Below are 72,089 nucleotides of genomic sequence, written 5' to 3'. Positions count from 1 at the left end.
TTAGATAATTCCCTATCCGATCGAGTCTCTTTTGATTTATCTACGTCATACTCTGTTAACAAAATTTAAGAAACTTGGTTCGAACTCTAAAAATAGAACTTTCCCCAAATGAAAATTATAGATCTATTGTATTATTATATTATATTTGTCGAATGTCATAGACACACAAAAGGCCTTCTTAAATGCTGATAGATATTTTCTCAAACATATATTTTATTGCCTTGCAGATTCAGATATTAGTAAATTTATTTGAAAAAAAATGTATAGCCACTTCGATGTCTTTGTTAATTGATGGAAGGTCAACTCTTTTTTTTTAAAGATTATATCAACTCACTCTGTCTGCCTGGTAAAAAGCCTGCACACGTTAATTCTCACATATATTTCTAATCGCTTAGAATTATTATTATTATTAGTCTAGAAAAATCTAGATCTATTACAAATTGGATTACATGACTAATACAAAACAATTGTTACAATTATTCTAAATATAAGCTTTATTTTTTTTTTAAAGTGATTTTTTCTCTTTTTTCTTGTTATGTGATACTTTCCCACCCCAAAACGAATTAGGTCAATGTCATCATCTTCCCTATTTCCCTCGTTTAGCACAGTGTAATAAAAGTTAAATCACGTGACAATAACGTGTCTAGTCTACAGGGTATTAAGGTCAACGACTTCTCCCTAAAAAAAAAAACAACTTTTTAATTGTTACACTTTTTAAATGGTCATACACATTCCTCAATGTTTCATCTAGACTCGGCCAGCAAATTATCTCTTCTAACACAGTTTTTCCAAAGTGTGGTAGCCTACGCGAATCCCAATGGATGCTGAAAGAGTTTGAATAGAGTGCCCGTTGCATTGCATTATTAATGATGTTTTAAAATACTTTTTTTTTTTGTTCAGTTAATACATTAAATTAAAAGCTAATAACTTTTCAATCACATTTTATTACATGTATTAAAAACTAAAACATCGAATGTAGAGTGAAGACTAGAAAGCAAAGATAAGAATGTAGAGATGAAAAAATGGAGATAAGAATGTTAATATGAGAATGTGAATATAAGAATGTGGAAATGAAATTGTGAAGATAAGAATGTTAATATGGGAATGTGAAGAAATGTGGAGAAAAATGGCAGCTGCATCTGAAAAACGCGAAACAACTTAAAAAGACAAAGGCATAGCCCTCAACAAAAAAAAATCAGACCGACACGCTCCCTGGTCACTGCCACATTCTTATGTGTGTGAATCTTGGACGCTGACTGCGGAACTAGAGAGGAAGATCCTAGAATTGAAATTGAGGTGGTAAATATTTAATATACAAGGATCCTAGGCATCTCATACAAAGACAGCATCACAAAAGAACCGATAAGAATTAGGATCACAACGGCGATTGGACCCCAAGACAACCTGCTTACAACTGTAAAAAAAAACAACTCCAACTAAACTTTATGGCCATATCACAAGGTCCCATTTCTTGCAAAGACCTTCCTTTATTAAACAGTACCAGAAAAAAAAGAAAAAGGCAGATAGAGAAAGCGATGGGACTCTGGGAAGACAACGTAAATGAATGGACGGGCCTGTAATTGAAAGAGATTCTAGCCAAGGCAAAAGATAGAGAGGAATGGAGAAAGATGGTCGACAGATCATGTGTGGTATCCCAGCGGTCCAACAGTCGAGGGCACGTGTACTGCTTGGTCATTTCAATTATCAATTTTTGTTCTGCCTCTCTTAGTTCATCATAGAACCAAAACATGATTTTGTTCATAAGAAATAATTTCATTTGTTCGTATCTGTGTGTGTGTGTGTATTTGTGTTTATGCGCATGTGTGTGATGATCCTATACGGTCAAATGTTTCAAATCGCCATGTCGACACGTGTATTTTGGGTCGTGTTTTTATTATTATGTGCTATAGGCTAGGATTTTAGTGCACGAGTTTCGCTCGCGTGGCTAGCCTTTAGAAACTAGCTGTGTTGCTGTACATTAAACTTGAAAAAAGGTGACTAGCCAAGCATTGTTATTTCACATAGCACTTAACTCAGTGTTTTTCATACTGTATTCCCGGGATCTCAAGGTTCCACGTGACGAAGGAAGTTCCACACAAAGATGAAAACTATACAATTAAAATAAATTCTTCTCTAAAAGCCAGTTTATACAATAGGATAACTTCAAAAATAATCGACTCGTCCCTTACTACTGTTTAGTATGTCTATTACTATTCTATAAAGACCTTCACAAAAAATTTTGCATTGCGCGTTTTTAATGTTATAACATGCTTAGTGCACTAGGGTCCAATCTCATTTATAGAATAATGGAATGGGCAAAGGGAATACATGTGTATAAGAATGTTTCCAAACTAACTTATGGCGCTCAGTTAAAGGAATGGACCTTATTCGCCAATCGTAAACAAACAATATTTAGCCACGTGATTCTCTATCTCTTCTATACAAATTACGTAATACACACAGGCTGTCACGTGACAGTTTTTTTTTTCAATATTTTATCAATATTATCACGTGGCTAAATGTTGTTTGTTTACGATTGGTAAATGAGGTCCATTCTATTCGACTCAAATTTTAAATCCTTCGAAAAAACAATTTCCTGGTGCATATTAAGAATGACCTCTAGCTGCTTAACTAAGCGGTTTGTATGACTACTTCTAAGTCACACAGTCTACAATAGAAATACACGTCTTCTTATTTTATTGTGATCTCTACTGGCAAGCTGTTCAGTTTATAACCGATGTAAACGAACTGAAAACAACTTAACTATAAAATAAACGTAATTTTACTATCAATATTTCAAGAACTAGACTAATTTAACATTGCTACTTTCTCTTTACAGACCATTGGATGACAGCCAGAATTTCTCGAAAATTTGACTTAACATAAAATTATTTACTTAAAAATTGTATTTATATTTTATTTATATATCACTGGAAACATTAAAATATAAGGGTTATTTGTTAAATGCTTCAATTTAACGGTCCAAATATTATTTTGTAATTAAATCTGTGATTTCACTGTAAATTATATTTCCTCAAAAGATTATGTTTATGGTTTCTTATGTATACAACTCTTGAATACTTGCGGTAATTTCCCACAACATGTATTAAAAATAAAACTTCAAAAGCAATGTTTAATTGTAAGATTATTATATTTTAAAAAATTATAACGGTCCAACCAGAGTTTTCATTGTCCACACACACACACCCATTAAAGGGACATTTCCCCTGGCCATGTTAATCGTTAGTGTTACGTTAGCCCTGTTCATGTGTAACTCCAGGGGATAACACCTACATTACCTTGCTACTAGACCTCTACAGAAGAAATAGTGACTCAATGTGTAATTTTAGTTTTAAAAAAAAATATACATATTTGTGAGTTTGTGTAGCACAGCCGTAAATTCGGAGCTCGCGATAGGGGGTGCGAGCTCTTGACTAAATGGGGGAGGTGGAGCAAGTCATTTTCTTTTTCAAGTGAAGAAAAAAAAAAGTAATATTTTTGTTATAGTTATCAATCCATGCCAGATCCACTCGCATGCCAGATGGAAAAATCCCTAAAAACATCCTGTACGCTGAGCTAGCAGAGGGAGCCAGACCCAATGGCCGCCCAAGACTAACTTACAGAGATGTCTGCAAGCGAGACATGAGAGCCACGGGCATCGACCAAAGTATGTGGGAAGAGATAGCCCAAGACCGGACAGCATGGAGACAGAGTGTACGTGCTGGTATGAACTTTGCTGAATGCAAAAGAAATGAAGCTGCATCGGTCAAGAGAAAGAAAAAGAAAGATATCCTGTCAGTGAGCCCTAGGACAGATGAATATAAATGCTCGAACTGTGGCAAACTCTGCCGATCCAGAATTGGCTTGATCAGCCACTCCAGATTCTGCCACGTCTCAAGACGTAACCAAAGCCAGTGACTCATCTGGGCGCATCCATTGTCTTACGAGACAGAAGGAGCCATGTATATCAATCCATGTTTTGTTATTAACCAAGCCAAATGACATTTCATGTATTACAAATGTTTTTATTTTAACTTCGTTTCATCTTTTAAAAAGAAAGAGCAATTCGGGTGCTGGTCCTTAAAGCGTGTGTAAAGATGCGGATGGGCTGAGTGTATTGTGTAGACAAATGGCTTTGTGTGGGTGAATGAAACAACACACTGGATAAAGAGTAGGATTCTGATAGCGGTTAGTACATATAAATGTGAAAGAGATGGTACATGGGTTGACCATTCTAGATTGCTTGAATGTGAACGACGACTATATCAACACTCCCCAATGGAGTACACACTTAGATTTAGTTACAGATCAGCCGATTTACATATACAAGTATCTCATTAAAACCTATAACAAAAGAGTAAATACACCCATACACATATAGTACTCGGGCGCCTAGGCTAATTACTGCAATTTATGTAATAATATTTTATATTTTAAAGTATAACAATTTGTCAACAGACCTAATCATTACCAGTAACAAGAACCAAACTAAATAAAAGAGAAAAAATAATATCCCCTTCATACTCTATAACAGAGGTTCTCAAACTTTTTTGATCCGGGGACTCCTTTGAATAGTCAAAATTTGCCCTCTAATCCCAAAGTGACAAAGCTACAGAACTACATAGTAGATACTTTTAAAATGTAGAAACAAAAGTATAGGGAAGGATTGATTTATGAAATTGTAACTTTTGTTAAAAGTAAGTTTTAAAATAATGACTTGGATAACTGTCACGAGATTTTAGGAGTGTATTTGTGTCCGGGTCAATGTTTTTATAAATAGCAACCGCAAATTTCAAGTCCTTTTTTTTTTTAATGTCATGAGATTCTTGGCGGCAATGTATCCAAATAAAAGACGGGAAATCAGCCAACAACTTTGTACAATGATCCATAATGCAGGGTATAAAATTGGAATTATTTTTGAAACCAGAATCTTTCATATCATTGTTCAAACATTGGTTGTAAGTTCCTCTTTTTGTGTGTGTGTTTTTATTGTGTGTGTGTGTTGATATCTCAATTAGCTGCTCCTGCATTAGTATGGATTGATCTGTGTAATGAAATGATAACGACTAGAATACCAATAACATGGCTTTATTCGACAAAATTAGACTACAGTAAACATGACACCAGCACGTCTAGTATACCACTGATGCAGTCTATACACACATACACAATGGCCATGACCTTCAGACACGCTGGACGCACGCAGAAAATCAACTCAGTTACACTACAATCTGTTATTGGGATCTAGAGTTTGTCTACGCGCTAAAGAGTTCAGTAGAGTCCAATAGGGTATATCAGGTGAAGAGTGTCTTCAAATCTGTTGCCTAGGTCGTCATAAAATAGTTCGTAAAAGACAATAAACAATAGAGATGGGCGAGTCGATTATTATTCGAATTATCCGATCGAATTAACTGGCTATCAGCGAAGAAATTATTTTAATTGTAAACTATTTTCTTTTTTTTTTTTTTCGGACCTCCCCACGGTCGTATGTGGACCACAGTTTGAGAACCACTTCTTTATAAACAAACAGAATCCCGCTCCTAACTAAAAAAAAAACCAGTTTGAGAACCACTTCTTTATAAACAAACAGAATCCCGCTCCTAACAAAGACCAGCTTAGCACTCGAACTTCTGGCTCAACACACATAGTCTCCCCTGAATAAAAAAAAAATGTTAACAACACAATTCTCATGTCTCACAATAAAAAACAACTTGCACACAGTCTCACATCTTACACCCCTCTCTCCTGACATACTGTACTAGTGGAGAGGCTTTTTACAAAACTTAAATTGACTCTGTCCGTCTGGAAAAAAATCTGAACACGTTATTACTCCAGCACCTATTTTCTGATCAAGTTGAAACTTCACTACTGGAATTCTGTCTCCCCGCACCTTCGATATGGAGTCACGGAGGTCATGGTCTCACGCGTGACGGCTGGGGGATTGGTGGTCTCAGGATTCGAGACCAAGATCGTCTAGACCAGGGGTTCTCAACCTGTGGATCGCGACCCCTTTGGGGGTCGATTGACGACTTGCCAGGGGTCGCCTAAGACCATCGAAAATATGGATTGTTATTGTCTACTCTTCTATTGCTGTGTGTGTGTAAGGGGGGAGGGGTCGCGGCAAAGTGAGGAATTGTAAAAAGGGGTCACCGAGCTTAAAAGGTTGAGAACCGCTAGTCTAGACGACAGTGTGGAGCGCATAGAACATGACCGAGCAGCCATCTATCTTGTGTGTAATAATAAATCTAACCAATCTAGTTAATTAAAACTAGTTTACATTGATAATTAGCGATGTTTATTTTAATGTCTATCAATTAATATTAGATCAATCTAACATTTATTTACTTTTTTTTCTTTTGGTCTTCTAATGAAATAATTCCGAAACCAGTGAATCTATTTCTAAACGTTTGCTGTTTTTCGCTTGTGCTAATATGTTTATATTACGTCAATGTTTGTTGTGAATGTTTTTGTGAGAAAGTACTGGAAAGGATATTACGAAATAAAAAAAAAAAGGAAAGTCTTCTATGTCTACTTGTATAAACACAAAGTCTCTGTTAGTATTATTGTTATAATTAATGTCTACAGTATTTTATTTATTTATCTGTGACAACAGAACATCGCTCATGGATAGAACAGCAAGTGAAGTCAACCTGCTCTGTGTCCTAGAACTTGTTATATACTTTTTTACTTCTCTCAACTTCGAGAATGACCGAGGCCATTCGTTATAAAAAGCCTCAACACTGACCTGCAACGTCACAACCTGTGGACAGTGCAGATCAATAGCTAGTTGTCACGTCGGAATGACCACTCTTCTGAACAAACGGTAACAGGCTTTGACAGTGTTTGGAAAACACAAAATGCGTATATATGGTATAGAGTAGTATAGTCTATAGACCATGTTTGGGGAACAACTGAAGCATCAACAAAAAAAAATTACAGATCTTCATCAACAGATGTCTGAGAAATATCTTAAAAATATACCTGTACGACAAAATTAAAAAAAACACCTGTGTGAGATTGGTTGACAGAGAAATTAAGATATGCAGATCTTAGAAATAAAGTGGAGATGGATTGGTCACACCCTTACAAAAGATACCAACAACAGAGCTAGACAGGCTTTAAGAGTGGAACCCCCAAGGCATAAGACGTAGAGGGAGACCAAAAAAGACGTGGCGACGCAGTGTACTAGATGAAGCCGAGAGGACCGGGAAGAGCTGGGAAGCCAATCAAAAACTAGCAAGAGACCGTGGATGTGGTGTGCTTTTACTGAGGCCCTAGGTTCCATGAGGAACGCAAAGGAAAGATGATAATGATGATAGACCATATTATCACTTATGATCTAATGGGGTGTTTCTTCCTAGTCACGTCGTGGTTGTGTTTACATCTCACCCCGTACTTAGTTGTTGTTTGTTTAGAGTGGGAATCTGAAGCGTTTTATGACAATATTTAGTGGTTTTAATTTTTAATTAATTAATTAGCGCCAAACTATAATTTGTTAATATTTTAATAATAGGAAAATCTAAGATATACATCATTTTATAATTTCACTTAAAAAGATAGTTAAACAATTGACAGATGGTTCGGAAGCGTTGGTCTATAGGTCATATAGGTCATACACTGACATTACTAAAGTTATATGCTCAGAGCATTCAGGTGATCAAACCAAGAAAAAAAAAACAGTAACACTTTCATCCACACCCATCCCTTTCTGCCTTAAAATAAACAGGCTAGATCACTAAACGGTGGAGAGTTGACCATTAGTTTGTGTTGGATTGGTCAGATAGGCCTAGTCTATCGTGTAGTCGGTGTCTCGATATGTCGACTAGTTGCTGTAATGATGAAAAGACTGCCGTCTCCTTGTGCATAATAGGGTTGATTGTCTAGAAATAGCACATCTGAAGGTCAAGGATAATTATAGATCGACTATAACACAGGCCAAATTTGTCTTACTTCATCCTTTCATTGTTACTTGCCAAGTAGGCCTACAATGTCTTGAGATCTATTTCGTCTACGCATTTTTTAAACTTTGCTGTAACATTTCGTATAAAGTAACTTACTGAATTTCTTAAAAATTCAAGAACATAATAGGGCCTAATACATGTAGGCCTATACAACACACATTTTAATAATTCTTATTATGTCATTGATATGCATAATATATCAGGAACTATCGGTATTCATATATGAAATACATAAGTTGAACTAATAGCTGAAGTTTATAAAAAAAAGGGGGATAGGACCGGAAAAACACACACACACTAGAGATGGGAAACGAACCGAACCCGAACCGAACACACCGAACTCGAACCTGACTTATGACCGAACCGAACCGAACCCGAACTTTGAAACTGCTCGGTACGAACCGAACCGAACGAACCCTCCTTATCTTAACCTAACTAATTTTGCAATTTCTACATCCTTTTTTTTTTAGTTTAATAATAATAATAATAAAATACTTAAATATTTTATTTTAATTCTAATGATGCCATTATCCAAACATGGGACAGATAAAGGGGGTGGGGGTATTTTGAAAACTAAAGAAAAATAAAAGCGCGCGCTAGGTGTTCCCATGGGTTTTTCCATACGTGCTGACTCTCCCTGCCCCTGAATTTTCGCGGGCTGTTTGCAATATTTCTTTTGATCCGATTAGCCCGCCCTCTCAGTAGATCTAGTAAGTAGAAAGTCAATCTTAAAATATTGTCACTTTTATTGAAATGGCTGTTAGTTAAGAGTAGAATATTTTTGGACGACAATAAGTTCATATGTATTCTAGTTTAAAATGCATTTAATTATCTTCTTTTCATAGTAAAATCAGTTTAAAACGGAATCTCTTTTATAAATATTTAATATTAGAACTACTTTAAAAACTTAATCTTTAATTTCTAAATAACGGTATTAACATTTCTTTTTAGTGTTGTATGTTTAAAAATTGTGAAGTATTCCGTATAGGAATATTATTACTATTATTCTGGTTTGCATTAGTGATCATCAGTATTTTTAATGCACCGGTGTGGGGATGGCGAGTACCTCGAATGGGAAGGGGGGGGGGGGTAGGGGGGAAGGCAACTTCCTGACAAATAGTTGTGTTATAGAGTGTGTGTGTGTTTCCTGGCGGCGGTAAGATGAGGTTAAGCGATTGATTGGTGTATGCATGTATGATGAGGATGATGAAATTAGAGTAATGAAAATGTGAAACGGCAGACAATTTTGAGAAATGAAAATGTAAAGACGTTGTTTTGTGGTGAGATAGATTTCGTTTAAATATCAGTAGGCCTATATTTCATTAATATTACATCTCTATCAAAAGTTAAATATGTGAATATTGTAATAACGGTTAGGCTATATTGAGCTGCTCGCATAAGAAATTTCTTTTAAAGTTTATTAAGTAAAAATATAAAACGTCTTTATTGGCTCAATAAACTTTAATTGTACTAGCTGTTGGTAAGCGACAAACCTACTAACAAGGAAAGGGGGCGTCGAAATAAATGTTTTCTTTTCAGTGTAACTTATCTGAATATTAGTAAAATTATATGTTTAAAAATGAAAATATATTAAGTAGGAATATCTTCTAATAAGACCTTGTTAAATGTAGACTGCTTTTGCGAGGCGCGTATGCAACAATACGGGTCAAAACGTTTTGAAGAACACATTTTTAAACATCTCCGCTAGTGTGATTCTTCTGAATTTTTTTGTCTCATAATAGTCGAATTTCTTCCGTTTATTGCTATTCATTATAATGACGACTTATGTAGGAAAAAAAAGTTCGCGACAGAGACGTCTTAACACGAAGAAAAAGATCACGCCTATTACAGAAGTACGTGTGCAATATGTAGGCCTACCTAGAATGTCCCTCGCATAATACTATTGGCCAGGGCTGCTTCTTTATTACTAGATTTAATATGGCCCTCGACTTTTTTAAAAATAAAATGACTAGTGCGCTCTGTAAGAAAACATAAATATAAGCTTTTTAAAAATTCTCTCTTCTTACTAGGAGATAAAGTTTAGAATACGCTTAGCGCCGCGTCCCGCCCGGAATTAAACCCCTGAGATGAACTCCTATTGAAAAATCAGAACAGGAAAGAGAATTAAACCCCTTGCCGACTTGAGCGAAAACCTGCCGCATCTTCGATTCTATCTCCATGAAGAAACTTTTACAACGTTTACAATTTATGTAGGCAACACTGTTTCAAAAAAAAAACTGACCATAGGCCTACTATATATAGGTGTGAGACACGACTCGTTAAGAAATTTTTTACAACCCTTGAAATTTATGTAAGCAACATTATTTTGGAATGAGTATTGCCCATGGGCCTATTATATGTTGCAAAGTATTTGTTTTATGAAAAATTCAAATGAAAGTGTTTTATCTAATAGGCTACATTTCATTAAGCCTAATAACTTAATTTCGCTATTACATAATTTCATAACATCGAACCGAGCCGAACCCGAACTTTGGACCGAACCGAACCCGAACTATACTCGTCATCGAACCGAACCCGAACTTAAATCGAACCGAACCCGAACTTTGAAAGTTGGGTTCGATTCCCATCTCTAACACACACGCGCGAATATATATATATATATATATATATATATATATATATATATATATATGTGTGTGTGTGTGTTTTGTGTGTGTGTGTGTAGTTTACAACCAGCCTTTTTTTTTTATCTTGCAAGATCGTTTGTAAACATCGTATTTCTGGATTTATTGGATATAGATTTCACAAAAAATTTAAATAAATAAAATAAAATAAAAAAAGAACTTCCATTCAAATAGATTAACTGGGTTTAGACCAAATATGCTATCGTTTGTTGCATCAGTACTTTTGACAGGCTAGTTGGCTTATACTGCCTACATCTCAATGGTAAAGTGACATTGAGATATACCACACAAAAAAAAACTAATTGTAGCAGCAGTTGTTCCTTCTTTAATACGCTTAAAATAATTGAACTATTCATACATTTATTCAGTTGACTTTAGCATGTTATATATTATGATATTAGCAGTTGAAAAGTAATGGAAATAACAAGGCCTAGCCTCTGTAAACACGCCACAGCGTGACTTTTTGAAAAGTAGATCGAGATTCGGAACAACCCCATTACAACCAAAAATGTTTAAGATACAATTCCATTTTATTAACATGAACAAGAAGAGAAAAAAAACTAACAGAAGATTGCCAACACACTAATAACACGTAAACACACTGAACATTTGAACAAAGGAGACTACAAGAACCCCCCCCCCTCCCCCCAATTGCGGTAATACCATCAATTATTTTATCAAAATGCAGGGGAGGGGGAAGTCATACCGACGCACGTGTGCAGTGTGATTAGGGCTAGCCACTATTACGAAAAACCTGATTGAAATATTTCCTCACACCAATAGAAGTCCAAACCACTGGTAGGCCTATACAGCTTGGGATCAACATTAAGAGGTTTGATATAGTGTAGCGCTGTGTGCTACAAACTGCCTAATGGTCGCCTACGCCGTCTCCTTATTTTTCCACAGGGTGACCCACAAAACCTTTCCCACGTTTGGGTATAGGTGCAAGGCAGCAAAGGTTTGAGTTCTGTTTTCCGTCTGCTAGGTGGGTAGCAAACCAAGGTTAATGAAAACAGTTCCGCAGATTCAATATTTGTGCCACACGTGAAAATCAAGAAATACATAAGAAACTGCTCTTTGCGAAACCTTTTACAATGATATTTCAAGAAAATTAACTAATTAATATTTAATGTTGGAAGGACTACTTCATAGAACAACCAATTCCTATATGAAACATTATATTCATAGCAACGGAGGATAAGCCTTAAAAAAAACACATTTCCAGTGTGTTTAGTGATTCCAGCAATACATATAAATTGTTATTTTAATTGGTTTAAATTTCAATATAAATGTTTGTTTTATATGTTTCGGATGTTTCTTGAGAGTTGAAGATAATTACTTCCTAGTCCAAACCTACCGCAGGAAGACGAGGGATGGGAGTGGGCAGGGTTTGAACCCTGGACCATCGATAAATCTTGATCGACAGTCCAGCGCGCAAACCGCACGACCAGGCAGCCAGCAATAGTTCTATATGACTTCATATGTAGTTTTACAATTTTCACTCTTCAACTAACAACATTTAGAAATTATTTTTAAAAAATGTTTATGAATTTGCAAAAAATTTGCAAGTTAAGCAATGGATCTACCGAAAACCAGAAAAAAATGGCAAGGGGTCTACGAGACAAAAAAGTTTGGGAACCACTGCTTTATATCTTCTGCTTTAATCACATAAACTCACTCTCAAATGATGAATTGAATGGGAGATAGGTGTGAAATATAATCATGTGTGTGACCAGAACTACACAAATCATTTAGAGAACAGAAAAATTGCATTCTACGTGGATTCCTAGGACGCCCCTGCTGAGTCCACCCAACTCTAATGGGTGCTTAACATTAGTTGGGGAAGGTAAAGGCGGTTGACCGTTGTATTGGTCATATAAAACCCTCGTTGAAACAGTCGGCCATTGAAATAGATGAGCTTTAACGTCATCTACCCCTCCCTATCAATAGCAAGGTCTGAAATGGGTAGGCTACCTATGAGTTGTTTTCCAATTTAAGATTGAATGACACGTTTCATTAACTAAGTTGCAAAACTTTTTTTTTTTAAGTTTTATTTTCATTGTCCTCCTTTTGAAGGCTTTGTCCTTCTTTCTGTGCTCCTTGGGCTTGCATGTATAAAGTGACCCTAATCTAGCCGGACATCTTATAAAAAAGGACCAAAGTCTTACGTAACAATCTCTTATTTACTTCTACTATAATGAATTGGGTTGCTATAAGAATACTTCTTATTTTATCTTATGAATTACAGACGTTTCTCAAAAATATAATTACGTCCTTATCAAATACATGTGTTAATCTAGTTACGCATGTTAATTAGGGACAACCGCTAAACTCTTCCCACCGTCACCATATTGTAGTAACTTTAGTGGCGGACTGAAAGGGTTAATGTGTGTGCGGCCTACTGACATATATTACTCATGCCAATCACACAGGTCAAGGGCTAGTGCACGCAAGTATGACCTGTGCTGAGGTCATGTGACAGATAGCCTTTACGGGGGAGAGACTCGTGTGTAAAGAAAGACAGTTGAGTCCAAGACAGCAAGAGAAAGACTGTGCAGTACCTTGAGAGTCCTCTAAGATGTAGCTGTGCGAGCTAGAGAGACTTGTAGGGATTAGTTAGGCAGTTCTGTTGTGACGAAAAGCATTTCAGTTAGTGTAGCCAATTGTGTTTATTGGCTGTTGTTGATGTAATTTGTCATTAAACCGCCACTTTGTTTATTGAAGCTTTTGTAGTCAAGTTGTTTTAGATGTGTTGTGTTGTTGGCAGTGTTTGCAAAAGGCCTGATAGAGAAGATCGTAACAATATAAACACACACACATACACAATCCATATTAAGGCCACCAAGTGAAAAAAAAAATAAGCGAAAAGTTTCGCTAAATACTCAGAACGTGCGAAGTGTTCCTTTAAGGAAAAAGTTTGGGAAACACTGCACTAGAAACACAATAGCGCTGACTTTTATCTAGGTTTTCTTTCAGTGGACAGTGACTTGAAATTCCCATCGCTTAAAAATTAATATATGAACAAGAAAATATAAAAAAAAAATACTTTTAGAAAAAAAAACTACAAACTTTTTGACCAGACAGACAGAGTTGATATAAGCTTTGTAAAAACAATTGAAGGGGAGGGGGAGTATTTGAAAATCCCCACGGACCCCCCCCCCCCAATTTGGAGGGCAACCAAATTAGTGTGTTTTTTTATATAAAAAAAATAAATATTACGCAAAATGCGGAGGCCTCAAAAGAGGCCAAGCCCCCCGGGCCCCCAATCGATGAAAAATTCCTAGCTACGCCCCTGCCTCAGACAGGACAGGGGTGAAGAGCCCTACGTCCAGGCCTGGTAGTTAGATAAAAGCCTTTCTAACCACCAATGGGATAATGGCGCCTACGCCCTTCTGGACTTCACTGTAGGTAGACAACTAGAGCGTGACCGCTATGTCGAAGGCGCCGATTAGAGTCGTCGATTTTGGGTTGTTTCGTTTACGCACGCACTGCTAGTTTTTAAATAACGATTTATACCTTTACTAACTCTGACCTAGAAGAGCGATAGTGAAGCTATTTTTAGGTGCTTATGATTATCTGCACATGTTGAATGTTGGAATGTATTTTTTGAAAATTACGTTTTTTTTTTTGCTAGCCTTCAAAATGAAACATATTTAGGCTTATGTGTAGGCTTTAATAGAATAAGATTCTAATGGGAATATTAATGTTTCAGCTGTAGAATATGGATATAAATAGTGATTGGGGTAAGTAATTCTAGTAGTAGACTAGTCAGTGACACAGTCAGTTGAGTCAGTCACTAGACTCACTAGTCTAGTCTAAGTCTGACTGACTAGAGTCTAGACTAGTCACTAGTAGAGTTATAGAGTAGATTGGTAGATCTATATAATAAGTATATTACTATATAATAAATAAATTATAGACTATAGAGATAGACTAGATGAAGATTCAAGATCTAGACCTAGACGACTAGACTATACTACATCTACTCTAGATCTAGATCTAGAGACGAGTAATCTAGACAAACTAGAATCTAGATCTAGATTCTAGATAGTTACAGTAGAGACAGTAGAGTAGAGTCTAGATCTAGAAAAAATCTAGAACTAGAGTTAACTAGACTAATCTAGGTCTAGAGTTTCTAGTAGCAATTTGGGTAGCAATTTGTATAAATTTGTTGAATTTGTCTCATTAACATTTGACAAATTTGAGACCAATTTTTTTTAGTAGTGAAAATGAATAAAAAAATTGATGCTAGATCATGAGTAGATCCAGTATTGAATATATGTTAGAATAGATCTAGTGAAACGGGAGATTGGAAGGCAACTAGATCTAGATCTAATCTAAAATAATCTAAATTATATGACGTGATATTTTAATGTTTTTTAGCTCTGCAAGTGCAGGCCTATTTATGACTATGAATGAATCGGTGAATGATCATCAAAATATTATTCAATGATGCTGAACGTGAACCCTAGGTCTATTTTTTTCTATTATAAAAAGAATGTTTTTGACATTTTTGCTATGTTTTATTAGATCTAATAATCTAATTATTTTTTGCCTGTGAATTTAGTCATAAAATTGATTTTTAAAAATATCTGATACAGAGTTATATATCCCTTCTCTTAGCCTGTCTTAGGGATAGATAGTTTCTGACAACTGTTTAGTGGTGAAAGGGTTAATATAAACTAGATCTATAATTACTACTTTAGTATAATATAATAATGTATAGATCTCTAGAGATTAGATTGATTAGATTAGATTGAATAGATTATAGATCTAGATCTATAGAAATCTATACTAAACTGACTAAATGGTATATTACTATTTATAATGTGTATAACATAGATCTACTGACTAGATGACTATATTGTCTAGATCTATAACTAGTTAGTAGTGTAACTATAATTTAATACTATAATAATTTAATAAAGTATAGACTCTATAAGTAGTATAAGTACTATATAACTTATATTATTATAATTATATAATATAAAAATATAGTATAAATAATATTAATGGACCTCATTCACCAATCGTAAATAAACACATTTAGCCACGGCATAATATTGATAAAACAATAAAAAATATGTATCAGGTGACAGCCACTATGGATGGCATGTACTTTGTATAGAAGATATAGATAATCACGTGGTTAAATGTTGTTTGTTTACGATTGGTGAATGAGGTCCATTAACTATATTATAATTTTATTTAGTATGAAAAAAATATAGTATAAAATAGTAGTATTTTAATTAAGTATAGTCTATAGTGATATAGTGACGGTATTGTCAGACAAATAGTATAGATACTCAGATAGTGTGAGAAAGTCATACTATTTTAGTATTATAATTAAGTATAGTCTAGTAACTAGTCTATAGTGACTATACTCAGATAATAGTATAGACAGATAGTGTGAGATAGTCATAGTATAATGATTATGATAATAATGACTATTGTGATTTTCTAGATCTATAGTAATATATTTTATATAATAATAAATTATAATAGATCTATTATAATCTAGATCTAGAGTAGTTTATGCTATTCGGACACCTATAGACCAAAATTTCAAAGTTTTGACTTTGACAGCGCATTATTTGACAATGGTTTGACTTAGAAAAGAAATAAGTATCAAAATCTTCTTTAGTTTAAGTTTAAGGAGAATAAGGATGACTACTTATATTTGTACCCCTAACCTATATTTGTTATTATATTTAAGGGCAAAGAGGCCATGTGTTTTCATTTAATGCAGACAAATTTGACTCACATTGTTTTATTCCGGAGACCATAATTTATTTCAGACAGTCTCTATATTTAGGCATTAATGTTAACTAAATTTTTGTTTTTTGTTTATTAATTTAATACCTTTCTGATACAGATGATCTTTTGTAGTATAGTACAGGTTAGGATAGCCATTCTTGCCTAAATAGCTGAATCCTCTATATTCTCTCTCTATAAATCTATCTAGTAGGTCTAGATCTAGGCATTTAACTACATTCAATGTACCAAGCTCACTACAAACATTTGCCCATTTATTCTCTATGAAAAAAACAAACAATATATATTCTCTCTCTATAAATCTATCTAGTAGGTCTAGATCTAGGCATTTAACTACATTCAATGTACCAAGCTCACTACAAACATTTGCCCATTTATTCTCTATGAAAAAACAACAAACAAACAAGTATAATATAAGATCATTAACATTGATGTCCAAAACTGGCTGTCTGAAATAAATTTGGGTAAGAAAATCGTAATTTAATTCAAACACCCTATTATTTTTGTTGTATAAAATAAAACAACTTGGCTTATGAATCAAATAAAACAGCTCCAAAAACAGAATAAAAAGTATTGCCGGGCTCATTAGCATAGACTTAGCCAACCAAAAAATATAGTCTTAACCCTAGGAAGAGGTAAAGTCATCCGGGTAACATAGGAAAAAACAAAAACCTGATATAGACATTTGAAATTCTTTTTTCTTACATAAAAAGACAGCTAAATGGAAGGAAATTGGGTCAGAATCATTGGAAATGGACATGCTAGTTTCATATTAAATATCAAAATAAAGATTTAATGACAACAAAAACAGCTAGTGTCCGAATTCATGTAATGTCCGTATTAAATAAACTACTCTATTAACTTTATATAATTATATTAGATCTATATTACATTATTAGTATATAGATTCTAGTTTCTATCTCTCTCTATATATATTTATATCTCTAGATCTAGTATTTGTGGATGGCTGCCTGGTCGTGCGGTTTGCGCACTGTACTGTCCTTTGAATTTATTGATGGTCATGGGCTCAAACCATGCCCGCTCCCATCCCTTGTCCTCCTGCAGGAGGTCTTCACGTCTGACCAAACTATGATATCTAGATCTATATGGTGACTATGACTATGAGTAAAGTAAGGGACAGTCTACTAGAGTCTAGATCTGAATCTAGATCAAGTATTACAGTAAGACTACAGTATTAGTGACAGTAAGAAAGCCAAAGTGCTGCCTGTAATCCTGTATTGTTGCATGATGTAGAATCTTAGTGCATCTAGAAATCCAGTCCATTCCTGTATGATTTATGTATATGATGATCAAGTCATGTATATTTATCACATATATATGATGTCAAGATGATGAAATTTATCACTACATCTAGATCTTATTTAACCTATTTAATACAAAATAGTTATTTCGAAAGAAATACTGTTAAAAGACATAGTAAAATATGAATAGAGCAATTTTTTTTTTTTGTTTTAATGTCATTATTTTTCAGTCATTTTGCAGGAAACACTGTCCATCCATCCATCCCAATGGCACTACAGCCCATGGAGGGCTTTAGCTGGCTTCAACACATCCCTCCATTCAGATCTCTCCTTCGCCTTTTATCTCTGTCACTATCTGTGGGTCTTCATACAATTGATATATCTCATGGTAAGTACATGTCCTCCACCCTGTTTCATCTTGTATAGCACCATAGATATTCCTAAGAATTTTTCATTCCCAAGTATTTAGTATATTTTTGGTTGTCTTTGTCAGCGTTCAGGTCTCACTTGCATACACTGCAGCTGGTCTTATGGTTTTGTATATTATTTTCTTGGTTTCTCTTGATATTGTTTTGTTCTTAAGTAAATGATGGGTGCTATAAAATGCTCTGTTGCCTCCTGCTATTCTTTCCTTTATTTCTGTTAGTAGGCCATTTTTTAAATCAATTGTACTTCCTAGATATTTGAATGCTTTGACATTTTCAAATTTGTGATTTATGATTTTAATATATGGTCCTATCTTTTTGATTGTCTCTTGTCATTGCGATGTACTTGGGTTTACTGTCATTGACCTCAAGTCCTGCTGGTCGAGATGCTTCTTCTAGTTGTGTGAAAAAACTAGCAATGTCAGAGGTTTCTTTTACCCAATAAGGCAATGTCATCGGCATAAGCAAGGTATTGTAGAGGTTAGTTGTATATCGTCCCTGTTGGTTGTGGACCCATATTTTCTCTCCTGAAGTATTTAAAAAGTTAGTAATATTTCCCCTCGTGTTTATGTGTATATTTCTTATAACTCTCCAGTGTCAAATTGAAAAGCATGCAAGTTAGTGAGTCACCTTGTCTTAATCCTCTTTTAATCTTATATTCCAGTGAGTGTTCTCCTTCTATCATGACTTTACTTTTTGAGTTATTTAAAGTCATATGTATAAGTCTTGTCAGTTTGTTAGGTATTTAAAAATTTTGTAGAGTGTCATGTATAGATATTTCCATTTGATACTGTCACAGGCCATTTTATAATCTAAATAGAGTTGGTGGATAGGTATGCTGTATTCATGGCATTTTTCTAGTATACATCTTAGTGTGAAGATGTGATCAGTTGTGGATCTATCTGATCTGAAATCAGATTAGTAGTCACATAAGATTTCTTCTGAATATTTTCCAAGCCTCTTAGTTATAAGCCTAGACAGGATCTTATAAGTCACATTTAGTAGAGAGATTCCTCTGTAATTGCAGCACTTTAGCTTGGATCCTTTTTTGTGTATTGGGATTATAAGAGCTGTTTCCCATTCTGTTGGTATTGCTTCTTCTTCCACAATTCTTGATATTAGTCTGTGTATTTGGGAATCTAAGTCTTTTCCTCCATATTTTATTTCTGCTGTAATTTGATCCTCTCCTGGTGCTTTGTGATTCTTCATGGTCCTAATTATTTCTGATGTTTCAATGAGTGTTGGTTCTCTAAGGGATCTGGTCCTCCAATGTGGCAGTTCATATTCTCCATTTTCCCCTCAAAGTATTCAGCCCATTCCACAATCAAAGAATTCAAATAATTCAACCATTTTACTAGAAATAGTTTTACCTTTCAGCAAAGGAAAATGTCAAAATCTGTTTTCACTTGCTTGCCTGGAAAAATGGGAAAGTTTTGTGCAATACCTCCGAAGAAAAAAAAGTTTGAGTCTTCCACTCTTCATTAGAAATATTAGTAGCAAAGTCATAGTCAATGTCCTTCAAGGAACATAATTTCTTCCTTGAGATCCTATATTGTTCTCAATATCTTGTCCATGCTAAGCCAGCGGACACTACTGTGGTACCGAACCTTAGAATGTTTTATTTCCAAATCTTCAAGTACTTCTCTGAGTTTCAATCTTTGACTGGATCTTTAAAATATTGCAAATAAGAATTTACGCTAGGTTTAGTTTAGGCTTTTTAGAATGATGTGTAGAGACTATTTCTTTCACCTCTTCATCATAACTGATAAGAATCAGAAATTTCAATAATTTATATAGATATTTAAAAGTAGTTATTTTTTATATATTTGCATTCTTTATATGTATAATCTATGAGCTCACCTAATTTCTGTAGGTATGCGCAGGTCGCATAAAACAGTTAGGCGGGTCTCATGTGGCCTGTGGGCCGTAATTTGCACACTTCTGATCTAGCATATCCGATCCATGTCTCTTATCTATGAGTATATGATCTATTTGATTCTGGGTGTTAAATCGAGTGAGATCCAGGTTACCTTGTGAATACTCTCATGTTAAAATTTAGTGTTGCAGATAGACATTCCTTTTCCTGATGCAAAATTCACTAATCTTATGCCATTATTGTTGGACTATTCATGTAAGCTTTCTTTGCCAATTGTTGGCCTGTATGCTGGTTCTTTTCCAATTTTTGCATTAAAATCTCCTAGGATTTATTTTGATGTTATGCTTTGGTGCTTCATCATAAATTCTTTCCAGTCCATCATAGAAGGCTTCTTTTTTGTTATCATCTGCATCTTCAGTAGGGGTATGGACATTGATGAATAATATGTTGAAGAATTTTCCTCTCAAACGTAGTGAGCAGAGTCTATCACTTACAGGTTTAAGTCCAATGACATTACCTGCCATTTTCTTTTTACAGCAAAACCTGTACCTAAGTTAATGCTTCCACCACTATAAAATATAGTATACTCCTTAGTTCTGAGAATGTTTTTCCACCTGGTTTCCTGTATGGCTACAAGAGGTATCCTTTATTTCTTTAACACTTCAGTAAGTTGGGCTAGCGCACCTGCTCTATAAAGGCTTTGCACGTTCCATGTTGCATAACAAAAATCATGTCTTTTCCAGGCCAAGGCTGTTTTCCTTTGAGATCTGTCCAGGTTTTCTTGTGAGTAGAAGCTTTCAGGACAGTATTTGTTTTTTATATGACAAAGTAGTTAGCCCTGCGCACAACCTTCTGGGGGACTGCCCCTTTCATCTCTCTGGATAGCTGCCTTTATTTTCGGGTAAGGTGCCATAGCCTTTGTTGATCCCTCCACTAATTTCTCACAATTTATTGAATTAGAATTAGAATTAGAAAAAGCTGAAAAGAAAGAGAGGGATAAACTAGAAACATATATTGGGGAATAAGAGAAAGAGATGAAAGAGCAGCTCAACGAGCTCATCAAAAAGAATTAAAAGACTTAGAACTCAAACAAAAACAATTAGAAACCAAACAAAAAGAAAGTGAGGAATGGATAGAATTAGCAAAAGTAGAAGCAGTCAAAGTAAACCCTAATATATCGACCCAACAAACATCTCCAAATTCCATAACTTTAACATCAAAGAGGAAACTCTTGAAAATTACTTGGATCAATTTGAACACATAGCATCAACCTACACAATGTTTAGTGAAGAAATGGCAAAACAATTATTATTCTGTCGGGAGAATCTTCTCTCGATATTAATTGGAAAAAGGCTTAGAGTCCACTAAACTCTAATGCCTACCTTATATGGGTTGCCTAAATCAGCAAGGGAAACCAATGACTTAGCAGAGTAATCTGAGTTTAAGGCAATAAGAAACAGTCGTAATAAATATAGTTTGTTAAGATGTTGACCATTTGTCTATATTTCAAAAGAAATTGGACTGAAAACTTGATTAGTTGTAAAGAAAAAATTTAACCCAAGAAACTTAAAAATGTTTAATTCAGCTATCAGAATGCTTAACCTTATATATCTTTTTTTTTTTCAAGAATAGAGATGTAATTCTGCTGTGTCCCCGTGAGTTGGAAACCAGTAAGCAAGTCTTCTAATAGAGGTCTGATAGAGTCATGTACATCAAGCGATCAGCACTAAAAGATGTGGACCTGATGTGGTGTCAAGCTGATGAAGCTTTTGCTTTCTTCTTTTGGCTGTTCGTTTAACACAAGACAAAGCACAGACTGTAAGATTTTTTTCCATTTTATGTTAGATTTTTGTTTTAAATTTCTTTTTAAGATTAACTTCATGTTTCTTCACTTAACCTCATGTTCTTCATCGTTCTCATTGTTATGTTGGAGTGTTCATATGACTAGACCAATACATGAGATTAACTGCGCAGTGGTTTCCAAATCAGGGAGCACTCCATATAGTTTTCTTTCTATTGGGGTGATTTGGGGCCAATGTCTTATACAGGCCTCTTGGTAGAGAGAGCAGTTTTGGAGGACGTGGTCGGCATTTTCTGGTGATACTCCACATGGGCAGATTTCACTGGTTCCAATTTTGAGCTTCCGGAACATGTGTTGTCGCATTCTGTTGTGTCCGGTCCTGAGTCGAAAGATTAGACGTTGGTCTTGTCGGGATAGCTTATAGTAAGCATCATCTTTCTTGTGATTTGGATGGGAGCTCGTCCATTTCTCATTTATTTTATCTACAATTAATTTCTTCATTTCTTCTGGATAGAGTGCAGAGTTTACTTGTGAGTTTGTTCTCCCACTCTTGGCGAGTGTGTCAGCCTTCTCATTTCGGTTATTGATCATTTTTTCTGCCATTTTACCAATGTTGGATGTTAGAGAAATTGGTCTATAACTTTTTGAGTCTCCAGGTGGTTTATTTTTCTTTAAAATGGGTATTATGTTTGCGGTTCTCCATTCCTGTGGTATGTCTCCAGTTTTCCATGTTTGGTTGATAAAGTTAAGTATACACTTTTGGGCCTGTGGTCCTAGTCCCTGAATCATTTCAGTTGTTATTTTATTGTTTCCAGGGGATTTTCTTGACTTGAGGCTTGAGGGCAGTATTGAGTTCATGTAGAGTGAAGGGAGTGTCAAAGATCTGACAGTTGACTGTTGGAGCTTTTTCTTCTTTCTTTAAGATATTACTGAAGGCCTGGTCCAGTTGTTTTCTTGGCTTTGACTTGTTAATGCTGGCAAAATATTTATTGAAGGTTTCAGCCTTTTTAAGGTTTTCTGTTATTATGTCGTCAGTGCCTTTTATAGGTTGGGGGTTTGTTATTTGTTTCTTTCCTGTTAACCGGTGCAGAAGGGTCCAGGCCTTTCGACCATCCTTGTTTAGATCTAGTTGTTCGCATGTTGTGGTCCACTTTTTCTTTTTTTCTGTTTTAATTTTGTATCTTATAAGCCCTGTCAATTTGTTGTACGTTGTCTTGTTCTCTCTAGTAGTTTTTTTTTCTATAGTCTTCCTGGCCATGTTTCTTTCTTTTACTAATTTATCTAATTCAGGTGTCCAAAAAGGTTTGTATTTCTTAACTTGGCCTTGAGGGATGTGTTTTTTTGCTGCTTGTAAGATGTTGGAGACTATAGTTGTGTAGGTTGAATTGACGTCTGTCTCAATTATGCTTGATAGTCTTGTGTCTTTTTCTTGTGAAAAACCTGTCCAGTTAGCTTTTTTATAGTTCCATCTAGTTGTTTTGTTGGATTGGTATCTACCTGGCATTCCAATATTGAGGAGTATAGGCCTGTGGTCACTACCTATGTCTTCAAGTACTGTTATTTTAGAAGAGTTGGTGATGTCTGTAGAGATAAAAGTTAGGTCAGGTCTGCTAGTTGTGTTGTGTGCTCTGTGGAGGAAAGTTGGAGGTGAAGTTTTGTTTTGCAGAAGTTGTAGGTTAGAGGCATTTGTTACATCCTATATTTCTTTGCCACGCTTTTTGTAGTGTGGGTAGCCTACGGAAGGTGTGTGTGCATTGATGTTGCCAGCTATTATTGTCCTTGTGTAGTGTGGTAGTTGTATGTCTATTTCTGCTGTTGATGATGGTGGGCAATAGTAGTTTTTGATGTTGTTCCTCCTCTCCAAAGAAGTATTTCCTGCGTGTCGATGTCTGTATTGTTCTGTATTTGTTTTACTGTGGCTTGTGTGTTGTTTCTTAGGAGGGTCATAATTCCCTGACATTTGGTGCAAAGGAATCTGTACTGTGTGTAGCCTGTGATGTTTATTTTTTTCTTGGGCAGTAGTGTTTCTTGCAATAGCGCTATGTGTATATCATGCTTCTTGAGTATGTGTTGGAGTTCTGTTGTCTTGTTTTGTAGGCCTAAGATGTTTAGTTGCAAAAGGTTTAGGTGTTTGCTGCTAGTCTGTTTTTTATTTCCAGTAGCTGACTTATCACAGGCAGTCCTGGAAGAAACTGACATGCGCAGACCTTTTATGAGGCGACGTCTGAGCTCGTATGGATTTTTCGTTAAATTCCTTGGCATTTAGTGTAGGCTGGCTGTTTCCTCAGGCTTTTTAAAAATCTATAAATATATATAGTCCCCGCATTTTAAGGGAGTTTTCGGTCTTGGCAATTTTCTCCAATACTGACATAAAAGGAAACATCTAGGTCTGAAGACTGTAACCGGAATATCCATGGGACAAGGTGGGGTTGGCCAATGGTCCATTCTCCGCCATCCATAGAGTTCTCCAAATGGAACTTTTCTGCAGTAGAAAGCTTAAAGTGGACTGTGCCCTGGGTATGCCCTGTGGAATTGTCACATCCTGGATCCAGGCCCCTTTACGATATCACATTCACCAGATCCAGAAAAAAAACACTTCATGATGGATTTATATCTAGTATTAGAATGTAGTGAGACAAGGACCTCTGTCTGGTGTAGTGCAATCCAGACCTCCGTCAAAAAGCAACTAGAGGGGGGGAAGGTCCACTATTATTCACTTAGAAAAATGCAAGTGGAAAGGCAGTGGGGTTATTTATTTCTCTTGGTCATTTCCAAGCCCCGATACCCACACGGGGGAGTATCGCCACAGAGTGGAGGTTTGGAGAGTTTTCCTTCTCCTAGATGGGTTGCATTATTTAGGCTGACGTGCCCCATCAACACGAAGCTAAACTGGTTTTGAGGCGCCAGTGTTCCGCCTTTCATCCTTTCTCCTGTCAGTTTGTAACAACACATAAAAAAGGAAAGTTCCCCTTTCAGACCTTGTGGTCTATAGGACAGATGATATAAAGGTCATCTGTTTCTGTGGCCTATTGTAAGTGAGGGTGTCATGTGGCCAGCACAATAACCAACTGCCTTTACTTTTCCCCAATTAAAATTACATGTAGCCAATAATCATTTAACTCTTTGGTTAATTATGTTTTGTTAAGGACAATGAATAATAGTGCTATGTTTCAACTTGATCTGAGTATGGGAAGTGGGAGAATAACATGTACACAATTTTTATCAAAAAGTCAGTCAGACTTGATAAAAGCTTTATAAAAAGTATATTGATATAGACTAGTTTAGGTAACCAAGTGAGCTAAAAGATAAACAAAAATTGTGATGTTTGTGACTCATGGAGTTTTTATTTGTATTTTAAGGATCGTCATACCATTTTAAGATCCTGGGATGTGAAAGACTTTGCACCGGACTGTCGTCAGTATCTTTACCTCTTCCATGCCGGCAATAAAATACATCTGAAACTTGTTGGTAAATATTTATTTTTTATTATATTGCTCTAGATCTAGATCCTAGAGGCTTTTTTTGCAGTCTGTAAATGTTTATTTTTAATTTTCAAACATTAATATAAAAATAATTTTTTGTTTTATTATAATTGCTTTGTGCTATATTATAAACAAAAAATTTATAAAAGTCTAATCAAAGCATTCTTTTCACCCCGAATGGCAAAAAAAAATTAATTCCATCTAAACGTGGAAAATAATTCAGGATTCAAAGAGTTCTAATGGGTACCTGACTTTAGTTAGGGAATTGTAAAGGTGGTTGATCATTGTGTTGGCCACATGACACCCTCATTAACCATGGGCCACAGAAACAACATCTACCACATAGACCGCAAAGTCTGCAAGGGGAACTTAACATACATTTAATGCTTTACTTTTTGGTATAAACTTAAATTTGTTAGCTTCAACTAAATAATGACTTAAGGGGAGACTAACGCTCTGAAAACAATAAATTGGGAAAAAAAGATTTGAATGCTGGGACAAGAAGCCCCTGGATGAGGCTGCCAAGTGATTGGTTCAAATTTCACACAGTTCAGGCCAAACTCTTAGGCCCTTACTCAAATAGAGTAATGTTATTAATATATTTACATTTTGACATCAAAGTTTGTACTTCACAGATCATATTGTGCGTAAAGATGGGTTAGGTTAGATGAGTTCAGCTTTGCCTTGTTAGCCAACAACTGTCTGTATCCTGGACTGTCCACACTTGTATTATTGCTGGTACACTTTCAGCAGTAAGTTGACTTTAAAACATTCCTAAGTTATGACTGTTTTAGTTTTCAACTTCCTTTTAAAATAACTCTAGAACAAAATGGTGACAAAATGAGCCTTATAAACTCAAGAACCCTACATATAACAAATAATTTAAAAGTTTTTAAAAACAATTTTTCAAATTGAAAAAAAAAAAAAAAGCTAAATATGTTCTCAGTGTGTTTTACAGCTCATTGCATTGCACTATTAGTTCATTCTAGATTTTTCTTTGTTTCTGGCATTCATCAAAACTGTATCTAGTTAAACTACCAACTATGTCATTTCTTTTGGCAGCCCTGGAAAGGGTGGGTGCCTAATGTAAAGCTTGGCATTTCTTAAGATCAATAGAGAGGCAATAATGTTTGGGCAGCCCATGTTTTTAAAAAATCTAAAGCTAAGGAACTAAGCAGAAAGATGGTCAACAGATCTTTGTGGTGCCCCAATGGTCTAACATGCTAAAGGATAGGTAAATGTGATGAAGGAATGCAGCTTGGAAAAGAAATATTGTCTCTCTCAGCAGATGAAGATTAACAAACATTTCATTCTGAAATTGATTTAACATTTGTAATGTGTCTCTCTAACACCAGAATATAAAACTCTATAAGACTTGGAATAATCTAATTAGTTTCTTACTTCCAATGCCACACCAGGTGAGCCATGGCAGCAGACGTATAGAAGGCATGCTGGGAATGAAATTCATCACATACAGCTGCAAAAAAGTGTTTTCATTGGTAATTATGTGGGCTACACAAGCCTCAGCTGATGCTCACCAAAGGTCAGTGTATGCAAGTATAGTTTTGTACATTGATACAATAGATAAGCAGTTTTTATGATTGCTTTATTATATTAAGCAGATCCCTTTAAAAAAAAGTTACTTCAAAATGTATTGGCCCATCAGTCATGTGAATAATAATGTTTTCATAGCCAAATGACATAATTATAAAAAAAAGTTCCCCTTTCAGACCATGGGGCTGATGATGTAAAGTTCATCTGTTTCTCTGGCCCATGGTTAAATAGGGTGTCATGAGGCCAGCACAACAACCAACCACTAAACCCAAAGATCCCAAAATTAGAAATTCGAGTCTTTGACAGGATTTGAACCCGGGACCCCTGGTTCAGATAGCTAAGTGCTTTACCACTCAGCTACTGCGCCTCCAATTAACAAAAGAGCGTAATAGCAGAATCTTGTCTTGTTTTTCTAAGTACTATTCATGTGGCGTTGTTCTGAATACGTTGCATCTTTTGTCATCAAGTATACCTGCTAGCACGGCGTTGCAGTAGTCAAGGCGAGAGAGTATGAATGCCACAGCTAGCATTTTTGTTGACTCAACACATTTGGATCTACTAGTGGACCTCTTTTAATAGTTCATTTCACATAACACTTTTTCATTAATGTGGCTGTAGAGAGATGTTCCTTTCCTCATGTGTCCCAGGTTAAGGTGACATTTGGCATGCTTTTTTTTTCAGAACTGAGGCAAATCTTTTTCGCTGTCCATACCTTTCTTGGTTACCATTTCTTTACATAGTGTGTACATCTGGAACCTGTCGTGAGTTGTCCATAAAAATAACACTTGGTATATGATTGTCCTGCAGGACCAAGCCAGCTCAGACGTCGTTGTCTGAGGATTGTAAAGATATTTGGAAGACCAATTTTATCAAGTAACTTTATAAATGTTATAATATCATTAGCTCTTGGAAATCCTATGCCGAACTGGGAGTCGAACACTTAGTGAGGTTGTGACTGAACGTCGCATGAGGTTTGCGGGACATGTTCTACGTCAAAATGAATTACGCACACCAAGAGTTGCGATAACATGGAAGCCAAAACAAGGAAAGCGCAAACAGAGACGTCCTCGTATTACCTGGTGACACACCTTCATGGAGGACCTCAGAACAGTGGACACCAGGTGGGAGGAGGCTTCAGACATTACCAGTGACAGATCATTATGGAGACAGCTTGCCACCCAATGCGCCGAACGGCGCCGGAGGACCTATGTCTAAGTAAGCAAGCTCTTGATACCTCAACATCATCAGCAACTTACATCATTCAATAATTTTAGCTACATTTTATAACTTCAGCTATTAATGTTACTAAAATATAACATTATCAGCTATTGATGTAACTATATTGAAAGTTACCTACATCATGATATCAACAGTGATGTTATAATAATACAAGATACATCAGTATCTGGTCAGCATGAAAGAGAGATGAGTGCTGATGTTGGAAAGCCCAGCAATCACACATTTTATGCGCAGATTTTTCCTCAGTAATGGAGAGGTTAGTCCATATCAAATAGAGGGCAGTAGAGCTTCTCTATTCCATTTTTAAATGATTCTTGGCCTCCTTCAGTCATAAAGACAAAGGTTCATCTCATAGAACACTTTTTCAACTTAACAGTTTTATTCCATAAATCCATGGTGTTGTTTTTTCACTCTGCTCTATATGAAGCTTTTCAAAATCAACACCAATAGCATGAAGAAAAAAAGCAAAAGCACAGGATAGACCCTCATCGAAAGCAAGCATTACAGAAATGACCTGGATCACAGTTGAATATGATGCAATGTTTAGTGATCAAAAATACCAAGCCTGTAACTGCAGATGTGTATCTAGGATTTAGGACTGGCCTCTTAAGGCACATGAGTAGTTGCAGAGGGAAAAGATCATCTATTGAGATGTTAAAGGATGTAGACAGACAAGCTTCATCCACAACAATATTTCTTGCAACTTATAACATTTTTATCTTGCATATCTTTGTCACACTTATTATAAGATTACTCTCTAAACCACAATAGTACAAGTTGCCTTATTTACAATACTGTTTGATTACTGTCAAAATACTAAAAATAGCCATCTATGTTGTAATATCACTAGCTATTGATAACTTATTATCCATGGTTAGATACCAACTTCATTATTTAAATAAGTACCTTCTATTCATTATACTCATTAAAATAGGCAGGATAATATTTAAAGAGTTAAAAAAATGAACATTTTCTGGGATTTTTTAAAGTTATTAGGAAAAAAATTACATACTACACATTTTCAGTGTCAGAACACTATGTGGCATTTTACGTCTCGAGAGACGATCTTTTCCCTTTGCAACTTCTTGTGTGACTAAAGAGGCCAATCCTTGATACACAGCTGCGATCGCAGGTTGGGCATATATAATCACCAGGCGCCGTTGCATTTTCACCCTTCTTTCTGCTTCTGTTGTGTATGACATCTGCAATCTGTGACCCTTCCTTTATGCTCTCTCTCCATGTGGATCTGTCCAGTGCCACCTCTTCCCAGTTGCCAGTGTCGATTTTGAAGAGCTTCATGTCGCGTTTGCATACATCCGTATAACATAAAAGTGGGCAACCAGCGGCTCTCCTGCCTTCTATTAGATCGCCATACAGGATGTCCTGTGGAAGTCGACCTTCTGGCATTCTACGAATGTGGCCAAGCCAGCCAAGGTGTCTGCTGCTGATAACAGAGCGGATGTCCTGGCATCCTGCTCTATGTAGCACTTCCTCATTGGTTATTTTATCTTGCCACCTTATTTTAAAGATCCGCCTTAGGCATCGGAGGTGGAAGACATTCAGCTTTTTTTCCTGACATGAGTAGGTTGACCATGTTTCACTTCCGTATAGCAAGGTGCTCAACACACAGGTCCGGTAGACTAGGGCTTTAGTACTGCTAGTTAGCAATATGGTGGCCATTGCCTTGGCTATCCTGTTGTTTATGTCTTTATCCAGTAGAGTGTTGTTGGATATGATGGAGCCAAGGTAACAAAAGTGATCAACAATTTCTAGTGGTTGGCCATTAATGCTTACTTGAGGTGCAGTGTTTGTGTCAGAACACTAAGTCTGCAGAAACTGAAGTAAATCCTTTTTGTTTCAACTTACCTGTTTTATGCTATAAATCCATTTTTTTTTCACTCTGCGCTAGAATGTTGAGTCAGATATTGAAGCCAGAGCTTTGTATCTAAGTCAAAGACCACTAGTATTTGACAGTGTTTACAGAGGACAAGATGTTCCAGCTCAGTCCAAAATTCATAAAGTAAGTATAAATATTTATTAAATTATAAAAAAAATTTATGTATAGAATTAAATAAGCAAAGGTCACAATAGGTCTAGTGCAAGATACATTCTAGGATAACAAATCTATATACCAGTGATTATAGGCATGAAGAAAGTCAGTATACCATTGTTCTTAGAGGAAAACTTTAAAGACCAGTTCCTACAAATAAATAATATTTGCTACTCTGTCAAAATGTGTTTAAAAAGAAGACAATTTGTTTACAATTTCTTTCTGTTCTAATTAGGACTGTGTCTCAGCGAAGCATAAGAGTTGGTCTTGGATTCAAACAGTCAATGAATGTTTAGGCATTCATAGTGAAAATACTGCTAACTATCATCAGGTAAATATTATTCCTTTTCCTTTGTGAAATTTTGTGTATTAGAAATTGCTAGCTAGAATCAAAAGTTATTGATTCTCGAGTAAATAATTGTGTAGTAAATTTTCACCCAGCCAACATAGATTAAAAATAAAAATAAGTATTTCAAGACTGTCATCTTATATAGAACCAGAGAAATAGACAAAAATATGGTAAAAGAAACATTTAAAATGCAATATTATGAAATGAGCTGGGCTCAGAACTGGTCCTTGGAAAATGCAGAAAACTAAAGTGAAATCTAATTAGACCAAGTGAAACATTATTACAAGAAGTAAATGAAACTGACACTAAAGTTTGAGTAGTTAACCAAAGTGTCAATAGCTGTAGAAGTGGACTACAGGCAGAAAAAAAAAATTGCATGCCAATTTTAATACTAAATCAAACATCTCAGTACAATCAGTAAGACATGCATGTAACCAGGTCTATGTCTACAATAATTGCATCTTAATTGTACCAAGATGCTCTGATATTTTGACCATGATGTTCTTATAGATGTAGTATAATGATAAGACATTTCTATTCTAATGTTCTGTAAGTTCTACCATGATGTTCTGATAGAAGTACCTTAATGATTAGACATTTCTATTCTAATGTTCTGTAAGTTCTACCATGATGTTCTGATAGAAGTACCTTAATGATTAGACTTTTCTATTCTAATGTTCTGAATGTTCTACCAAGATGTTCTGATAGAAGTAACTTAATGATTAGACTTTTCTATTCTAATGTTCTGAATGTTCTACCAAGATGTTCTGATAGAAGTAACTTAATGATTAGACATTTCTATTCTAATGTTCTGAATGTTCTACCAAGATGTTCTGATAGAAGTACCGTAATGATTAGACTTTTCTATTCTAATGTTCTCAAAGTTCGACCATGATGTTCTGATAGAAGTACCTTAATGATTAGACATTTCTACTCTAATGTTCTGAATGTTCTACCAAGATGTTCTGATAGAAGTACCTTAATGATTAGGCATTTCTACTCTAATGTTCTGAATGTTGTACCATGATGTTCTGATAGAAGTACCGTAATGATTAGACATTTCTATTCTAATGTTCTGTAAGTTCTACCATGATCTTCTGATAGAAGTACCTTAATGATTAGACTTTTCTATTCTAATGTTCTGAATGTTCTACCAAGATGTTCTGATAGAAGTAACTTAATGATTAGACTTTTCTATTCTAATGTTCCGAATGTTCTACCAAGATGTTCTGATAGAAGTAACTTAATGATTAGACATTTCTGTTCTAATGTTCTGAATGTTCTACCAAGATGTTCTGATAGAAGTACCGTAATGATTAGACTTTTGTATTCTAATGTTCTCAAAGTTCGACCATGATGTTCTGATAGAAGTACCTTAATGATTAGACATTTCTACTCTAATGTTCTGAATGTTCTACCAAGATGTTCTGATAGAAGTACCTTAATGATTAGGCATTTCTACTCTAATGTTCTGAATGTTGTACCAAGATGTTCTGATAGAAGTACCTTAATGATTAGACATTTCTATTCTAATGTTCTCAAAGTTCTACCATAATGTTTGCCACCTGGAAGAAGACATGCTTTCATTCTTGCTTTGGATGGACAGTTCAACAGTTAGAGCTCAAGTCAAGACTCAAGATCCTGATGTCATGTTAAAACATTTCAGTGTAAGATTATTTATTATTCAGCTTTGTTTAGATTTACATTATATATCATAAACAAAACACAATTTTTTTTTGATATTGTAGTTCAAGATTATGTCCTTTTTTTAATTACTTTTTTTTATATTCAGAGCAACATATTTCATGTTAAGATTACTCTTTAGCAAAATTGTACAGGTTTTTTACAGCACTAGAGAAGGTTTAATAAATATAAAGAAAGAATGTGTCAGATGCTGATGCACAAATAGGAAAATAATTCTTTTGCTAATAATTTTTATTTCAGTTAATAAACAATTGTTGGACTATCAGGGCTAGTTAGATCTTCTCACAGAGCGAAGTTGAGATATTCACCCAGTTCATCACCGCCAAGAACTGCCAGAATGGCATTTGAAGGCTAGAGCTCTTGTCCAATATCAGCACAAACATGTGAGTTTGCCATGGGACTTTTTCATTCAGTTTCCTTGTATGAATCTTTATTTTTCTGTAGGAGAACCAAATTGTCAAAGTTGCATCTATAATTGTTCTGTATAGCTGTGTCTATAAACTAAAGCCAGTTATCATCATTGAATTGTTTAGACGATTTTTTCAATGGTTAACCAGATAGTTGCTAATATCAACCTGATCTTGTACAATGAAAATTCTAGAGCTACAAAGGACTTGTTTGAAGTCTTATGACCTTTGATGCACTTAAACTGTTAAATGGCACAAGAGTGATCAAAGCTAGGGCCAATTATGTCTTTGTCATTTATCTTTTGTACATTCTTTGAAGTTCTACAAGAAATTCCTTGTTAGCAGCATTATCAGCCATTCCCTAAAAGACACAATGATTTAGCCACTGTTCAAAGATTTATTTTCATGTCTGTTAAACAAATTTTTTTGTAGTGATAATCTTTTATTATAAAATAAGATAAGATAATTTTATTAATCCAATCAAATGGAAATTCAGTTTGACTACAGTTGACAACATCAGCGTAACTACTGTACAATAACATTATAGATGAAAAATTCGAACAACATTCACACACGAAACACAGCGCTTTATGAATTTGACTTCTATTTACTTCTCGATGCAAAAGCTGATCTTGTAACACTCCGACCGAAAGTGGGATAAAGGAATTTTTAAATCTTTGTTTTAGTCCTAATGGAAAGGAGATGACCACTTCGTTCAGATCTTATGTAACAGGGGTTTAATGGGTGCAGGTTGTCCTTATTTCTTCATTCCCAATTAAAAGTCAGTCTGTTTTTGAAAGAAAAATAAAAATATTATTCTCATTTAAACATACAATTGTTGTTATCAAAGATCTTGTTCTTTTTCATCATTCCAAATTGAGTTTCCTTGATTTTAAATTATCAGTCAAAGTTAGGTGCAATAATTGTATTGTTCCTGTTTGTTCATGAAATAGTTGGGAGCTTATCCATATATCTTGTGTTAGGACTTGTCCCTGGTCCATGTGTACCAACATCATATCATAGTCACAGTTTTAAAATGCTTGAAATAAAGTTCATCCAAAAACCTAAATAATAAATAACCAGACAATATTTAAATTTGGAAAGCGTCATAAGGAATTGTGTGGAATGAAATATCTTAATTGTAATATAAAAAAAAATGTTCCAAAAAGGTTTGATGTCACTTAGATCCCATGGTACCAGAGCAGGTTTAATTAATGATTAGTTGTAGCTAAGTCTTCTTAATGTGGTTGTATTTGTTGGGATTAATAGTAAAGATTTTTGTTTCTTATACATTCAGGTGTCATTAGCAAAAGGGGACTTTGTCAAGATTTTGGAAAATTCTGATGCTGAAAGATGGAAGGTAATTTTTGTAATTTTTTTCAGTATAAATCTAATTCATTAGCAATTAAGTATCAATGTAGTCTTCTTATAAATATAACAGTCTAAGTGAAATCTTGGCCTAAACTGTTAATACTGTCTCATCTTCTGTGTTTCATATCAAAATTTTAGATGGAATAGAAAGTGAAGTCCCTGCTATTGTGTTGGTCATTCCTTCCTGCTTCCAACAGATTGATAAGTAAGTGGATGAATGTTTACATGTTAGTGAAATTAAAACTAGTTGTAAAGTAGGTCAAGCAACAAACTGATTTTTATTTTCTATCCACAAACCTAAATCCTTTGTGAAGTAGCTCTAAAATCTCTTATTATTAAAGATTCACACACTTCCATTGAAATACTCTCTGTTGATTAGTATGCACTTTCAATGAAGTCATTTTCTAATCTTTTGTTTTGTCTTTGTTGATTTTAGATTAAGAGAACAAATCAAGGTCAATAGTTCTATTGCTGCTAAAAGATTAAGGTCACATTTGATCCAGTTTTTAAGTTCTGCTATTTCCCAGACACAGTCCAAAGATGTAAGTACACAGTTGTAATAGGGAGTTGTTTATTTATTAATCATGTTTTTTTTATTTCTGTATGTGATAAAAGCTCATAAAATAGTATTTTGTTATTATTCACAATTATGTTTTTCCTGCTGAAGATGGTGAATGAGGCAGCAGACATCTTGAAAGGAGCTGATTTCAAGTTCCTTCAACACTCTTTTCATTTTATTTAGGAAGAAGCTCATCAGTCACTTCAAACCAGGTACAATAAGCAGTAATGTTTGTACTGTAGATATTAGGAATTAGTGTTGCAAACAGAAAGAGATTAATTTTTTCCTTCTCATGATTAAACTATTCTTACCATAATAATAATAATGTTTTAATCTGTTTTGAAAATAGGTTTGTGTGTAGGGAAAAAAACTGTTTGCATACTACATAAAGAAAAATTTGGTTTCAAAGGCAAAATTAGTTTATTAGGAATACAGTATAGAATCTTGAATGAGTTCTTTAATTGTGGTTTTAGTTTTTTGAGATCTTAAATAACAGACTGCACAAAACAAATTATTGAATTAGTTCATATTTCCTAACTTAAAGCTAAAGTATGCAAGAACTTTTTATTTTTAAATGCCATGGGTGCATGGAACAGCTTGCACTAATTTGAAAATGTGTTATGAATACAGTTTAAATCAGTAATGAACAACTATATTTCCATGTACATATGTTGTTGTTTTTTTAAAGAATTATTTGAAAAATAAAAATTAAGTTGTGACTTGATCTCTAATACAAATTTGTTCTTATTCAGGTGATGATGGAGTCATAAACAGTAGGATACAGAGGTGGAACAAAACTGGAGCTTTAGTTTGTTTGTTTGTAGTAAGTCATTTTTCTTTTTTTGAAGTCATTTCATCAACTAATTTGTTTGAATTTTTTTTTTAAGAAAAAGTTAGTTTTTGAGTTTTGTCAACACAAGTCAGTTACTTTAAAGCTGTAATTCTCTCTACTGTACAACAGTTTTTCTGGATTAAGGCATGTAATAAAATTTTGGGTTATTTCTTGTCTAGGAACTTGGCATCTACTCCAGACATTATTCTGAAGAACACTCAAGTAAAAGAAAAGAAGAATAGTTAAAGGTTAAGGACCTGGTCTCCAATCATAGTTACACTTCAAAAGCTTTAATTTGAAAGGTCAGTACTTAGTGATGGGAACTAAACTAAATTTAAAAAGTTAAACCAAAACTAAGTTTCAACTAAAAAAAAGTAGTTAAACTAAAAGTTTATCATGAATTTCAAAATGTAGTTAAACTAAACTAAAGAAGATTAATCATACCATACAAACATTTTCATAACTTTTTTTTTTTGGGGGGGGGGGGGGGGGGGGGGGGATCTAGACCTAGCTATAATCATTCGACTCTATGCCTGCGGCTTGAACTAATTCTTTTAACATTGTAGAGCATAATAACATCAGTATTAAGGAAGATGTTTCTTACATAAACGTTAATGCACAATAAAATTAAAAAAAAAAAAGATGTCTAAATAAATATGTGTGCTTGTATATTTGCCTTGAATTAAAACCTTTACCTGGTACTTTTACAAAAAAAAAATATATTAACTTATTATTATACCGGTAAAGTTTAAAATCTCATTAAATAACAGATTTAGAATTTCAGATTTAGATCTACTAACGAAAGATATAGAAACAAAATTTTGAAGTGTTATTTTCTTGTCTGACCACTCACCATACACCACTCACAAACACTATTGCATAACCGTTCAAAGTGTGCATAGAAAAAACCACGGGGTGGTCTTGTCACTATGGGCCGCACACTGCAGTACACTAGGCCTATATGTGTCTATGTCTATCTGATCAGGTTGTCAAAATCACTGTCTGTTTACTTTTTGGGCAGGAAGGGTGTGTACAAATTTCAGTGTAAAGATAGATCTAGGAACATGCTTGACTAAACATGGGCCAGTGTGTTATTTTCTTGTTTGACCACTCAACATTAAGCAAACACAATTGTATAACGTGCAGTGAAAAAGAAAAACGCAGGGTAGTCTTGTAGTATCATTGACTACACATGTACAGTACACTAGGCCTACAGGCTGTTAAAATCAGTCGGACACAGTCTATTTACTTTTTGGTCGGGGGGGGGGGGGTATGGATAAGGATGTTGTTTTTTTCTAGAGTTCATTATGCTAATGCTTTTAGATCTATAATTTGTCAATTTAGACATAGATCTCAATAATAAGTCTTAAGACTAGAATCTATTATATGTCTCTGCTTCATCAAAGGTTTAAGCTATAAAAAGGTTGTACTTGATGTTCCTGCAGTTAATAAATTATTGTTTGCAGAAAATGAATTGACTAAAACTACTAAATATTGACCTAACTCGCTAATCAGATTCCCACTATAAACAGAAATTAAACACCAGAACATGATTTTAGAAAAAACTCGGAACAACTCTATTCATAATATTGCATAAAAGCTTTTGGTAAACAAATGTTTAGCAACATTTAATACTACTGTTAGTTTCAAGTGCAGATATTGACTCACGGGTAACTTCTACTTTACCCTCTTCAAATGCAGACTGACAAAATAGTTGTTAACTGCATCACTCTTTGATAATCAAAGGTTGTTGATATCACAAGACCAGAAAACTGGGATGTGCTTTTCAACCGCTACTACATGTTACAAATTTTAATTAAACATTTTAGTTTGTAACTAAAAAAAAATATGATTATAACTAAACTATTTTTTCTAGTTAAACTTTGGCCTTAATTAATTTGTTTTAGTTAAACTAAAAGTTTCTAGCTTTTTAATTAACTCTCGCACAGTGATATATAATGTCTGATTAGATTTAAGTAGTTCAAGATATAGATAGATCTAGATCTATGAGACTAATAAAAGTCCAACTACAAGTCTAGATTTATCTTGAGTTCTAATCTAGATTCTTGATCAAGAAAATATCATCTAATGAGTGATTTATAGTAGATAAATCTTTACTAGGAATTACTAGTGTCTAGAAAATCTAGGTTTAGTCCTAGATTTTAGTGATAATGAATGAGACATTATTTAAAGAATATAATAAATATAATTAATTCTACATTATTTTAAAAAATTCAGCGACATCTTTTTAAAGTCGCTGCAACAGGCCAGTTTAAAAAACGCTGGTGGACAAAATTTCCTAAAATGTTTTCAAAGTCTGTTCCCATCACTGATTGAAGTTAATGTTAAACTATTGGTAGAGTTAGTGAGACAAAAAATTCAAGTTCAAAAATGGAGGCATGTGTTTGTGCGTGCTAAATAAAAACTTGAATGTAATAGCCACTAACTATCAGAAAATTTTTTTTATTCTTCTTCTTGAAACTGTCAGAGTTGAGCCTTCGGCTATTTGGAACTCTAGGCCAGCAAAAGTGAACAAGAGCTCTCTCTCACTGGCCTGAATGAGAACAGTGTACACTGTTCTGTCTGGCGGGTGGGTCAGACTCACGGCAAGAGGCCGCGTACACTAAGACACCCCCCCCCCCCCCCCCCATTTTCCTTTTCTATACCAGGCTAACCATGCGGGACACGCCATTTATGTAACAGCCCCTTGAGGAACAGCGCCTGGATTGTGACAAGGTTGTGGGAGCTTTTTTACAACTCTGCGCAATGCAAGAGGATGCTCTCGCACCCCCTTAGGCACCCCCACGGGAGTCTTGTTTTGCTACCCTTTAACCTCGTTTCCTCCTACGATCGTTTCCACCCGGGCACCACTATGAGGCAGGGTATCATGCCCGGGAAAAAAATTTCTATCAAATGATGATTAATTTATATGTCAAGATAAATGTCAAGATTTTTTAACCACTTATTAATCTGCGTGTCATGTGTTTATCACAAATATCAACTATCTTTATTTTCCAACAAAGGAACCAAGGCCTTCTGAAAATCCTATTTTGAAAATTGTTTTATTTGGATTCATGTCAAAATATTTAAAAGATCCATTTTGTATAATTTAAATAATAATTGTGAAATTCAACTTGATATAGCCTAGATTTTAGTCCTACTCATAATATTCTGTATGTATAAATGATTATTTTTTCAATGAGGTTTATAGGCATATTAGTCAAATATTGGATATGTAGCATTAAACAATATAAAATTTGTTTATAGTAGGGGTGCACTGGATAGTACTTTTTTATATCCGGCCGGAGCCGAATACCTAAGTGTCTTGTAAATAGCTTGTATTGCTGAGCATTTTACGAAACTGTTAATAACATACCTATATTTGTTTGTTTTTTTCTCCTTTTATATACCTTATTGTTTTAAACTCTGTTACTGATTGATTTATAAAAGATTAACAGTATAAACAAAAATTAATCTGTGTAGCATGAGCGTGTCTGTATGTATGTACAAGGCCACCAACTATAAAGGCTGTGTGTTGGAGGGTCAATGTAAAATATGTTAGTAAATATTTAACTAGTTACTAATGTAAATCTCTCATCTGGCTTGTATGGTGGTTGGATGTATGTGTTCAAGAATTTCTGACCAACAACTGGTCATCAGACTTGTAATTTTAAGTCCAAAGACTGCTTCTGGATTCAAGGGCATAATACTGATAGCTGTTAGTTAATAGTTGGAATCTGAAGCGTTGTAGGTCATATATTTATTAATCCATTTGCGGCAAACGATATTTTATTAACAGCAGGAACATCTATTATACCTACTCATAGCCAGAGCCTTAAATGTTGCGAAACATAGATTTAATTGTAGTCTGTAGGCCTTTTATTGATATCTATGTTTAGATCTACTGTTATATAGATCTAAGAGAATTAGGAAAACCAAAAAAACAAAAACATATTTGTTTTATTTTATTGTGCAACGAACGTTTGTTCAGCGCCCTAAATGACATTTCTCTCCAAGTAAACAAACTTAGTCTCATCATCTAGTTACCTCTAGACAGTGTCAATATTTCTCAACAATCTGCGTTAATCCATTCTGGCTTAAGAATGGTCAATGTCTATCAATACATTGTCATGGATTAAACAAATAAGAAGTTGAGCATGTTGAGTCTCTTGAGCCCTCCCTTTAAAGATACCCCTGGTCAGTGTCTGTTTGGCTTGTAGTCCAGCCTCCTAATTGAGACTTAAAGTAAACAAACTTATTGTCCCGGCCAAAAGTATAAAAGGTGTGGCATGTGGTCCAGACCCTTGATTGACAACCTATCTCATAATAAACAAACTCATACCAGATTAACCTTATAAAGATTTGGCTTGTAGTCCCGCCACTAATAAAAATTCTTCTCCAAGTAAACAAACTCAGTTCCCTCATAAGATGTGACCTCTGGAAAGTGTCAACACGTTGACATCTGGCTTGATGTGGTAAGCTGCCTATCTGTGAACTCAATGTTATGGACTATACAAACAAAAAGAGGTGGGGGTTGCTCATCTCTACCTCTGGAGATATACCCGCACATCTAGACAGATTATCAGCGTGGCGTAGTTAAGGAATATTACATGTTTACTAGACCACTCAAAAGTCAAGACAAGCTTTTAAAATGTGCATGACATCGTTGCTATGTATGTAATGCGAATTTATAATGTAAAGTCTTATTTCTATTTAGATTAACACGCCTTGTCTTTGTACTAAAAAAATATTTGGTGCATATTCATAGTTTATAGTTTTAAAACAGATTTTTTTATTTGAAACAAAAAAGTTAATGTATTTCAGAACTGACATTATTGAATCATGTCCACTTTATGAGTATTGGTTTATTTTTATTAACATGGAGATTTAGTTTAAACTTCTTGTTGGACATCGTTTATCAGCATCGACTACCTTTATATTGTTTGCCTTTCGCCTGTGTTGTTTCGATATTTAAGTGTTACCTCCGTTTGGCGTATCTGGAAAACACTTAGCACGGAGGCGCATAACAATATTCATAGAAATACAGGTGTAGCTTTTACTATCCGGTAGTGATATCCAACCGGAGCCGGATAGTGAAAAAGTGCAGAATATTCAGCAGAAGCCAGAGCCGGAGCAACTATCCGGTGCACCCCTAGTTTATAGGCATATCCATCAAATAATATTCTATCTGCATGATGACTGGGTTAAGTTTAGGGATTTGGTTAGGTGAACCCTATGACAAAAGTCAAGGAACAGATGATATATAATATATACAGTTAAGCATTCTGTATTTAAAAGATCTCTAACATAAAAAGTTACTCACTAAAACAACTTAAATTTCCTTACTTAGTCATTGCAGTGTGTTAAATTAGTCTTTCTGATTTCATGATTAGCCATGTAAGCTGTCCATTTCACACACTAGAAAATGATTTTTTAAATATATTTAGTTACTTAACTTTATTTTTGATATTAATACAATAAACATTCTTTTATTTTACAGGTCTTATATTTTTGTGGAAATAAATTTTACTAGTGGAGTTTTTGTAGCTGCCAGAGTGGATCAAGGTGGATGTGATATCTATTTATAAACATGTATACCAGTATATTGTAATCAGTGATTTTCATTTTTTGGTAACAGTTTGTTTCCATTTAGATTGCAGTCTTTCTTATGTGAAAACAAGATGTCTGCATAATCTTAGAGGACATTTTTAAACTCATTTAAATTTATTAGATGAAATATTTATAAAACATACAATGTAAATTGTTTTGTAAAATGATTATACATTTGAGTTCATAAAAATGTGTAATTTTTTAATGGCATCATGTTTCTGCTTATCTGTATCTGATACTGATGATGTGTTTTCTAAATCTATTACTGCTTCACCATTGAGGAAAAACTGCACATGTTTAAACCCATATCTGAAGTAACTTTCCAGAAAAAAAAAAAGATGTATGTTGGACAGTGTCCAAAATTTCAAATCATTTCCTTCAAAATGTTATCAATTTCCTCCATAACTTCATAACATTATTGAATTTTTTCCTTCAGAACACAATTGTAAATTATCTTTTTTTTTTTTTTTTGTTAAACCACAATGAGAGTCTAATAACTAATAGTCTAGCAAACAATTACTTATAATTTGCCTTATTATTATACAATATTAAGATTTACTTCTGCAGGGATGAAAAACTTTTTTAAAAATACAATAGACATGTATAATAATAAAGTACATTCACACATGACTCACTCATAATTTACATGTGAAAAGTTTATATCAGATTGTTTCTATTTAATGATTTGATTGCCATCAGTGTCTTGTATCTCTTTTGTGATGGTAAAGTCACAAAATGTAGGAAACCCCACTGTGTTTGGTCCAGTATGTGGGTTATTATATGTAAGTCTATTGTATTTTCTATATTATTTTACAAATGTAAAAAAAATAAAAAGAAATTGTTACACTGTTGATGTTTTTAAACTAACATTTTTATTTATTTATGCTTACATATCTGTTGTGTTTTAGTTTGTTCATAAATATAGATTCTTAAATTAAATTGTTTGTTTCCGCACTTATAAACCATGATCATCTGTAAGCCTATCTTGACTCTTTTTTTTTTTAAGTTCCAGAAAACATTTATATTTTTTTTCTTGAAACCACTCTATGGAAGCCTCAATTTTAATTATATTAACTTTCATCATAAACATTGGATAGCTGCCTGGTTGTAATGTAGCGGTTTGCTACCATCTCAAGAAGAGCTTTTCCATGAAACATGCCTTTCCAAAACACTCACTATTCTTAAAGATAACCTTCACCCATTAAACCACTGTTACATAAGATCTGAATGAAGTGGTTGTCTCCTTTCCATTAGAACTAAAACAGAAAGATTTTAAAACTCCTTCATCTCACTGTCGGTCAGAGTGTTACAAGATCATCTATCATCATCGAGAAGTTCATAGAAGTCTAATTCATAAAGCGCTGGTTGTGAGTGTGTCTGTGTTTTGTGTGTGAATGTTGTTCGTATTTGCATCTATAATGTTATTGTTACAGTAGTTGTGCTGAGGTTGTCAATTGTTGTCAAACTGAATATCCATTTTCTGGACTGTCGATCAGAATTCTCAATGGTCCAGAGTTCATACTCTGGCAGTCTGCCCAATGACATCCCCGTCATCTTGCAGGAGGTTTGTACGTGGAATTATGTTATCCTGAAGGTACATCTGAAACATGTAAAGCAAACATTTCTTTAGTCTGGCACACAACTTGCACAAGCTTGGACATATGTCGAATACCAGAGTAGTTTACTCTAAAGAAAAGTGTAAATATTTGAAATCCATAAATCTATATATGAAAGTCAAAACATGGACTCGCTCTTCTGTGATTCTCCTATTTAAAGATAATTTAAAATTTTACCCAATTTTTCATTACCTCTTCCTTGGAATAAGTGATCACTTTTTGCAATCCATTTCTTTACTAGAACTGATTTGGTCCTCTTTCCTAAATGTTTTTTTTTTTATTTCTGCACATAAATTTGTAAAATGTAAAATGCAACTTTTTATTCAACACAATATTTTTATTTTTTGAAAAAACTGAATATCACACTATAGCTTTTAGCCTTTATATGAGCCAATGCATGGACTAGATTAAGAATGGTAATACCTTATGGCAATGGTGAGTGACTACAAATTGAAAGATGTCATAATGAACTTAAAACAGTTTACAGCCATTAAAAGAACAATAAATTAAATAATATTTTTAATTACAATTTGACTAAGCCAAACTTAAAATACACTCAAAAGTACATTCAGCTTAATTCCATGTTAACATTTCGGAGAAAAAAAAATGTTTCATTATGTTATTAGTAGAGTTGATTATGAATTGTCCGTAATGAAGAAAATCCTGTTAAAGGGAAAGAATCAAACTAAGGATCTATAGTAATAAGGCTTGTCTTCGAGTCCGAAGATTGATGAGGAATGCAGTATTTCCTGTTGCTTCGCAGCACCAGCTATGACCTATATATTTTGCCACTTGCAGCACAGCATTACCATTGTTCATCTATTGTGGTTAACAAAATGCTTCTCATTCATGATCAAAGATGTCTACAAAACATCATCATGTACCGGTTAACAAAATGCTTCTCATTCGTGATCAAAGATGTCTATAAAACATCATCGTCATGTACTGGTACTGAGCACGAATCCCTCTTAGTTCACACACACATAAAATCTCAATGTGTTCGCAAAGTTTAAGTATATTCTCATTTTGAATGTAGCCTTCACTAATATGGATGCAAAAGACGAGTTTATCTGGATCATTTAATTAGTCATGGCCTACGGAAGCATATACCTTATTAAATTAGCTCTATTCTAAGTTTCTTTTTGCAGCTGTTGTCCTTCTTTCACAGCAAGACAATTCCGACTACAAGAAATCGATTTTAAGCTACGTTTACCCAGTCCGATATTAGTTCCACATTCTTGGATAGAAATCTTGAGTGTAATTTCATAGCGTTTTTAATGAACCCCTTGTGTCTTCCTCTGCAGTCAATCGGCCATACGCTTAAGGCAATCCTTTTTTTTTTTGGTGAGCAGAAAGGTCGGCCTAACATATGTTCACCCCCCCCCCCTTCTCCAATCCCATGAAACCATTTTAAGATCAGCTTAGAGCCAGCAAGCTTTAACTGACATAGAAAACACCTGGCAGAAGCGACTTCAGAACGAGACTTCGAGACTTGTTACAAAGGCTGCGAGATACACTATTGAGACAAAAAAAAAAGAAATCTAGGCTACTGCCGAGGACTGAGTTATTTTATAACAATAATAATAAGGGTTAGGGCTAGGCTATCTTCGAGTCCAAATATATTATACAGACGTTACTTCAAAAAAAGAAGATGATTACGTCCTACGCGTCATGCATTTAGTCATGCATATTAAACAATGACCTAAACTCTTCCAAGCCACGTAGGCCTACTGGTTTTTCCTGGCTAGCTCAGGCTACCCATTCCAAGCACTAATAGCACTAGGGAAGAAGGAGCATTTTTACACATTTGTCCTAGCATACGGAACGAAGAATATGCCTTTATCTTTGTTTCTTTTTGAGTATTTTATTAAATTTTGTATTTGAAGATTATGGATAAAAAGTGTTTTATGTATAATTGCTACTTTACTTTTGAGTCTTCTATCCTGAAGATTAATGAGGAATGCAGTATTTCCCGTAGCTACGCCTCCTCAGCTGCGACCTACATGTTTTGCCACATCTAGCGCAGGCATAAACATTGTCCGCCGCTGGTCTATTTAGATTTTCTTTTCGCTGTCTACAACAGTCCTCGGCAGCAGATTTTCTTATGGTCTCAAATGTGTATCCCGAGGCCTTTGTAAGTGAACCTCCGACTGTCTCGTTCTGAAGCCGCCTCCAACCATTGCCAGCAGGCGACTTTTAGAGGTATCCTATCGACCTGTTGCGGCTAGTAATTAGTTGGCTATTTATCTAAAATACTGTATTGCCTCTAATATATTAGGCTATCAATTAAGTCTAATATTTAATTTCAACACTGATGTTTGAGATGCAACTCAATTTTATTGACATGAAAACTAGAAGATGAAAAACAACACACTAACAGGAGACTGTAATACACAATTATAGGCCAAACAAACTTGAGAAAAACACGTCAACACACTAATAAGGCTTGTCTTCGAAGATTAGTGAGGAATGCAGTATTTCCCATGGATGCGCACCCCTAGCTGTGACCTACATACCCTGCCACACACAGGGCAAGAATAACCATTGTCCTCAGGTGGTCGAATTAGATTTTCTTTTCGCCGTCTGCGTCTGTCCTCGGCAGCAGATTTTCTTTTGGTCTCAAATGTGTATGCCGCGGCCTTTGTAAGTGACCCCCAGCTGTCTCGATCTGTAGGAACGCGAAAACACTGAACAGTAGAATAAGGGAGACTACAAGAAAACAAATACACAGCGTACACAAATACACATATAAATGTAACAGCCTCCTTTATAACAATAATAATGTTATATTATTACAAGCAGGGCGGACTGGCTATATTGGCATTTGGGGAAATGCCCGGTGGGCCGGTACTCAAAGGGGCTTAAAGCAGGCATATCAAACACGGCGTTCGGCGACACTTTGCATGCGGCCCCCTTGGTCAGCTCAAAAATTATCAAAATAATATTAGTCTATTACGCTGGAAAATAAGAGATAACAAGCTACTTGAATTGAAACAAGTATTTGTTAAGCTGAACAACGAGAATGAGTCTGCAGTGAAAGCAAGCTACATTTTGTCAAACTTAATTGCAAGCCATAGCAAATCATTAGTGAATGTGAGTTTATGAAGGAGTGTGTCGTTAAAGCTGAGATTTTTTGCACTGCGTGAAGAAAATGTATTGTTTCTGAACATGAAAGGTGAACCTGTTGAACATTTCCAAACTGACGAATGGATTCAGGATTTTTGCATTTATAGTTGATCTCAATGCTCACCTGCAAGACTTGAATTTGAAACTTCAAAGTAAAGACAAAATTGTCACTACTGCGTGTGATCATGTCAAATGCTCTCAAGCAAAATTACGACTATGGATAAATCAAATATGAATAGAAAATCTTGTTTACGTCTAAACGTGTCAGGAACTAAAAATATTAAATACGGCTACAACATTTGGTAAATATGTCCTACACCTGGAATCATTAGTAGATGCTTTTCAATGACCGTTTTCTTGACTTCGTTTCATACGAGCAAGAATTTTCGTTGTTTGTATCTCCATTTTTATTTGCTTCTGAAAATGCTGCTATAATGTGCAACTAGAGCTGATGGAAAAGCAGTCTGGATCTTTGTTGAAAGCAAAGTAGATAGAAGTGGCTGTGCCAAAATTTTTACAGTTATTTACCTGTAAAGAAAGTTAAATTGCGGAAATTTGCAGCCCGAATTCTTGCTTTGTTTGGAAGCAGTGATCTCTGTGAGCAGTTCTTTTCCATAATGAAAGCTACAAAAACACCTTCCCGTTCGAGATTATCTGATCAAAATTTGTCATCAGTGATGAAAGTGTCAGTGGCAAACAAGCTTCAATCAGACATTTATAAACTTGTATCCCAGAAAGAATGTTAAGCATCAGGACAAAGAAAATAACGCGCAATCATTGTAATTTATAATTACCAAAATAGTAGGCTACTACAAATTTATCTAACTATGGGACAGGTATGCTATTAAATAATGTATTCTATTGTATTGTTTATCATCATCATCACTACTTTGAGTTCCTCATGGAACATAGGGCCTCGACAAAAACACGCCACTCTCCACGGTCTCTTGCTAGTTTTTTTATGGTTTCCCAACTCTTCCCGGTCTTCTCTACTTCTTCAAGTACACTGATGCGCCATGTTCTTTTTGGTCTTCCTCTGCATCTTGTTCCCTGGTGGTTCCACTCTAAGGCCTGCCTAGCGCTGTTGCTGGTATCTTTTCTAAGGGTCTGACAAATCCATCTCCACTTCCTCTCTATTGTTTATAATTTACATAAAACTAGTAGGTTGTTTTGCAACTGATTTTTGGCTGCGGCCCCTCAGGTCATAGTAAGTTTTTTATGTGGCCCATACACCTTAATGAGTTTGACATGCCTGGCCTAAATGGTCTCATGAATGCCACTATGGCACGCATAAAATTTTTAAAGGTTTTATAATATTCTCTTATATAAGGGGCTATATGAGCATCAAGTTAAATACATCTTTTACAGACTACAGTGTAATACTCATTTAATCTCACACATGTTCAAAAATAATGTAATAGCCTACATACGTAGACAGTGCTATTAGTAGGCTTCATTCTTTAGGACGATTCAAAAGCAACATAAGTCCTATATTTCTTTTAAAGATATAGAGTATTATAGAGCATGCATACATTTATCAATACGTCATTAAAAAAACCCAATGATTTTGAGAACAGATAGGCATATAATTGGAGACCCATCAAATGATATACAATTTACGAAATGTACTGTTTAGAAATGCCTGGACCGATTTTGACATCCAATCCGCCCTTGATTACAAGTACAAGTTCTTCTTCCCTAGTGCCATTAGAGTCTGGAATGGGTTGCCTGGATCAGCCAGGAACACCAACTTAGAGTTTAAGCCCCTTATTAACATGCATGACTAGATTGACACATTAAACGCATTTGACGTAATTAGCATGTCTTCTTGAAGACGTGTCTGTAATTTAAAAGATAAGATTAGCCTATAATAAAGTCACCACACTCAACCATTCCCTGGCCACTGCCAACAAAAGGTAGATAAGGACAAGGACGCCGCAGATTTTACCGTAAGTAGATCTAGATCTAGACGACTGGACAGATATCTAGATATATTAGAATTAGATTGTTGAATCTTCTTATCTTATAAAATACAGAGTCCCCAGACGTTACTTTGAAAAAAAGAAGATTATTATGTCCTACGCGTCATGCATCTAGTCATGCAATGACTTAAATTTTGCCAAGTTGAATCTTATCATTTTTATTTTACACCATGTGGCATGTCATAATTATAATCAGATTACCAGTCATCATAACAATAACATGTTATGAATTATACTAGACTCTAGATCTGTATAAATCTAATGTACATCTTTGTCCAAACCTAATTAAATTAACTAATTTGGTAATGTGCAGTCCAAGACTCATTTTCTCTCTAATATATGTAGATCTATGTGTCATGCTAAATGTACCCAATTCCTGGGCAATACCATTTAAATTTAAAATGATTATATTATAATGACACATACAACGACAAAATAAGATTCAGAATGCCACTTTACCGACATAGAACATGTTTAATTACATTATTTGCACTATAATACAGAAAAATAGTTAGAGTCCACACTTAGACTATATATAATAATATATCCAAAAAAGTCCAACTGTCCTGGACTAGGAACAAAAAACACACTCGGAGATATGCGCTGTCTGGGTGCAGCAGATACTTCATGTTACTGTACTCAGATATGCGCTGTCTGGGTGCAGCAGATACTTCAGGTTACTGTACTTAGAGATATGCGCTGTCTGGGTGCAGCAGATACTTCAGGTTACTGTACTTAGAGATATGCGTTGTCTGGGTGCAGCAGATACTTCAGGTTACTGTACTCAGAGATATGCGTTGTCTGGGTGCAGCAGATACTTCAGGTTACTGTACTCAGAGATATGCGCTGTCTGGGTGCAGCAGCTACTTCAGGTTACTGTACTCAGATATGCGCTGTCTGGGTGCAGCAGATACTTCAGGTTACTGTACTCAGAGATATGCGCTGTCTGGGTGCAGCAGATACTTCAGGTTACTGTACTTAGAGATATGCGTTGTCTGGGTGCAGCAGATACTTCAGGTTACTGTACTCAGAGATATGCGCTGTCTGGGTGCAGCAGATACTTCAGGTTACTGTACTTAGAGATATGCGTTGTCTGGGTGCATCAGATACTTCAGGTTACTGTACTCAGAGATATGCGTTGTCTGGGTGCAGCAGACTTGGACTTTGCTGATGATGTTGCACTACTCGGGGCTACAAATAAATGCATTCAAGAAATGACGGAGAGCCTAGACAGAGAGGCACCCAAAATTGGCCTCCGCATAAACTTGGATAAGACTAAAATTATGCGAGCTGGATATAAGGCAAAGGGTGTCCCCGTCAGACTTGGCGAGTCAAAGCTTGAAGAGCTGGACAAGTTCACGTACCTTGGCAGCATCATAACAAATGATGGAGATGCTTACCATGATGTAGCATGTCGAATAGGAAAGGCAGGGAGCATTTTCCAAAGGCTGCAGCCTATTTGGACTAGCCAAGCCATTGGACTCGAGACAAAAATACACCTTCTCAACACAATCGTCATTCCAACTGCTACATATGCATGTGAGACGTGGAAGTCATCTGTCAAAATTGAGAAAAGACTAAATGTGGCTCAACAGAGATGGCTGAGACGGATTTTGGGAGTCAGTTACACAGACCGGATCTCAAACAAGGAAATCCTATGCCGAACTGGGAGTCGAACACTTAGTGAGGTTGTGACTGAGCGTCGCATGAGATTTGCGGGACATGTTCTACGTCAAAATGAATTACGCACACCAAGAGTTGCGATAACATGGAAGCCAAAACGAGGAAAGCGCAAACAGGGACGTCCTCGTATTACCTGGCGACACACCTTCATGGAGGACCTCAGAACAGTGGACACCAGGTGGGAGGAGGCTTCAGACATTGCCAGTGACAGATCATTATGGAGACAGCTTGCCGCCCAATGCGCTGAACGGTGCGGGAGGACCTAAGTCTAAGCATAATATCATTATGGTTTCTAAACAAAAAACTGCTGTAATTTGGAAGTTCAAAATATATAGAGATCTATGTTACTATGTAGGCCTATTAAAAGAAAAACATAATAAAAAGGCAGAAAAAAAAATACATCAAAAAGATATTATTTTTTTCTTTATGTAAATTTGATGCTTTAAAAAAAAAAAAAAAGCAACAACTAAGCAAATAAAAAAAAAACAACATGTAAAATAGAATAAATGAGACTGCATAGAGTTGATAAAGTAAGCTTACACTGTTACACTAGAAACAAACAGATAAGTTTAAAGTCAGGCCACTGATTTTAGAGATTTAATGTTATTTAATTAAGAGAATTCAAAACATAAATGAAAAAATTACAATGAGACTAATAAAGCTTAAACTGACCCCATGGTACCAAACACAGGATTTTTTTTTATAGTACTGGTAACTGAGGAAGGTTTATTACAGGCATGAGTTTGATCTTTTTGAAACTAATTCCTAAAAAAAAATGTTTTCCTAGGCAACTTCAAAACTACTTTGTCAACTATCCAGAGATTCAGGGGAATGAAATCTTAGACTATTTATAATTAAGGTAAATTTGAGAAAAATAGTAATTTCTTGATTATGATTTTAAAACTGCTTTTTTCTATGACATATATATTATAATGTAATAATGTTGTTTTTTTCAGTTAAATTAAACTGATGCAAACAGTATTTACTTATTAACTTTGACTTACTGATTATCTATGATGAGTCTGGAATTATTATGTGTGCATGATCTAAATTGTGGTGACCCATTCTGATTATTGTAAAAATGTTTTACATGTTTCAGATATTCCTTCAGAGTTGAAAACAACTACATTCTAGCTTGAACGTCCCACAAGAAGATGTGGGGTGGCAGCAGGCAGGGGTCTAACCTAGGATCATGGAGACCACTAAACGATAGTCCAGAGTGTATATGATTGATTGAGTAGACAAAGAAGGGATGGATTACTGGAGCTAAGAGAAGGCATAATTTAACAATAGACTACTTTGGGGTAAGTTTCCGTAGCTGCCCCTACACTTTCTATGGTCTTATGTATTGGTTTTCTCTAGACTGTTTTTGTTTTTTTGTTGGTCTCTATTACATACACAGTTTAGTTCATAATATAAAGATATTTATATTTAACTCTATATGAAAAAGTTTATGTTAATATGTATTACAAGTGCTATGCCCCTTTGCTTGGGTTTGAAATGCCCTCTGTGTCAAATGAGTTAGCCTTAGTCAAGATAGCAACATAAAAAAAAAAACATTCTTGAAAATGAACTCTACAAAACGAATATATTTGTTCTAGTTTCTACTAGCCTTAATTAACAGTTGACTGTCTAGATTTTACTTTTCTGTTGAATGAAATTTAGATGTTTATTTATTTATTATTTTTCTTTGGTTTATCATAACATAAAGCTTGCTCAGTGCTCAGTTTAAGCTCTTTGGGGAACATGTGGGGAGAAGCAGTATTTGGGAGAAGATTTCCATGCTGTTTCCAACCCTTACTTAACCCTTTCTGCAACATAGCTCAAGCCAAATCTAAATTGAAAATTTATGAAAATGTGTGGTGCTTACTGGAATTCTAAATCCAGCCCCTTGAAAGGTAGCCAACTGGTGTATGCCCCACAGGGACTTTGTATAAATCTAACAACTAATTTTAATTTATCTTCATCAGATATGGAATGAGAGAGGCTATAGTGTTGATTATATAAATATGTAGGTCTCAGCTGGGGCTGCACAGCCACGGAAAATACTGCATTCCTAACTTATCTTGGGACTTATTATAAAGGCAATTGTCTACATTTTATACTATACTATCTTTATAAGACATACTGTATAATAATACTTGTATATTTTTGGAAAAAGTGAAGATCTTTGTTTTTACCAGATCATATTGGATGTATCTGATAGTTGTCCAAGAGTTAAAGATTAGTTTCTTGTCATCACAAGGCATCACTTATTCTATAGTGAATCATTGTAGAAATGATATAAAAAGTATTCTGACTTTTAATGTATATTGACATTTTTTCTCAAGTGATCATAAGGACAATCTTCTATAGCTTTTAAACATATCAAAATATTTTTTGAATATATAATAAACCAGATGGTTCATAAATAAATTGATTATTGAAATTCAACAGATTGTATATTTAGGGTCATATTTTCCTAATCATTTTTGTTTTTGAAATTATTAGTTCTGTTAGAAGGCCTGCATACAACATTTACCAGACATCTTTGTTATCTCTCTATTTGCAGACTTTGAGAAATGCATTAGATTTAAATGGCTTTTAAAAATATTTTAATTATAGCACATGATGGAGGATGGGATATTGCTCATGACATCTTGAAAGATAAAAAAAAATGAGCTAAATCTGTTTATGTTATTGGGTATGTTGGTTATGTTTTTTACTCCCCAAAACTAGTGATGATGAGATAGAAACAGATAAAAAGACAACACCACATAATTATTTTCAATTTTCCCTACTGCCATTAGAGAGGGGAAAGGGATGCCTCAATCGGCCAGGAAAACCAATGACTTAGTAGAGTTGAAGTAACTTATTAACATGCCTGACTAGATTGATCATGAAATGCATAGGACATAATTATATTCTATTTTGAAGTAATGCCTGTAATCTAGAAGATATGAAGATTGTGTTTGTCCTGTTCTTTTTGGTCTTCCTCTGTGCCTTGTGTCTGTGGGTTCCCATCTGAAGCCTGAATAGCTCTTTTGTTGGCATTTTTATTTTAGGTGTAACTTGTGTATTGTTCACTATTTATTAAGTTTTGAAAGTGGCTGAGTTTGGAAAGACCTAATCAACTTTCTAACAAACAGCTCTGCTAGCTTGTAGACATCTAGGTGAACATATAAGGATATCTAGCATGTAATAAATTCTATGAAACTTTTAAAAGAATAAGTATATTATTATGAGGTTGTTTTTAGAATAAAGGCATATATTAATATATTTAAATAGTTTGTACATTTTGGAAAGTGTTATGCAAAAGTGATTCTGTTCACAGCTGCCATTATCCAAGGACATATGATTCTCTGGAGGCTTACATCACTGGAAAAAGTCTTTGGGCCCCTGAAGATTACAGTACATGTAATGCTGCAAAAGGAGGAGGATGCTGGGCCAGGGTAAACACTCCATAACATAATGACATAGTGAATGAAATAACATTTTATTTTAGTGTATAATAGTTGTAATTTTAGTCTAAAATATTTAAATAAATGTTACAGTATAAGCCAGTTCCTGAATTAGCTTGTCACAATGCACATTCAGCCAAAGTTAAAAATTCTTGAATAAAGTTATCTCTATTGTACTTAAGCTAGCTATATCCTGTATAGTCAAAAGATTGGCAGCAATTCTCTCTGCAAATGATGATGTGCTGATTCATAATGGAACATTTGATTTTTTAAGGGGGGGGGGGGAGGACTTGCTAAGTGGTTAAGTGCAACTGCTTTTAAGCTAGAGTTTTCAGGTTCAAATCTTGGTGAAGATTGTTTTTGAATTTCAGGATCTTAGAGTGCCTCAAGTCCATGCAATTCTAATGACATTAGTTGGGGAAGTAAAGAAGGTTTATCATTGTGCTGGCCATATCATGATACCTTTATAACTGTAGGCCACTGAAACAGATGACATTTACATCATCTGCCCTATAGATTCATCATCATCATCACTCCTTTGAGTTCCTTATGGAACATAGGGCCTCGACAAAAACACGCCACTCTCCACGGTCTCTTGCTAGCTTTTTGATGGTGTCCCAGCTCTTCCCGGTCTTCTCTACTTCTTCAAGTACACTGCGTCGCCATGTTCTTTTTGGTCTTCCTCTGCGTCTTGTTCCCTGGGGGTTCCACTCTAAGGCCTGCCTAGCTCTGTTGCTGGTATCTTTTCTAAGGGTGTGACCAATCCATCTCCACTTCCTCTCTAAGATCTGCACTTCTATATTTTTCTGTCCACTCATCTCCCACAGTTTGGTGTTTTCTACTTTGTCATACCAGTGTATTTTTAGGATATTTCTCAGGCATCTGTTGATGAAGGTCTGTATTTTTTTTGTTGTGGCTTCAGTTGTTCTCCATGTTTCAGAACCATACAGTAGGACAGCCTTGACATTAGAGTTAAAGATTCTTAGTTTAGTCTTGTTTGAGATGTAAGGAGATTTCCAGGTTGGTTTTAGCTGTGTAAATGTCTGACATGCTAGATTTATACGGCGTTTAATGTCTTCATCACTGACTACACTCCCAAGGTATATAAAATTTTCTACTTGGTCTATTGTCTGAGAATTCAATACTATGTCTCCACTTTGTTTATTGTTTACTTTAAGTACTTTAGTTTTTTGGTGGTTTATTTTGAGGCCTACTCTTTTTCCTACTTCGCTTAAAGCTGTGACCTTTTCTTGCATATCCTGTAGTCTGTGTGATAATAGGGCTATGTCATCAGCGAATTCCAGATCTTCCAGCTTTTGTGTGAGAGTCCATTGGATTCCTTTCCCTGCGTTAGAGTAGGCTTCTTTTGTGACCCAATCCAGTACTAGAAGGAACAGGAGTGGTGAAAGAAGACATCCCTGTTTGACTCCTGTTGTGACTGGAAATTCCTCTGACAGCTTGCCACAGTGGGTTACTTGGCAGGTGAAACCATCATAAAGGTTCTTGATTATGGTTATTATTTTATTGGGGATCCCATAATGTCTCATTACAGTCCAAATAGATTCTCTGTCGACACTATCAAAAGCTTTTTCAAAGTCAACAAAAGTTGCATAGAGAGGAGATTGCCATTCGACACATTGTTCTACAATTATCCTGAGTGTAGCTATTTGGTCAGCACAAGATCTCCCTTTTCTGAATCCGGCCTGTTCTTCCCTTAGGTGTTCATCACATGCTCCCTTTATTCTGTTTAGTAGGATTCTGCTAAAAATCTTGCTTGGTACTGACAGCAAAGTGATGCCTCGCCATTTCTCACATTGTGATAGATCTCCACTCTTTGGTATTTTTATTAGCAAGCCCTATAGATTGCAAGTTTTAAAAGGCATTCTTATTACATTTTAATCCGCAACTATTCTAAAAATTATAATCATTTTTTCAGACATTTTTTCTTTTCTGAGCCACTAAATTGATGATTACCCGGTATGTTAAATCAACAATTGATTTTAAAATAATATTTCTGATTTACTTTGATGCAAGAAAAGGCTAATATTATAAGCAATACTTACTATAGTCAAATTATGCACTTTTATAAAGTATGCTAAGCAGGCTTAAACAAAGCATAAAAAAAGAATATTTGCTATTGATCTTTTAGAAAATGGGGCTATAGAATATACAACTATCTATTTGTTATAATTTTAATGAAGGTTTTTTTGTTTTTACATTTATCCTCAAATTTAAATCAAAACTATGTCAATAGCTATATGTCTTCATAAGTTATAACTAATTTAACATGTATTTATCTTTGGAATGTTTGTAAATTGTTTTACATGTTTTGGATGTCCCTTCAGAGTTGAAGATAGTTTACTTCCTAGTCCAAACCTCCCGCAGGCTGACGGGGGATGGGAGCAGACAGGGTTTGAACCAGAGACCATCAATAAATCCGATCGACAGTCCAGCGCGCAAACTGCACAACCTGGCAGTCAGGATCGTTATCTGGGTAACTATTGTCTGATAAATTGAAATAATGATTAAGTCTAGAAGAAGTAAAACTATGGCATGCATCCTGTCTGGAACTATCTATTCACCTAAATAGATATCGATTTAATTCCACTAACTTTGATAGTAAAGCAGTTTACTTGCTATGTTGTGAGTCTTTTTTTTTTTTAAAAGATAAAAAAAAAATGAAACATCTGTTGGTGCTTCTGCTCTGACACTGAAAAAAAAGTAGGTCTGTTGAAGTTAATGAATAATAAAAACAAAGAAGAATATCCACATTATACATGATTACATTTTGTAGTGTCATTCAATAAGGAAATCTCCTTGAATTGTAAGCATGTTTCTAACCCTAAATATTTACTATATAAATAAATTATGGCTTTCATATAGCGCTACTTTCATGCTTATAGCATGCTCAGAGCACTATGGTCCAATCTCATTTGTGGACCAGTGGGAGTAGGTTTTCTAACTGCCTTAAAGCACTCAGTAAACACAACTCAACTCGAGTTGTGTGTCGAACCTCTTGCCCCCTTCATAGGCAGCCAAGCTAAGCCAAGTTCAAGCGTAGTTGGCCTCTTGACCATGCTTCCTACTAGGCTCGATTGGTTACCTTGGTTGTGGAAAAGGAAAGATTTAAAGTTCTTGAAGTGTTCAGTATCCTCATTTTGTAATTAAACCTGATGCATGATGGACATTAATATTTTTACTTTATATTTTCATATGTTTCCAACTGTGAATTGCCTCTTACTTTAAAATTTAGCTCTAGCTGGATAACTTTGTGCAATAGAAAAATTATGTTTAGATTTTGGAAATTGTAATTTATGTGCTACATCTTAAATTCACTATATACTTGTAGAACTATTGCTTGGAATCTAATTGCAAGTTTCTACTGTCGACTGTCATACTAGATATGGTCTTATGACTGCATTAGAACCGAAACTATAATGGAATCTAATTGCAAGTTTCTACTGTCGACTGTCATACTAGATATGGTCTTATGACTGCATTAGAACCGAAACTATAATGGAATCTAATTGCAAGTTTCTACTGTTGACTGTCATACTAGATATGGTCTTATGACTGCATTAGAAACGAAACTATAATGTTTGCCCCCCCCCCCCCCTCCCTTCATATGGAAAGCAGGTAAATCTTTCATTTAGAGCCAAATTATATAACCCTTACCGTATTTATACAATAAAAGTGTACTGAGCATGTTATAGTAGAAAGAAGACACATTATAGAAATCTTATACATAAGAATTTGGATACCAAGAAAAAAAATCTTTTCTCTAGTGAAACTAGATCTGTATGGATAATGGTTTGCTTTTAATGTTTAACAATACAGCCAATCAACCTTACTGGTACATCTGGTAACAGGTACATCTCTTATGGCTAAAATGACCAGTGTGTGTGTTTTGTATCAAGGATATGCATGTTGTTGGTTTTGAAAAAATGTTTGATGTGACTGCCAAGGCTTTTTACAAATCTTTTGTATGTGTGTATGTGGTTTTTTTTTCTATTTTTTTAAATTTTGTATTGTAATCGGAATTCTTAAATGGTGGGAAAAAAATGTAAACCACTATTTTGACTGTCAAAAACAGTAAACCTAAAAAAAAATGAATTTTGTAGTTTTAAACAAATTGAATCACACTTATAACATATATAAAATATAGATTTATAACATATTGAATCACACTTATAATACATACAGGCTGGCTGCCTGGTCGTGTGGTATATTGTTTGGACTTCTCGATGGTCCTGGGTTAATACCCTGCCTGCTGTCATCCTGCTGGAAGTTAGGACTAGGAAGTAAATTATCTTCAACTCTGAAGGAACAACTAAAATATGTGAAACATTTTACAAACATTTTTTTGTCTTCCTTTCTCAGCACATACAACTCAATTTACTTCTATTGGCTGGAAATATTTAAAGCATGACAGTGGCGTAGGTAAATTACCAAATAGTGGATCTTATGTTGGATTGATCAGCCCTGATGAACTGACCTGACCATTGTAATTGAAACCATAGTGAGTAATAATTTCTTAAAAGCACTCTTCTTACCTCCCTCCCCTCCCCTTAAGATTCTAAAGAAAAAATTTGTCAGCATGTTACATTACTAGACTGTAAGACTCTTTATGACATATCTGTCAGACATACCTACAGGTTGGAAAACTTATCTATTTGACATACCTAGATGACATATTAACTCTGATTAATAAAAGAAAAAAGTTTTTCAGACACAATCACTTTATTTGTATTTCAGACTCATGACCACTCTATCTGTATAGGTCCTGGTATACCCTGGGATGATGTTCACCCACAACTTTTAACTTGAAATCTTAAAGGAAGTTTTGTAAGTATATTTCATTAGATTCTTCTGCTTAAAATAATTTATAACAATAAAGAAAAAGTTAAAGACTGCTATTGCATGAGGCATGTATTTAAAAAAAAAAAAAGAAAATATAATTACTGACAAATGAATTCAAAAGTTTGATGTCAGCTGGCAGAATATGAACCTGGCACCATTATTATTATTATTATAGCTTTTATATAGCGCTACTTTCATGCTTATAGCATGCTCAGAGCGCTTTTTGGTCCAATCTCATTTGTGGACCGGTGGGGGGGAGGGGGTATCTAGGAGTTGGTTTTCTGTGCTGCCTTTGGGCGCTCAGTAAACACATCTCTGCCCGAGTCGGGTGTCGAACCTCGAGCCCCCTTCTAGGTAGCCAAGCCAAGTTCAAGCGCACTTGGCCTCTCGACCACGCTTCCCACCATTGTGAAAGATAATCCAGTGTGCATACTGCACAACCAGGCAGCCATCCAGTCTTAAAAAGAATGTGTTAATTAATCATTTTATTTAGTTATAAATTAGACTGTTTTATGTTTTATTTGTATCTCTTTTCTATGGACTTTCTTTTGTTTTAACAATAATTTATTACCAGTTATATAAATTTAGTAAAATGTTTGCAGCTAAATATCACTACCATTGTTATCTTTAGGCTAAACTAACAAGCATGAATGTCTGGTACAGTAAGATAGGGTTAATGGTCAACCTGACATTATGGTTCATTCATTGGGACAGCTAATGGTGAGTCAATTCTATTTTTAAATATTAAATTAATCTGATGAATTCCTTTGACTCTTTTTGTATTAAGTATCAAACTTGGCAGTGAAACAAAGAGCAAGGAAAAGAAGCATAACTTAATTTATTTAGGTGATAGAGTAGCAGAGAAGGCCTAAAGTGTCTAATGCAGAACATTCTCAGGACATAAGCAATGTATTCATATCTTGTACCTTTGCTGAAATGTTAACAGACAGAAATTTAAAGTAGGGAATCCACCTGGGAAATAGTTTAAAGAGTGTTGGTAGACAAAAAGATTTTAAAAAAATAACCATAGACTTGCAATGAAAAAAAAAAGAGCCTACTGCTGTGCCACACCAGTTGGTTAAAAGAAAGACTTAGCAAAAGAAAATCTGGAGATGCTTTAGTAATAAATAAGTCAGCACTTTAATATTGTATTCATATATATATATTCATATTATCACATTCCATCTTTCACAGTTTGTGTCTGACCAAGCAGTTCTCAAGTTAGGGCTTAATGAAGTCTACAAACTGACCATTATATCTACTGGACAAAAAAGGATCTTATATGTATATTTTAAACCTGGTCAATGCCTATTTCTCCACTATTGTCGACATCTTGAGACATCACCATCGGCAGAAACCGAAGACGGCTGATACATTTGTGTGGGTGAAAAACTGAAGGCATCGCTCGAAGACAGCTGATACATTGTGTGGGTGAAAAACTCAAGGCTTCGCTCGAAGACAGCTGATACATTTGTGTGGGTGTAAAATTCAAGGCGTCGCCTGAAGACAGATGATACATCGTTTCCACGTGAGCGCTCGTCACCAACTTTTGACACGCTCTTGCATTGTCAAGGTTTCACCTTACATTGCTATACAGAAGGTCCTCCATTTAGACCTCTGTTCACTTATGGTCATTCTAATTTTTCAGAGACTTTACATATTTGGATTATCTAAGCTGAAGTTCTCCACTTAAGTACTGTTGGATTATTTATACGAATGTTCAAGTACTTTTGGATTATTGATCTTTGACGTTGAAGTTGGACTAACTTGTACCTATTGGCGCTCTCCTAGTCATCGTTGTACGACGAAGAAATAACACATGCCTGCATTACTACACATTTTGGATTATCTTATTGGATTATTTGGATTACCTGTTGGACTTGTGTTAATTGTATAGGTCAAGAGGAAATATTTTTTGATATTACTTGAGCATTTGAGCCATCTTATGGCATATGACTGGATTATTTTACTACTACTTTGATGCTCACATTGATGTGTATTCTCAATCGGATTACTTAGTTACCTTACCCATGGATTATTATTGAACTACTCAAGCTGTATTTGTATTTGACAAGCTACAAGAGAGGATTAATCTACATCAGTCTACAAAAGAAAGTCTGTAAGTTATAATTAAGGATTGAATATATTCATATGATTAATAAAGTACATTGATTTTGCTGTGGTATAGCAGTAATTGAAGTTGATTATATGTAGAGTTAGTGATTGATAACTCTTGGAACCATATTAAATTTTCATTTTTTATATTTGTTACCTTAAAGGGCGGTCGGCGTGGGTCTGTCTTATGTTTTGAGACTGAATCGGCACAATTTATTTGTTCCGTTCCATTTCACTTCATCTGATAGGGATCTTTAGGGATTTTCTTGTTGTTCTCCTAGTCCTAATAAGGTCCGAGTAGACCAGCCTTGTTCAGTAGGGACTTCTAGATCATTTTGAAATTTTTTGTTTAGTGGTATATAGTTTTGTTTGTACAATCGTAGTGTGATTTCTCTTTGTATTCATATTGTTTGTTTGTGTAAGTCTTGTATTTACATATCTGTGATTCTCTTGTCAAAGTCTTCTATTTATTGATTTCTTTTAAAGCAGACTGTATTGTTATCTATATTGTTTTTGTGTTCGTCACCTATACTTTAATTTATCTCTTTATTCTCTCATTAATTAATTTTTTTTTCATTTTTTCACTGCACATATAACATGTTACAAAGATATATTTGAAGTAATAATATTGTGTACATATATACTATCACTTGAATTAGAGCCTTATTTTTTGAGCTCTTGTACTTATTTTGTATTGACACATTTCTCGTACTCTGATTATTTTGTTGGTACATTTTGACGCAACACTTATTACTATTGACTCATTTGTACATTGTATTTGGCACACATTGATTACAAACTCAACACATTTATTGGCCATCTATTATTTAAATATCAAAGATACATGCAAAGTGAGACATTATTATTTGTATTTTGATAACTAAGCACTCACTACACAGTTAATACTACATACAGATTGGAATCCTATATATTTGTTGACTTTATACACGTTGAAGATTATTTAATATTTATTGACATTATACACACTTGAAGCCTAAACCCATACCTATCAACAATGTCTACCTATGATAAAATCTTGGAGTTGGCCAGAGAAATGGAATTGAAGGGTGAAAAGAAAAGAGAATTTATCGAAAGAGAATTGGATGAATTAAAGAAGAAAGAACGTGAAGTAGCGGAACGAGCGGCAGAAAGAGCGCATCAGAAAGAAATAGAGGGAAAAGTTGAGTTAGCTAAACTGGAAGCTGCAAAAGTGAATCCGAACATATTACAACCACTGACACAGCAAGCCAAACCATACGTCTCCAAGTTCCATAAGTTCAATGAGAAAAACGAAACTCTTGAAAACTACATTGTGCAATTTGAGCACATAGCCTCAACGTATGACATGTCTCCTAGAGATATGGCCAAGCACCTACTCGCCAATCTTGCAGGTGAACCGCTGAACATAATAGCCACCCTGACACCCGAACAAAAGACTGACTACAAGGCTGTGAAAAACAGACTCCTCGAACACTTTGGCAAATATGAGGACCACTACAGAAAACTCTTTCGAGACATCAGATTGCAAAAGAACGGTGATTACAACAGAATTATTTTTGAAATTAAGCAAAATATCTTAAAGTGGCTTGAACTCTCCAACTGTGATATGACGAGACCAGACCAAATCATTGATATGTTCTTAATTGACAGTGTACTATTGAATGTTACAGACAACATTTTCACTTTCCTGAAAGAGAAGAAAATTAAAAACGAAACAGAACTCATAACTAACCTGAATTTATTCAAAGACAGCCATCCCAATCACACCATCGACAGAAGAGACCATCAAATACCTGCCACCATTAACACTGATTCAAGTAAATTCAAATACAGCAGCAACAATAAAACCTGCTTTAACTGCGGCATAAAGGGTCACATAAAGAGCTAATGTAGATCAATCAACAGAAGCACTTTCCAGTATCAAAGTGGCACATATCGAGACAATAAATATGACAACAGAAGAAACAGCAGAGCAACCCAAAGTTACAGCCCTAATGATAGAAGAAGGCAATACAACACCAACAACGATAATTACAACTTCCAGAACTATCAAAGAAGACAGCAATACAATACCAACAACTTTCAGAACTATCACAGACAATCCAGACGTGATGGCTACGAACGAAACAGATACAACAGAAATACTTCAAACAGATGGCAAAGTAACAGCAACAATAGAATCCATAGACGCCCTAGCAGTTATGACAACTCAGCCGCAACCATCGACACTCACGAACACAAACATGTAGCATTCATGAACTCAACTCTAGAAAATAATTCCTATCCATTACTTACAAACGGGCTGGACAACGCATCACGAAACAGTAACATTAGAACTGGAAACACACATGACACAAGTAGTTAGCAAGCTAGACATAGGGCAGCACAACATACAATTTTGTTTATTATACAATAGGATACAACACCATCACAAAATCACTAAATATCAGTAATATAACTAAACAATGACATTGTTCACATAAGTCAACAACTATAATTATCACACTATTTTACATAACACTAGCACCGTTAAGGACTCATTAGCCAGTACAAGTGTAATTCATTGAATCTGTTGATGCCATATTCTACATATAACTTTGATTGTATTTGTACACATGACACTTCAAAAGGTCATATGTGCCCAATTTTTGCATATGTGTAAATTATTTTTCCAAGAGTCCATTTGAACAGAACGCAGTCATATTAAATCCTGAGTATGTGACACTATTTATTGAAATGTATTTTTCATTTTTTCAAATGTACATAACCTTTGTAAATTGTATAGATATGACTGTGACATTGATCTTCACTGATGAATTTATTTTTTCCCACATATCAGTTTTGAAGACTATTTGAGCTTAATTGGAGGCTTGAAACGATACACTTGATGATATGTAATGCAAACAATGATTTTTTGAAAAGAATATTGTATTTAATTAGTGAGATCTATTTGAGCATTACTGATGGCTTGAAAAATAATTGATACTGTGTAATGCAAACTGAATCTTTGAATAGAAGATTGTACTTAATATGAGAAGTATTGGAGCATTATTGATGGCTCATGAAGTAATATATATAATGTGTGATGTAATCGCTGATTTTTTGAGGAGAAGATTGTATTTAATATGAGAAAATTATTTGAGCATTATTGATGGCTCGTGAAGCAATACATTTGATGTGTGTCGTAGACACTGACTTTTTGAGAAGATTGTATTTAATATGAGAAAATTATTGGAGCATTATTGATGGCTCGTGAAGTAATATATTTGATGATGTGTGATGTAGACACTGATATTTTTTGAGGAGAAAATTGTATTTAATGACAAAACTTTTGGAGCATTATTGATGGCTCAAGCAGTATATTTTATATTATGTGATGATAACACTAATTTTGAGAAGAATATTGTATGGATATGAGAAAACTATCGAAGCATGATTAATGGCTCGAAGTAATATACTTGATTTTTGAAAGAACATTGTACTTGATTCATGAAGACTATTGGAGCACTATTAATGGCTCAAAGTAATATATTTGATTTTTGAATAGAACATTGTATTTGAGTGATGAAGACTATTAGAGCACTATTAATGGCTCGAAGTAACATATTTGATGTTACATAACGTGAAAAGCTGATTCATTTTTTCGAGAGAAGATTGTAACTTACACTTATGTTAAAAGAACTTGTGCTCACAGTAAGACATATGAGCCAAATGAATATCATGATAACGACCTTGATGCTTTAATATGCTTATGACTTTGATGATTTAAATATGTTCCTCATAAATCATCATTAAAGAATATATTTTCTTGACTTTCATGATTTAGTAGCATTGTCAAAACATTGCCATTATTTTTGTACATAAACCATTGAGACAACATAAATATTTATTATAGATACATTTGACTTGCATTGATTTATTTTAAAGAACATTGTCAATATCTTTTCATTTGACCATGTAACCATTGTCAATATTTTTCATTTGATTATGTAACCTGATGGGATAAACTAAGTATATTTGTATACGAGCATTTTTCATGGCTGCTCATTCCTTTGTAAAATTAATATTGAAAGCATTCTTTTGATAAATTGAGAATTTACTTTGAAATTTTGTGTAAAGAAACACTTGCCTTTTGAGTAATGTTGACAACTATGAGTATTGTCTACACAGACAAATATTTTTTCAAATATTGTAAGGTCAAATGAGACCATATATTAGTCTCATCAAATTTTTTGATGGCATGATAAGACATGTGCCAGAGATTATAGCACACATTGTACATTTGTATGGATTATTTCTCTCTCAAAAGATGTGACTATACATATAATAGTATTATTACTTAAATTTCAAAAGATTTTTACAAAATCTTTTTTTTTTTTGAGGGAAAGGGCGTAATGTCACAGTCTTAGTTGACATTGCATGATCTAAAGTTCACGTCATGTTAATAGTTTAAAAGACATGTGGAATTCCTAATGTAGAAAACAGGAAGTAGAATGAATAAAGTTGACTTTGAAGTCAGTCAGTCAGTCAAGTAAAGCAGACAAGTGAAGTCAAGTTAGAAGTCAAGTGTTATTCTTTGGACAGAGTGGTCAAGTATATTTTAGTCCGGGATGGACAGTAGCGACTTAGAAAAGTCTGTAGTAATTTCAGTTAGAAAGTAACTTGTGGGCAGTTGTTGCCAGTGGTCTTTTGAGACATGTATTAGTTAATCTATATTTCTACACAGTGTTGCCCGCTGAGATGCGGACATGATTTGTTGTTAACGTATTGGATACTTTTGATACCGCTGTTATGCGGATAGGATTATTATTTCTTGACTTGTAGCACTAACAAGGAGTGCAGTATATTATTATTATTATAGTAAAATAAACTTCATGTTGTCTGCTGAACGGACTTGAGTCAGTCGTATAGTGTTTGTCTTGTCACGTGTCTAGAGTACTTCAGGAAGTAAGAACTCAGTATTACACCATTCAACGTTCATTAACAGACCCCCTTCCTCCCAACCATTTCCTCTGCCTTATCTTGATGACTTTGACTTTAATTAGACATTAAGCTTTCCATGTGCTGAAATTTAGCATTGTAGAACAGGAAATAAATTGTCTATGACAGTTCAAAGTGTGTATACATTTTTTTTGACGCACCCTGTAAATATATTGTATTCAGTGATTTTTTTATTTTACCATTTTCTAATATTAGTTTGTTAGCTCAATAACTATTAACCTTTTAGATTGTTATCTTTTGTAATGTTAAGACTAGAAAACGATCTCAAAATTATATTTAGGACGATGATTACAATTACTTAGATAAAATAATTATAAAACAAAAGTTATATAAAGACATAATTATACAATGTTTATGTTTTGTATGTTCATAAAAATGTGTATAGCAGTGTTATGGAGTGTGTGTGTGTGTGGGTGTTTCCAAGGTAACGTTGAGAAATTAGCGATTGGTTGGTGGATATGCAGTGAGGATGGTGAAATTACAAAAATGGTCTAGTGTAATGCAAATTACCCAGGGATCTGAAACTGTACAGACAGGTTTTTTGTAGTGAGTTAGATTTTGTTTAAAATACTTAAAATACCATTTTATATTATTGCTACTAGATTTATTTCATTTCATCTAGGTTAGTATTAGGGTTAGTGTTATGTTGTAATAAAAGTTATATTTAGTTTTGTTTCATAAAAAGAAGTTTTTTCAAGTTTCACAATTAAATATATATATATATATATATCCAAGCAGTAGTTCTCATCAAACTTTCATACACTGGCAGAACTACCTTAAAAAAATGTTCTGCTGGAGGCTGGTGTGGGTAGTATAGAAGAAATACTTATTCAACAGCTGTGATGGGTTGGAAAATTATCCCACATGGGGGGCGACTGCATGCCAAATGGTATCTTCAAGGATGGCGTAACGGGGTGCTCCTGTAAGCACTATAAAGATTAACTCAGGCACCTTTTTGCCATAGAGGAAAGTAGGTTGTAATAGGGTTTATAAAAACACTGCACTCATCTTTTATCTTCAGCATCATTATTATTATTAAACCATTACTCAAATTTTGCTTTGTTATTTTGCCATGTAGCGATTTACTGCTGCTGGGGTGAACAATGCTTAAAAAAATAAAAAATATGCTGTGTTTTTACTTTGGCCCAGCGGTGGCTCCCACATTTATGTCTTTTGTATTTTTCTATACCAGTTCTGTTACTATGCAAATGCAAAAAAAAAAATGCAAGTTGTTGCACTATTGATATTTTTTATACTAATTTTTTATTTATATTATTAATTATTTATTATTATCTAAGCATCTGTTTGTATTTGAGCTGGGTAATGAATATAGATTCTTAAATTTAATTGTTGTTTGTTGCTTTACTCACTTTTAAACTGTGACCATGTAAATTTTGTCTAGATGGAGAATGGTAATGTCTTAGTGTTAATGATTAGATTGAGAATGTTAATGTCTTAGTGTCAATAATAACAGTGAGAATGGTAATGTCTTAGTGTCAATGATAACAGTGAGAATGGTAATGTCTTAGTGTCAATGATAACAGTGAGAATGGTAATGTCTTAGTGTTATTGATTAGATTGATAATGGTAATGTCTTAGTGTCAATGATTACATTGAGAATAGTAATGTCTTAGTGCCAATGATAACACTGAGACAATCATTAGATTGAGGATGGTAATGTCTTAGTGTCAATGGTGTAACACTATGATTAGAGTGAGATGCACGAGATGATTTCAGTTCACGTGAAAATGGGTCTTACACATTGTCGAGCAAAGAGGTACGATTTTTGATCACATGACCACGATTTTTTAGTAAGTTAGCGCCATGATGTATCAAGAGACGTAGGTGTCTCTGTTTTATGAAATTGGTTTAAATAATATGAGTACCTAATTGGAGATATTTCTATGGATGTAGTTTGTATTTGATGTGAAATAATTCATGATATTTTATGGCTGAGATTGCCTACTTTATGAACTATTATTTGATGTAATAAATATTTGTCTGCCAGAGAGTAGTTTGTAATTATTTTATCCATAATATGTAATGTGTTTGATTAAGAATACAAGAACACTACATCAAGGCCAGAAGAGGCCCTTATACCATTCAATCAACATTCACACCATTCAAGACGGTACAAATAGTTAGATTGAGAATGGTAATGTCTTAGTGTCAATGATTACATTGAGAATAGCAATGTCTTAGTGTCAATGATTATATTGAAAATGGTAATGTCTTAGTGTCAATGTTAATTTTTTAGTGTCAATGATTAGATTGAGAATGGTAATGTCTTAGTGTCAATGATTAGATTGAGAATGGTAATGTCTTAGTGTCGATGATTAGATTGAGAATGGTAATGTCTTAGTGTCAATGATTACATTGAGAATGGTAATGTCTTAGTGTCATTGATTACATTGAGAATGTTATGTCAATGATTAGATTGAGAATGGTAATGTCTTAGTGTCAATGATTAGATTGATAATGGAAACATCTTAACCTCATTGATTAGATTGAGAATGGTAATGACTTAGTGTCAATGATTAGTTAAGAATGGAAAGTCTTAGTGTCAATGATTACTTTGAGAATGGTAATGTCATAGTGTCAATGATTACATTGAGAATGTTATGTCAATTTTTAGATTAAGAATGCTAATTTTTTAGTGTCAATGATTACATTGAGAATGGTAATGACTTAGTGTCAATGATTAGATTTAGAATGGTAATGTCTTAGTGTCAATGATTACATTGAGAATGGTAATGTCTTAGTGTCAATGGTAATGTCTTAGTGTCAATGATTAGATTGAGAATGGTAATGTCTTAGTGTCAATGATTAGATTGAGAATGCTAATTTTTTAGTGTCAATGATTACATTGAGAATGGTAATGACTTAGTGTCAATGATTAGATTGAGAATGGTAATGTCTTAGTGTCAATGATTAGATTGAGAATGGTAATGTCTTAGTGTCAATGATTAGATTGAGAATGGAAACATCTTAACCTCATTGATTAGATTGAGAATGGTAATGACCTAGTGTCAATGATTACTTTGAGAATGGTAATGTCATAGTGTCAATGATTACATTTAGAATGTTATGTCAATTTTTAGATTAAGAATGCTAATTTTTTAGTGTCAATGATTACACTGAGAATGGTAATGACTTAGTGTCAATGATTAGATTGAGAATGGTAATGTCTTAGTGTCAATGATTACATTGAGAATGGTAATGTCTTAGTGTCAAGGATTACATTGAGAATGGTAATGCCTTAGTGTCAATGGTAATGTCTTAGTGTCAATGATTAGATTGGGAATGGTAATGCCTAAGTGTCAATGGTAATGTCTTAGTGTCAATGATTAGATTGGGAATGGTAATGACTTAGTGTCAATGATTAGATTGCGAATGGTAATGTCTTAGTGTCAATGATTAGATTGAGAATGGTAATGTCTTACTGTCGATGATTACATTGAGAATGGTAATGTCTTAGTGTCGATGATTACATTGAGAATGGTAATATCTTAGTGTCAATGATTAGATTGAGAATGGTAATGTCTTAGTGTCGATGATTACATTGAGAATGGTAATGTCTTAGTGTCAATGATTACATTGAGAATGGTAATGTCTTAGTGTCATTGATTACATTGAGAATGTTATGTTAATGATTAGATTGAGAATGGTAATGTCTTAGTGTCAATGATTAGATTAAGAATGGTAATGACTTAGTGTCAATGGTAATGTCTTAGTGTCAATGATTAGATTGGGAATGGTAATGACTTAGTGTCAATGATTAGATTGCGAATGGTAATGTCTTAGTGTCAATGATTAGATTGAGAATGGTAATGTCTTAGTGTCAATGATTACATTGAGAATGGTAATGTCTTAGTGTTGATGATTAGATTGAGAATGGTAATGTCTTACTGTCGATGATTACATTGAGAATGGTAATGTCTTAGTGTCGATGATTACATTGAGAATGGTAATATCTTAGTGTCAATGATTAGATTGAGAATGGTAATGTCTTAGTGTCGATAATTACATTGAGAATGGTAATGTCTTAGTGTCAATGATTAGATTAAGAATGGTAATGACTTAGTGTCAATGGTAATGTCTTAGTGTCAATGATTAGATTGAGAATGGTAATGACTTAGTGTCAATGATTAGATTAAGAATGGAAGGTCTTAGTGTCAATGATTAGATTGGGAATGGTAATGACTTAGTGTCAATTATTAGATTGAGAATAGTTATGTCTTAGTGTCAATGATTACATTGAGAATGGTTATGTCTAATTTTTTAGTGTCAATGATTAGATTGAGAATGGAAATGCCTTAGTGTCAATGATTAGATTGAGAATGGTAATGTCTTAGTGTCAATGATTAGATTGAGAATGGTAATGACTTAGTGTCAATGATAAGATTGAGAATTGTTATGTTTAAGTGTCAATGATGACTGACTAAGTTTTGGAGGATGTCAGGAGGAGCATACCAGTTTACAGCAACTTCTATTAGTGACCATAAAAAGAGCAATGAAAAAAGGGCCTTAAAAGTTATTCAATTACAATCTTAGAAGCCCAACTACAAAGTACTGTTAAGTAGTAAACTCACTTTAATTTTTATAATAATACTTTGAAAAAGTTTTCTCTATTAAATCAATTATTTTATAAGAGTTAAACATACATTCTCTATGAAGAAAATATGGTTACAGGAGGCGAATCACAATATAATCATCTGTAGTGTAAACAAAATGTTACTTCGTTACCAAAGATGTGTTAATTTCACACAAAAATAAGCACAATGTCATTGTATTCACAAGAATTCATTCAATCTCGTTTTCACTATGCATGAAGATAAACATATTCACATTTTCTAAAGACTCTGGCGTTCAAAATTTTGCACAATGTCATTTTATTTGTACACGAAGGTAGCTGCAAAGTCTTGAGAAAAAAAAAGACTATATCTAAATCATTAAATTAAGCTTGGTCTAAGACTACCTTGTTTCTCATTATATCTTTTATACTTTGCTAATCTACTTATAAGTCATTAAGCTGCTTGGCTTTGTAGCACTGGCAAAGATATATATATTGTAACGTTTCTCACTACCCAGATTCTCTGCAAACTGTACCACACGACACAACCAATTCAAAGAACTTGACAACTCAGGGCTGAGTAACAGTTTAATATCAAATATAGACATTACGATTAGGATTTTATAACATTAGCCAATTGCGATTGAACTTGGTCCGTGAACGAATAAAAAATTACGGTTGGGGTTCGATGCTTAGTGGAGAATCTTATTAGGGGGTTGCAGCACTAAAAAGGTTGAGAACCGCTGGCCTATCTCAAGAGTTGCCCTGGCTGTAAACGTCATTGTCTAGGGGGTTGGGTAACTGGAAAGCGACTCTAAGCCTTAGTTAGCTTCTTGACGACAGAAACATCTTAACTTGTAAAAGTGTAACATGAACATACAGGGCTAAATTTAACTATGTGGAGGCCACCGGGGTAGAAATTTTGTAGAGCCCCGTACACTTTTTCAAAATCATAAATTAAAAAATCCACTTATTAATAATAAAACTATATGCCATGTTTTGGAAGAAAGAAACAAAGTAGGCCTACTTGTAAATTTATTCTACTTTATACTTTATAGACTCTTAAACAAAATTTTTATTGTATTTTTTAAGTTAAACAAAGAAGGTACATTTAATTTATCTTTGAGTTTGTGGAGGGTAAGGTCCTGGTTTGACGCACTGCCGTAGAGATTCGAAACTGCATTTCTAAGTTGTAAGCATGATACAAGCATACACGTCTTTCTTGTCAATCGTAAAATTTAAAGTTTTGTCGGAAAAAATGTTCGAAACAAAAAACAACCAACATAAAAGTGGCTGAAACGTCAACATTTTGAGACTTAAAATCTTGTGGAGGCCCCTTTCTTGTGGATTCACTGGGGCAGTAGCTCCACCATGTCCTGTCCTAAATCCGGCCCTATGAACATAGGCTACTCTTTAAATAGACACATCTCAGAACTTTATAGTTAATGAAACACTTTATTAACTATTCTACGTATTAAGTAGTACGTCCCGTACGCAGATAAACGCAAAAGAAAATACAACGCTCACCAACAAAGACTATCTACGATAAGACTTTCCTACTAATAAACCCTCGACTTACTCAAACCCAAACTATAGTCTAAAATAACCTCTGAAAGTATATGCACTCTCTCTCATTTGTGCCCCAGTCACCAACTCGCTCTCTCATCTGTCCTTACACACATTCACCTGGACCTCGTGCAACTATGAATCTATCCCTACCATTATAATAACTAACACGGTTTGTTACACTGGTCTGTAAAAGATTAGTTACTTTATGTAAAACTGGGTGTGTATGATGTGTCTGTCAGATGGACTAGTAAGCAATCAATGAAATAATTACACGTAAGTAACATATCCGGTGGGGCTATGGTTGAGTAGTTAAGTGCTTGACTTCAAAACCTGGGGTCCTGGGTTCGAGTCTTGGTGAAGACTGGGATTTTTAAGCGGTCGGTCGTTGTGCTCTATAGCTGTTGGCGAACTATAATAATTTTCTCTGAGTGCTGTGCAAACTGCGTTGGTAGCCTAATAATTTAAAGTCGTAGAATAAGCCAATCATAACTGTAATTAATCAACTTTTTACTTGACAGCCAATTAAATTAGTCCACCGATATCTCATCAGTCGAATCTACACCTGTTTATTATTTAAATTTGTTTTGAGGTTAATTAACAAACCTATTAAAGCACATCTTGTTTATTCTTTATTATGATATTGTGTTCAGATATGAGGTGATGAAGACAATACAATATTTTATTTTACAAAAACATTTTCTTTTAGTTTACAATCTACTTCACATTATCTTCCTTACTAACTCTAATATTTTCACATGCATTTAAAGCTTAAATATATATAGATTACAGACATAACTTCAAAAGAGAAGATAAATACGTCCTACGCATTTCATGTTTAAATCTAGTCAGTGGCGTCACTATGGGGAGAGGCGTGGGGTGCAAAGCCGCACCGGGTGGCACCCATCAGGGGGTGACACCCAAGTCGAGAAAATGCACTTTCCCAAAAAAACAACTTTTAAAAATACAAATTTCTACCTCGAATGTTTCTCACATTTTAGAATCAGCATGTACTAAACTTTCTGAATTCAGTTTGATTTGACTAGTAATTTTCCTATTATGAGAAAAATATTACGTTGTACACGCCACGGCAAAGAAGATTATGAAGCTCAGAAATGTAGAAAAACGTTTGGCACCCGGGGATCCCCCCAGACAACTCTGAGTGAGATTAAGGCGCTCCCCCTTAACAAATTATCTGATCAGTTGAGTGGCGAAAGTAACATTT

The 72,089-nt window shown here is 34.6% G+C and overlaps 1 long non-coding RNA gene across 12 annotated transcripts; it reads left to right on the top strand.

Moving 5' to 3' along the window:
* Nucleotides 1-14,182: 14,182 nt before the first annotated feature.
* On the top strand, nt 14,183-41,753 carry LOC129922386 (uncharacterized). Of its 12 annotated transcripts, none has more exons than XR_008774400.1 (18): nt 14,183-14,349; nt 17,874-18,031; nt 21,572-21,762; nt 25,105-25,213; nt 25,863-25,979; nt 26,646-26,770; nt 27,685-27,996; nt 29,930-30,040; nt 30,306-30,401; nt 31,964-32,086; nt 32,364-32,506; nt 33,828-33,890; nt 34,040-34,106; nt 34,338-34,443; nt 34,569-34,672; nt 35,213-35,283; nt 35,472-35,594; nt 40,793-41,753. It is a non-coding gene; the product is annotated as an uncharacterized LOC129922386 (long non-coding RNA). The 12 variants fall into 12 exon arrangements; XR_008774401.1 differs by lacking the exon at nt 27,685-27,996 and adding an exon at nt 20,688-20,845 and having other exon boundaries at nt 14,184-14,349; XR_008774408.1 differs by lacking the exon at nt 27,685-27,996 and having other exon boundaries at nt 14,184-14,349; nt 25,919-25,979.
* Nucleotides 41,754-72,089: the final 30,336 nt, after the last annotated feature.

The sequence above is a fragment of the Biomphalaria glabrata genome, chromosome 13 (assembly GCF_947242115.1).
Source record: "Biomphalaria glabrata chromosome 13, xgBioGlab47.1, whole genome shotgun sequence".
Lineage (NCBI taxonomy): Eukaryota > Metazoa > Mollusca > Gastropoda > Planorbidae > Biomphalaria > Biomphalaria glabrata.
Note: the sequence above shows the minus strand (reverse complement) of the source record. Positions and strands in the feature narration are given on the sequence as shown.